The sequence below is a fragment of the Cervus canadensis genome, chromosome 32, assembly GCF_019320065.1.
Source record: "Cervus canadensis isolate Bull #8, Minnesota chromosome 32, ASM1932006v1, whole genome shotgun sequence".
NCBI lineage: Eukaryota > Metazoa > Chordata > Mammalia > Artiodactyla > Cervidae > Cervus > Cervus canadensis.
Genome location: NC_057417.1, coordinates 29096340 through 29164830, shown reverse-complemented (window position 1 = coordinate 29164830; position 68491 = coordinate 29096340). Strand labels below are relative to the sequence as shown.

At 53.5% G+C, this 68491-nt stretch overlaps 4 protein-coding genes, 1 long non-coding RNA gene, 1 other non-coding gene and 1 pseudogene across 7 annotated transcripts; 3 read left to right on the top strand and 4 right to left on the bottom strand.

The window, feature by feature from the left end:
• Positions 1-10780: 10780 nt before the first annotated feature.
• On the top strand, positions 10781-18883 carry SERPINE1 (serpin family E member 1). Its single transcript, XM_043456152.1, has 9 exons — positions 10781-10936; positions 11559-11830; positions 12485-12718; positions 13263-13457; positions 14082-14280; positions 15415-15515; positions 15641-15727; positions 16812-16895; positions 17236-18883. The coding sequence occupies exons 2-9, from the start codon at positions 11560-11562 to the stop codon at positions 17271-17273; spliced, it is 1209 nt and encodes a 402-aa protein (XP_043312087.1). The 5' UTR covers positions 10781-10936; position 11559; the 3' UTR covers positions 17274-18883.
• A 4855-nt stretch (positions 18884-23738) lies between these two features.
• On the bottom strand, positions 23739-30212 carry LOC122433302. The gene is made up of 3 exons (XR_006267070.1): positions 29854-30212; positions 27014-27295; positions 23739-24284 (listed from the first exon to the last, which is right to left on the bottom strand). It is a non-coding gene; the product is annotated as an uncharacterized LOC122433302 (long non-coding RNA).
• AP1S1 (adaptor related protein complex 1 subunit sigma 1) lies at positions 29604-36210 on the top strand. Its single transcript, XM_043456094.1, has 5 exons — positions 29604-29724; positions 31606-31784; positions 32611-32719; positions 33981-34118; positions 35419-36210. The coding sequence occupies exons 1-5, from the start codon at positions 29722-29724 to the stop codon at positions 35464-35466; spliced, it is 477 nt and encodes a 158-aa protein (XP_043312029.1). The 5' UTR covers positions 29604-29721; the 3' UTR covers positions 35467-36210.
• Positions 36211-37092: 882 nt separating this feature from the next.
• Positions 37093-45049, bottom strand: VGF (VGF nerve growth factor inducible). 2 transcript variants are annotated; one of them, XM_043456093.1, is made up of 3 exons: positions 44748-45049; positions 40008-40227; positions 37093-39484 (listed from the first exon to the last, which is right to left on the bottom strand). In XM_043456093.1, the coding sequence occupies exon 3, from the start codon at positions 39462-39464 to the stop codon at positions 37605-37607; it is 1860 nt and encodes a 619-aa protein (XP_043312028.1). In that variant the 5' UTR covers positions 39465-39484; positions 40008-40227; positions 44748-45049; the 3' UTR covers positions 37093-37604. The 2 variants fall into 2 exon arrangements, with proteins under 2 accessions (XP_043312028.1, XP_043312027.1); XM_043456092.1 differs by lacking the exons at positions 40008-40227; positions 44748-45049 and adding an exon at positions 39627-39645.
• Positions 45050-47224: 2175 nt separating this feature from the next.
• NAT16 (N-acetyltransferase 16 (putative)) lies at positions 47225-53710 on the bottom strand. The gene is given in 10 exon segments (XM_043456635.1): positions 47225-47363; positions 47365-47614; positions 47617-47711; positions 47713-47754; positions 48400-48439; positions 48442-48771; positions 49333-49395; positions 49440-49479; positions 49661-49742; positions 53472-53710. Coding segments are annotated over 9 exon segments (1077 nt in total). The 5' UTR covers positions 49739-49742; positions 53472-53710.
• A 9404-nt stretch (positions 53711-63114) lies between these two features.
• Positions 63115-67181, bottom strand: LOC122433581 (annotated as a pseudogene).
• On the top strand, positions 65523-65595 carry TRNAR-CCG. Its single transcript has one exon. It is a non-coding gene; the product is annotated as a tRNA-Arg (tRNA).
• Positions 67182-68491: the final 1310 nt, after the last annotated feature.

The following is a 68491-nucleotide window of genomic DNA, read 5'->3' as shown; positions in this document are numbered from 1 at the left end:
CCCTAACAGTGGGGGACCCTGGGCTGGCCTCCACCCTGACCTGGCTATGACCTCATCCCTCCCCAGTGAAGCTCCTGCAGGTTCCAGCTTCTGCAAATCCTGCCTTAGGATCTAGAATTGTCTCACTTGATTTCCAGCAGCCACCTGGCCATTCGGGGGCTGTGGCTGTCCCCATATAGGTGGGCTTCTCTACCAGACGCTCCTTTGGTTCTCCTGGGATCCTCCTGACCTTGGCAGGAGACCCTGTATCCCCACCCCGGGAGCGCATCTGCCTAAAGCCAGAAAAGGAAGTGGGGACCATTTCTCCCAGTGGCTCCAAAGCAGGACCCAGACCTCTGGCCTTCTAGTCCAGTGCCCACACCTGGAAGACAATTCACACCGGGTTTTCCCCAGAGTTGTTTACCTGCTTGGGGCAGGAAAGCCCAGTCCCTTCCCTTGCCCCCTTGCCCCTGGAAGGTGACTGTGTCCCCTGCGCATTGTTTTCTTTCCGGTGGAATTTCTGCTCTTGAGGACTCAGTGTTTTGCGTCCCTCCTGCCGCCGCCGTTCCTCACATCCTGGTTTCCTCCTGTCCAGACAGGGCTGGCTACCGGCCAGGACCTTGGCCATTCGTGGAGAGGACAGCAGCCGAGGATGCAAAGGGTGGAGGCAGGAAGTGGGAAGCTCTTTGGTCAGAGCCTCAGGCCTCTTCTGTGGGGCCTGCGGTGTGTATCCCATGGGTGGTGCGTCCACTGTGGGTGGCGTGTCCCCCATGAGTGGGGCATCCACTGTGGGTGGCGTCTCCCCCATGGGTAGCATGTCCGCTGTGGGTGGCCTGTTCACCATGGGCAGTGTGTCCACGGTGGGTGGCCAGTCCATGGGAGGACAAGCCCTCCCCACTGTAGTGGGCAGTGAAGCCCAAGGAGCAAGCCTGGAGTGTCCACACAGATGCAGACAGACCCTACAACCTTGGACTTCCCACTCCCAATTTAGTTCCTCCCTGGATTGAGTACAAGACCCTCTGTCTCCAGGGAAGGCAGGGAGCCCAGACAGTCAGGCTAAGCTGAGGCTAATCTCCAAGGTGGTCTCAGAATATGGCATAAAGGGTGAAGGTGGGGGGGGGGGCAGGCAGTTGCCCAACTTGTGCCAACTCCTCTGCCCACAGCACTTGTGATTGTGCAAGGTGGGGAGGTGGGGAAAGTGTGTGTTCGGGGGGATGCCTCACTCACACCTCCCCTCTCCTGACCTAGGCCCTAGCCCACAGGCCAGTTCCAGGAAAGAGCCCAGGTCCGATTCCTGAATGTCAAATGCAGCCCAGGTCACCCTGGTCTTCCAGCCATGAAGCAGAAGGGGCCCCAGAGCCCTTGTCAGGTCTGGGCCACCTCATATCTGCCACCTCAGCTCCCCTCACTCCAGCAGCCCAGCCCCTCCCCCCAGGCAGAGCTGCCATGTGAATAACAGTTACTCGTTAGCCTGCATCAGCCTTTACTCACAGGGCCCTGTTAGTTCCTGACACAGATGGGAGTTGGGGGCATAGCAAGCATACCTCCCCACCCCCCACACAACCCCCCACTGCTAGGGACTCAGGAGGAAGCCATGTTATAATTCTGGGTTCTGGTAATAGGCGAGACAGCAAGCATTGCCAGCTCTGAGCATCTGCTTTAGATCGAATTTCTTAACTCAGTAAAGATGCCTTTTTGGAGCATCTGCGGGAAGCCTGGTCCTACCCTGCTGGTACCAGACATGGGCCTTCCTTGTCCCAGAGCCCCGGCACCACCTGCTGAGTTTCAGGGCTTCTTCCCTGAAGACCTGATTAGCTAATCTCTTCTATCACAGGGGTCCTGATCTCTACCCCCAGGAAATCAAGAGGCTCAAGAAAAGACACACACACATTTTTTAAAGTTAGCTGAAGCCTACTGATTTGCTTTCTTCCTAAGGATAGATACAGTTGGCCTTTTCATTTACACCATCTTTTGAAACTCTAATAAGATAGTTATGAAAGTGGATCATTTCCCCCTTTTTGCAGAAGAGAAAAGTAAGATTCTGGAGAGTAAAAGAAGTTGCCCAGCCAGCCTAGATGGGAGGGGAGTTTGAAGGGGAGAATGGATACATGTGTGTGTATGGCTGAGTCCCTCTGCTGTCCACTTGGAACTATCACATCATTGTTAATCAGCTATAGACCCAATACAGGGGCTTCCCGGTGACACAAGGGATAAAGAACTCACCTGCCAATGCAGGAGATGTAAGAGATGTGGGGTCGATCCCTGCGTCAGGAAGATCCCCTGGAGGAGGGCATGGCAACCCACTCCAGTATTCTTCCTGGAGAATCCCATGGACAGAGGAGCCTGAAGGGTTGCAGTCCATAGGGTCGCAAAGAGTCAGACACAACTGAAGCAACTTAGCAAGCACACCCCAATACAAAATAAAAAGTTTAAAAGACAAAAAAAAAAAGAAGTTGCCCAGAGTCTCCTGCTTTTCCTCAGGCCACGTCTGCCTCTTTCTATAGAAAGCATCTTGTTCAGACCCATGGTGTCTGTCTAGGGAGACCGAGGCACTCTGGAGGGAAAATGATTTGCTCACGACCACACAGACAACTAGAGCCTGACTGTCTGGTCACAGTGATGACCACCAGAGAATCCTGAGAGCAAACACTTGTGGCTCATAAGAGTCTGACTGAATACAGTTTTCCCTTGGTCTCCGCAGGGCATGGGTTTCAAGGGCCCTGTGTTAGCTCTTCAGTCGTGCCCGACTCTTTGCAACCCCATGGACTGCAGCCCACCAGGCTCCTCTATCCACGGGATTTTCCAGGCAAGAGTACTGGAGTGGGTAGCCATTTCCTTCTCTAGGAGATCCTCTAGTCCCAGGGATCGAACCCAGGTCTCCTGCACTGCAGGCAGATTCTTTACCCACGGAGCTTCCAGGGAAGCCCAAGGGCCCTGCAGTACCCAAATCCGCGTTTACACTGCTGCTAAGTCACTTCAGTCATGGCCGACTCTTTGTGACCTTATAGACTGTAGACCCCCACCCAGGGATCAAACCCAGGTCTCCCGCATTGCAGGCAGATTCTTCACCATCTGAGCCACCAAAGAAGCCCAAGAACATTGGAGAAGGTAGCCTATCCCTTCTCCAGGGGATCTTCCTGACCCAGGAACCAAATCCAGGTCTCCTGCATTGTAGGCAGAGTCTTTACCAGCTATGCTACTGGGAAGCCCTCAGACTTGCTAGACCCTTATATAAAATGGCGTAGCCTCTTGATGAGGGTGAAGGAGGAGAGTGAAAGAGCCAGCTTAAGACTAAATCCTAAAAAAAAACAAACACTAAGATCATGGCATCTGGCCCCATTACTGCACGGCAAATAGAAGGGGAAAAGATGGAAGATTTCCTCTTCTTAGGCTCCAAAATCACTGCAGGTGGTGACTGCAGCCATGAAATCAGAAGACAATTGTTTCTTGGCAGGAAAGTGATGGCAAACACAGACAGTGTGTTGAAAAACAGAGACATTACTCTGCCGACAAAGGTCCGTATAGTCAAGGCTGTGGCCTTCCTGGTGGTCACGTACAGTTGTAAGAGCTGGGCTGTAGAGCAGGCAGAATGCCAAAGAGGTGATGCCTTCAAACTGGAGAAGACTCCTGAAAGTCCCTTGGATAGCAAGGAGATCAAACCAATCTTAAGGAAAACAACCCTGAATATTTGCTGGAAGGACTGATGCTGAAGCTCCAGCATTGTGGTCATCTGATGTGAACAGACAACTCATTGGAAAAGTCCCTGATGCTGGGAAAGATTGAGGGCAGAAGGAGAAGAGGGCGTCAGAGGATGAGATGGCTGGACGGCATCACCGACACAGTGAACGTGAACTTGGGCAGACTCTGGGAGATGACAAGGGACAGGGAGGGCTGGCATGCAGCAGTCCACGGGGCCGTAAAGAGTAGGACGTGACTGGGTGACTGAACAGCAGCAGCCTCCTGCTCTGCCCTTTGTATTCGCAGGTAACGCATCTGCGAATCTTGCATCTGGGATTCAATCAACTGTGATGTGATTGGTTGGTTGCATCCAGAGATGCAGAACCTACAGATACAGAGCCCTAATTGTGCTCAACAGGAAGGGAAGGGGAATCTTCCAATGACGGATCTCCTTGGGACTCCTTTCCCAATCACGACAGGCTCTCTGAAGTCAAGAGGAGGCAGCAACCAAGATCCGGGAGAGAAAAAGCAGGACTCCCGAGGGAGATATGAAGGACAGGAGCAGTGACTACAAGGAGCTGGGTGCTCTGGAGAAGGGAGTGGGTTCAGGAAACTGGGGCTCACAAAGTGGGGGGTGGGCAGAGGCAGGAAGCGTTTCTAGGTGGCCTCCAGCCTGCAAGGGGGTAGAAAGTGGTGCTTAGGACTGCGACTGCCTTGCAAGCTCCTTGAAGGCACCTCTGAATGTCACATCAAATACGTCCCAGAAGAGACCCAGAGAAGCTCCTGAATGAAGCTGAGCTGGTGGAGGGGAAGGCAGTTGTCCCCTTACCCCCACCCCCACCCCCCAACCACACTAAGGTCCTTCTGTTCCTCTTCCTTCACACTCTGCATCACTCCCCACTGGCCCTTTCAGTCGCCGCCAAATGACCCAGAAAGGCATGGGAAGGGTTCTGGGCCCTAACTGATCCAAGCAAGCCAACAGCCCCACTGCCTTCCTGCTCACCAAGCCAGCTGAGGCCGCCCTGGGTGACTCAGATAAAGAGACACGTAGAGAAGGCCTGCTTTCATATGGTAAGGAAGTAAGAATGGTCAGCGACTTGGGACGTCCCTGGCTCCCCAATAGCAAATTCCTTCTGTGTTGCATCACTGGGCTGCTTCATTCCTGGGACCTCCGTCACCCACAGGTTCCCCACTGACCCAGGGTCACCGTCTCTCTGGGCGTCTGCCCGGCTCAGTAAACGGGTTGTGTCCAGAGCCAGGATGCAGATTCGAGCAGGAAAATCTACTTCAAGAACCTTGGGGGGGTGGGGGGAGGCTACAGAAAGAACAGACCTAGAAGAACATGAAAGCCCATGAAGAGAGCATGACAGAGATAGGATGCCTCAGCAGAAAGGGTTGCTGCCCAGCGATGGAGATGGGTGGAGAGGGGATGGGGACATTGTCACCCCTTCCCGTCCTGGGCTCTGTGACCTGCCCCCTTCTGACCCACCCCAACCGTGCTGCCCTCTGCTTATCCCTCACAACCCAGCATCAGTCCCTCTTCCTCCAGGAAGCCCTCCCTCCACATTCAGAGCTACACCCTGATAGCCCGAGTCTTACCGCTTTGTATACAGATGGTTTGACAGATGGTTCTAATTTAATCATTGCATATATATTAATCTGTCCCAGGACGTGGGTCTGTGCCTTTGGGGAAGGAAGAATCCTGTGTTTCTCTGAATCAAATCACGGAGTGTTGATTGTCAATAACTGGCAATTTCGGGGAAGACTCACATAGCAGGCAGGGTAAAATGAAACAGAACGTGTCCAGAGAAAGTGCTAAAGGGAGGCTCAGGAATGCAGGGAATGCGGAACGAGTTCTGGTAAAAAGGAAAGAAGTGAATCAGAGTTAGACCTCAGTGTGCATGGAGAGAGAAGTGGGAGGAGGTTGGGATCAGGCTAGGGTGGCCCTTGGTGGGGTCGGGGGCTCCCAGGATTGCACTACCTCATTCTGACAGCCACTGGTGAGCTCTGCGGGGACACCTACCCCAGAAATCGCTCATGCCATCTGCCCCAGGCTTCCTCCTGTGACCACAATGGGTCCCATTTGCTCCCTCTGCTTCTTTCTCCCAAGAGAACAGGCTCTTTCTGGCCCTGGGGGCCGGGGAGGGTCTCTGGGGCTCATTGAACACATTGTAAGAGGCCCTTCCAAGAGAATACTGCCCCCCAGTGACCTTCCCCCAGACAAATGAGGATAAATGAGACATGGTGATGGCCGCAGCAAAGTGAAGGATAAGCGCAGAAATGACTGTAAGGCAAGGGAATTCATGTAAAAGGGGTTCAATTGTTACGGAGTGTTAGAGAGGAATCAAAAAGACACAGGGGATGAGGGTGGCAGAGAAGGGGCCAAAGAACCAAGACTAGAAGAGAAGGTCAAACTCCGCCTAGCTTTTACCAGCTGATAAAACAAGCCCCCCTACTCCCTGGTATGTTGGAGGGTTCAAGACATGGGTCATGTATCCGTGGGGTGCACATGTGACCCTGCAGCCCAGAGAGGAAAATCTTCCCAGGATCTAAAGCCTGAAAGGGGCTTCCCTGACGGTCTAGTGGTTTAGAATCTGTCTGCCAATGCAGGGGACACAGGTTCTATCCCTGGTCCGAGAACTAAGATCTCAGATGTTATAGAGCAACTAAGCCCTTGGCCCCCAACGACTGAAGCCCGTGCTCTAGAGCCCGTGAGCCACAACAAGAGAAGCCACCACAATGAGAAGCCCGCGCACCCCAACCGGAGAGTAGCCCCCACTTTGTCACAAGTAGAGCAAAAGAAGCCCGCACAGTAGCGAAGACCCAGCACAGCCAAAGATAAGCAAACAGTTTAAAAAAATAACAAAGCTTGCAAAATCAGCCAGAGGAGAGCATGTCAGGACTCAAGTGAAACCGGGAGCTGGCCTGAAATGGACAGAGGGGCTGGCAGCGTTTCTCTTGGGTAACCAGCCAGTCCACTTCCTAAGGCCTTCCATCCACTCTGCTTATCACTGAGAGAAGTCGAAATATGTAACCCAGGCACTTGCCTAAGGCAAGAATTAACAGCTCAAGTTGTCTGGGTTTCTGTCGTGCTTCTGCCCCAACTGGGAGCGGCTGCCAGTCAATGAGAGACTGGAACACGACAGACACTTACAGTATTTCATTTCATCTTCACAACAACGCTGAAGGGTGGGAATCGGTGTCTGTCTAACGAAAAACTTCTGTCTACCTACCTACCTGCACATAAAAACCCCGAGGCCCGCAAAGTGCAGTTTTGCCCAAAGACGCATAACTAGCTAAGTGTCAGAGCCCTGGCCAGGCCAGGCCAATGGACAGTACTGTTCTCTCACTTATGGGAGGTCGCTGTGTGGCCTCACACATATCACCCTGCAAATTCAAAGGAACAGACCAGATGGTTCTTAGAGCCCTCCTGCTCTGAGACTCTGTGATATAAGTGGAGAAGAAAAGCTTCCCATGGCGGAGGCATGCAGGTTTTTCTGTGTCGGGAATGTAAGATAGATGGCAAGAGGTAGGGGCCAGAGAAGGCAGAAAGGAGAAGGGCTCCATGGAATCGGACTGGGGGTGGGGGCGGCAAATCAGGCTTGGTGCCACTGTGCGGAGGGACCCTGGACGGGCCGAGGCTGTCTCAGGGCTGTGATCTTCAACGAGAAGAGGCTGACACAGAGCCCTGGCCTCTGCTCACTCTTAAGAAGCGGGGAGAGTGGGGCTGGCGAGAGCCCAGCCCAAACATAGGCTATTTTGGGCCTTGTGATGTTTGGAGAGCAACCAGGCCAGAAATAGCGCTGTGAATTAGCAAGACCCCAGCCTCTTGCCACCCCCGGCTCTCCCAGTGAAATCACCAAGAATCGGGAGGCCAGCTCCAACATTCCAGGCAGCCTGTGTAACTGACAGGAGGCCCCTCCTCTCCCCGCAGGAAGGCCTGGAGCAGAGCCTTTGACTGTAAAAGGGATTCTGCACATGAGGGAGAGGGAGAGGGAAAGAGGGACTGAGTCACGGACAGCAGAGTGGGAGAACGGGGAGAGATCTTGGGGGGCTGAGACTAGAGGAGATCACCGCGGGGGCGGGGGGTAGGTAATGAGGGTCCCCAGGATGGAGGTCCCAGGATGGAGGAGTGAGCAGAAGAGATAAGAGCAGGGGAGTCTTGGAAGCAGAGAAAGGGAAAGTGAAAAAGTGGCGGGTGGCTGGGACTCAGAGAGGAAATGGGGACAGAGGAAGAGCAGAGAGCAAAGAGGGCAGCCAGAGGGCAGGAGATGAAGAGCTGGAGGGGAGACCCAAGGCAACAAGGGAACCAGGGCTGCAGGGGTGGGAGGGGGCGGGGGCGGGCCTGGGGACAGTCACGGAAACGTTGCGTCTGGTCTTGTCACGAACCACCTGCTGAAGCGCAGTTGGAAACAGCTTTCCTAGTTAGCTACAACTGGAACTTCCCAGAGAAATCCACAGCAGTGTAACTCATCCTCTTATCTCTGATTCTCCCGGAATCAGAGATCAGTTATTTCAACAGCAGGGACTTTTGACCCCTTACAAAAGAGCCAAGGCTTAAAAGAAGTGATGGGGTCACAGCTGTTAGTTTGGGGGATCAGGGAAAGGATAGAAAGTGACATCCCCTTGAGTCAGGCTAGGTTCTGAGGAGGATATTCCTGGGAGGTCTACTTTAGGGCCTGCTTCCCTGGTGGCTCAGTGGTAAAGAATTCGCCTGCTATACAAGAGTGTCAGGGGATGCGAGTTTGATCCCTGGGTCAGGAAGATCCCATTGGAGGAGGGCATGGCAACCCACTCCAGTATTCTTGCCTGGAGAATCCCATGGACAGAGGAGCCTGATGGGCTCCGGTCCATGGGGTCACAAAGAGTCAGACGCAACTGAGCACTCATGCATGTACTGCTTTGGGACAGCGGGCCATTGGCTGCCCCTGCGGTGGGGAAGGTCTCCCCAGGGCAGGCCGGGGGGAGGTGAGGCCATTTCACAGAGAGAAGCGGCAGGGGCCACAGTCAAGTCTGACTTCAGATCATATGGTGGCCCCAGCTGCTCAGAAAGACAAAAGGACACCATCAGAAAACCCAGCATGGGACCCAGTTCCTCTAGACTTTGCCTCCGCTTCTAATCCACACCCAAACACTTAGAAGGTTTCCCCGGTTTGGGAAACGACCCCTTAGTAAGTCAGCCCTTTCTGTTTCCAAAGTAAAAATGTGCCCCTTCTCTCCCCAGCAGGACACAGAGCTGCTCCCAGCTGCTGCCCAGGAACAGAATGGAATTTTCTGGAATGACCTCAGAATCATTCAGGTCCAGGGATGGGGACAGAAGTGGTCACGTCCTTGGCAGGGCCCAGGTGGTCCCAGAAAACAGCAGGGCCTTTGTGGCCGAGACCTGGCAAGGAGATAGCAGTAGCCCACAAAGGGAGGGATGAGGCTCAGCTGAACGGCTGGAGAGGCTGGGCAGCGGGGCACCTGGAGGGCAGGTCCCGCTGCCTCTGGACCTGCTGCTCTTCCAACTTGGGGCTTGGCACTTCCAACCCAGACTCCCAGGACTCTGTCCCCCTGTGGCCCCCAAGGGTGTAGGGCAAGTCACTGGGGCCTTTCTGGGAGTCGGAGACGGCTTGGGGACCGGACTTCTGCTTTCTCCATCCGAGAGACAGCAGACATAACTGCTCTTCCTCCTCGCGGCTAACCACTTTCTCAGGGACTCTGAACCAGACTAAGAAAGAAAGACATAAACAAGAAGCAGTGACAGATGAACAGTCTGGTCCTGGGAACGGGTCGGTGACCCTAACTTTCCAGCTGAGGTTTCCCCTTCTCTCCCGGTTACCCACACCCCCACCTGGATCCCAGGAGCAACGGAGAAAACAAAGGCGGAGGCAGAGTGAAAACGGGAAAGCCCTCCAGCTGTGGTTGCCCTTGGTATCTGTTTACTGAAAAAATCCAAAACAAACATCCGGACACATCCACCCACTTCAGCTTCCTATGATGCTGCTGTCCGCTGTCTCCATGGATACCCCCAGTTGAATCCCACCACCCACACAAAGCATGACAGTGTGTGGACCCTCAAGTCAAGGGCGCCCAGCCCCCAGGACCCCTTCAGCCCCACCCTGTCCATGACATCCAGCTACACCGTCCAGGGTGCCTGACCCCACCAGCAGCCCAGTCTTACTCACTAGCCTCTAGCCAATATCCATCATCTGTAGAATTCTTGGGTTACTTTTTACCCCAAATTCCAGTGCCTTAGCAGCACACTCCACAAACCCAGCCATGAATTAACGCTCTTAATCTCATCCCTACTCGAGCCCTCCCAACGTCTGCATCTGGAGGAAAAGGTGAAGGGGTATTCCTCCGCAGCCGCAGCAGGCAGTTCAGAGAAGTGAAGCCTACACACTGAGGGCTTTATCCCCTGCCGAGGCTTTACCCTTCTGCCCCGGGAAGCCACCACCCCACCCAGCACACCTCAAAACCCAGCCAGACAGAGCTGTTGACACAAAGAGAGCCCCGGGGGCACCAGGAGAGTCTGGACACGTGGGGGAGTCAGCCGTGCATCACCCGACGGCCGGCGGGCGGGCGGGCACTTGGCAGAAAAGAGAGAAAGACGGGAGAGAATCCTCACATCCTAGACAGTCAAAACCCAGACAATCAATAAGGCACACTCCGTGCCCTCTGGCTTCTGGGATGCAGCCACAAGGAGGGTGGGGTGTTCTCCCCAGTTTAACCAGCGCACCGGGCTGATGGACAAGGAATTTGTAGGATCTTTAGCTTCTTTGATAACTATGCGCTGGTCTGATTCTCCCAAGGACAAAGAGGAAGTGTAAACTCTCCCCACTCTGAGCTCTGAGGAAGGTAAACACTGGGTGCCAGGGGTCAAACTGGCTTAACATCCTGAGGGCAGCAAGATCAAGGGCGGCCCTGGGGCCCAGGGCAACCAGGGTTGGCTCAATTGTTCCAGAGCCCTCTCTCTCACGTACACACACGGATGCCTCAGCAAGTCCCACAGAGGGAGGCGCTGAGGGGGCCTTCGGGGGGCTCCCCGCGGTTCAGACAGACTTCCCCAGCCAAAAAGTGGGCGGGGCCGAACCATGAGTTAATCAACTTCCGGCCCACATCTGCTATAAAGGGAGGCAGCAGCCTGCACTGGAGCAGAGCTGCGACTGGGTGAAGGGCCAAGAGCACCGTCCAGAGAGCCACACCCCCTCTCCAGCCGAGGCAGGGCTACCAGCGCCAACACTCGCAGCGGCAGCAGGAACAAACCGCCCATCCCAAGGCACTTTGAGAAATTCAGGTAAGAGCAAAGACAACCCTCTCCAGCTCCGTACCTCCGGCTAAGGCAGAGAGCTCCCATCTGCAGAGTCCCTTCTGTCCGTGGTCCCCAGTGTTCCTCTTTCTTCCCCCGACCCGGAGACCTGCAGCCCTGAGTTGACCCCCGTTACAGCGGTGATCACACGGGAGCGGGGAAGATGGTCAGGATGCCCCAACAATCCCACCACCCAGAAGCAAGGGCCTCGTCTCTCTAGGACCCTCTCCATGGAAGACATTCCTACCTTCCCAGCTCAGGAAAGGGGGTTTTCACGCCTGCTAACTTGAATAAAACAACGATTGTTGAAGGCATTAGAAAAGAATTAGGAAGCACTGTGAAAATCACAGATGTTATTGTAATTTAGCATTTCAGCCTCCTGGAAGGGAAGGGAGATGCCACCGGGCTCAAGATTCGCCAGGGCTGAGACAGAAGGGGAAAAGGCTCAGGATCTAAACCCACCGCGGTTTCTATCTTGCCCGCTTGTTCACGTATCACATGCCAGCGGCAAACACAGGAGCCTGGCCGTGGCTGGGCTGCCATCGCCCCTCCTCCCTCTCTGTCCTTTCAGAACTATCCACTTCATCCAGTCTTTTCCCACTGATTCCAGGATGCGGATGTCTCTGGTCTCTGCCTGCCTCGCCCTGGGCCTGGCCCTCACCTTTGGTGAAGGGTCTGCCTCCTACCAGCACCAGTCTCCGGCGGCCAGCCTGGCCACAGACTTTGGAGTGAAGGTGTTTCAGCAGGTGGTGCAGGCCTCCAAGGACCGCAACGTGGTTTTCTCACCCTATGGGGTGGCCTCAGTCCTGGCCATGCTGCAGCTGACCACAGGAGGAGAAACCCGACGGCAGATCCAAGAGGCGATGCAATTCAAGATTGAAGGTGAGAGACGACGGGGCAGAGGGGCAGGCGGGCACTCAGGGAGCCCTCCCAGGACAGGGGTGTAACTGACCAGAAGAAGAGGGAGGGCTGACCCCGGCTTAGTGGGCCAACTCCTGTCCCGCCAGCCACAGGGATGGACCGCTGCATCTTCTTCCCACCACATCCTGTGTCCTTTGGCTCTTGGCTGGTCACAAGGCGTATGAGCCAGCGGATCTGGTGTGAGATGGCCCTGCCTCACCACTCCTGCACTTTGTGATCTTAACCCCTCGGAACCTCAGTTTTCTCACCTGCAAATTGGGGACAATCAGAGTATCTACCCCATGGGGCTGTTGTAAGGATTAACTCCAAAATGATGCATGTCAAAGGCCTACCTAGCATAACTATTATTGTTATTAAAAGAAGACGGTTAGGGTTTATAACTTTAAAAACAGATAAAAATATGCTAAGCCAAAGCAAGGGTTAGGACCTGTGATTTTTGAGGAAAAGAGGGAGGTGTAGGAGAGATTAAGATTTGGAATGAAATCTCCCTTCAGAGACCCTTGGGGGAGCAGAAGAGTCCTGTCCATGTGGACAGGTTTGGGGGAAGTTGGCCCTGCTGGGAGCCCTGGGTTCAAGGGGAGCTTAATGTGTCTTTTCCTCCCTGTTTTGGCCCAGAGAAGGGCATGGCCCCTGCCCTCCACCGACTGTACAAGGAGCTCATGGGGCCATGGAACAAGGATGAGATCAGCACGGCCGATGCCATCTTCGTGCAGCGGGACCTAGAATTGATCCATGGTTTCATGCCCAACTTCTTCAGGCTGTTCCGTACCACGGTCAAGCAGGTTGACTTCTCTGAAGTGGAGAGAGCCAGGTTCATCATCAATGACTGGGTGAAAAGACACACAAAAGGTAAGCAGGTAGAGAAAAGAGGCCAGTCCCAAGGGCCTGCAGAGATTGGGATTCAAGTCTCAAGGGTCCTGACCCTTCCCTTCCAGCACCTTCTGCTCTGTAGACAGACGGTAAAGTGCTTTAAGAATCAAAGCATCTTGTTTTTTCCATAAATAGACTTGCCCTCTGAACTACCTCTAAAGGCATCCCTAAAAAGTACTATGAGATGTTATAAGCACAGTAATAACCCATGGCAGGGGGAAAACACAGTCCTTCAAGATTACAGCTTAGGGAACAAAGAAAGGGGAAACTTACATTTCCAGGTCTGATCCTAGACAGGATCTCAGGACCAAGACAGTGTGGTGAGCCGGGGAAGGCTTTCTGAGACACTTAGGAAGATGGAACGGATTGAAAGCAGCTAGACTGGGTTCACTAAATCTTACCCAGTCCGTCTTCTGATGGGATCCCTTCTGACACACATCCATTTGATGACTGGGAGCTCAAGGGAACCATCTACAAGGATTAAAACAATATCCAGCCTCCTGATCACCTCGATTTCCCATAGGCATGATCAGCGACTTACTTGGTGAAGGGGCTGTGGACCAGCTGACACGCCTGGTCCTGGTGAACGCCCTCTACTTCAACGGCCAGTGGAAGATGCCCTTCCCAGAGTCGAACACCCACCACCGCCTCTTCCACAAATCCGACGGCAGCACCGTCTCTGTGCCCATGATGGCTCAGACCAACAAGTTCAACTACAGTAAGTGCAAGACTCTCCCTTCCTCAAGTCCCATAGTGACTGATCCTCATCCCTGGGGTGGTCCCCTCCAAGGGAGGAGAAACCCTAGAACACACCCCAGCTGCGACAAAGACTTCCCAAGTAGGAGACACGGGGATTATCGGAGCAGCAGAAAGTAGCTTATATCTTGTGCAAGATGAAGCTGAAATCCAGAAATTACCTGAGGATCCCACTTGACCACCTGATACCATCTCTCATCTTCATGTGGTTCTGGTGTGATAACCTGGGCTTCTCAAATCCTCCTGGGGAAGAGCTATGTGAAGGCTGAGATTCAGGAGGTTGGGATCGGAATAAATCAATAGCTGGAGATTGGGGAGAAGGGTGTGAAGGTAAAGATGGCCAACCAGAGACAGAGAACCCCCAGAAGACACTGTGAATTGGCAGAAGAGAAGGCAAATGGAAATAAAAAATGAACAGGGGAGTGGTGGTGCTGGTGGGTGGGTGGGGAGCCTCAAAAGCCAGGATGGAGAGTTGGTTTCCAGAGAGGATGGAGGGGCCTGGAGGACTAATGGGAAAGCCAACACCGGGTTAGAATCAACAGGAGCTGGAGTTATTGCCAATGCTCTATCTTGGTGTCTTTCCCAGCTGAGTTTACCACCCCCGACGGCCATTACTACGACATCCTGGAATTGCCCTACCACGGGAACACTCTCAGCATGTTCATTGCTGCCCCCTATGAAAAAGAGGTGCCGCTCTCTGCCCTCACCAGCATTCTGGATGCTGAGCTCATCAGCCAGTGGAAAGGGAATATGACCAGACTGACCCGCCTCCTGGTTCTGCCCAAGTAAGCCACCCCTTGCTCTAGTCCCCTCTGCCTCCTCCCTCCCCTCTCCTCTGGCTCCCTGCTGTTGCCACACACAATAACACCCCCCCCCCCCCGCCCCCCGCCAGCCACGTGGAGTTTCCCAAAACTGACTTTTGCAGGGCAGGGAGCTGCTGCGTGGGTGCGGATGGGACACACTCTGGCCTGGGTTTGATTAAGATTCTGCTCATCTTCCCTTTGGCGGTGGAGGGCAGCGGGGGTGGGGGTGGGGGGGAGTGGGGGGGAGTTTTTCGAGACCACGCCACGCCCACCAACCCCTGAATACCCAGCAAGAGCTAGCCAGAGGAAGAGCTGGAGAGATGACGGGAGGTGGGAGGGCCAGGGAATACATTGGTCGGCGCCCTTTTATGAATACCCCTCACTCCCACCTCCATCTCTTCAAGTCAACATTCACACAATGGAGACAAAAGGAATCACTTGTGCAGATGAAGCAAGCCTGAACTCTGGCTTCTAGCTGGCTTGCCATGAAGCAGATTTTAAAAATTCTTCTGCAGAAGTGAAGAGGGTGCTGGAGGCTGAGGCTGGGTCCATTCCAGAATCGTGGGGAAGCCTCCCACTATGCCGACCCCACATTTCCAGATGCCATAATGCCAGGCTTAGGGAAAGAGGACAATTTAGTTGGTTAGCACGCCCTCTCTCTCTCTCTCAAAGAACGGAGGTAATTAGTTGTGCCCTGGTGGGAGGCGGAGCGAGCTCCCCAAAGCCTCGCTGCTGGAGTCCTCTTTGGACTCAACTCTCAGAAACACAAGCTACAGACCAGATTTCTGTTCAGCTAGCCTTTGCAGGGGAATTTGCCCTTCCCCACTCCCACCCCAGTGAGACTGAACACAATTGTGCTGCAACCACTGCCTCATTTGAGGAAAGTAATTAGTCAGAGGTTCGAGGGGGTGGGGAGCTTGCAGAAGAAATGTTCGTTAGTATCAGAATCTTCCCAGCAAGGAGAGAGACCTTGCCAACAGATTTGAAAGAAAAACAAGCCTCCCACTTCTGTGTTCACATCAGTCCCCCTCCTGTCGTGTGTGTGTAGCGGGGCAGGGGTACCTGGTAAGGCTAGACGTGGCCTGAGCTGGAGCTGTGTCCTGCTGCTGTCTGTAGGTTCTCCCTGGAGACTGAAATTGACCTCAGGAGGCCGCTGGAGAACTTGGGAATGACCGACATGTTTAGGTCAAGCCAGGCGGACTTCTCCAGTCTTTCAGGTTAGAGGTTTCCCTTTCCTTTTCTTCCCCTGGTGGACAGTGGGGTCTCCCGGAGGACAGAGGTGCTTCCTCTCCCCACCCCGAGGACCAAGGCTAATGCACTCTGGGGTCCGCCTCCATTTCAGATCAAGAGTCTCTGTACGTGTCGCAGGCGCTGCAGAAAGTGAAGATCGAGGTGAATGAGAGCGGCACGCTGGCGTCCTCCTCCACAGGTGAGTCAGGCTCAGGTGAGGCCTGGTGAGTCTCAGCCCCAGGCTTCCACGAGGGGCCATGATCTAGTAGTACCCACACCCAGGGTTCACCAGGAAGACCCCACTGCCCTGGTCTATCTACCAGGCCTCCCCGGGAAGAACAGGGCTTCCTGTGTGGAGAGCATTACCTGATCCCACTGGAAAATGGGCCTGCTTTCCCCGGGATCCCTTTCCCTCCCCACTGGCTCTGAAGTCCCCCTGAATGGGAGGGCCTGGCTTGCTCTCAGAGCGGTCAGTCGACTTAAAGGTGCTTGCTTCCGACGTGCCTTGAAAGAGTTTAGACAAACCTGACTTCGAGTGAGTGGGCTTCCCTTGTGGTTCAGATGGTTAAGAATCTGCCTGCAATGCAGGAGACCTGGATTCAATCCCTGAGTTGGGAAGATCCCCTGGAGAAGGGAAAGGCTACCCACTCCAGTATTCTGGCCTGGTGAATTCCATGGACTGTATAGTCCACGGGGTCACAAAGAGTTGGACACGACTGAGTGACTTTCACTTTCACTACTCAAGCGAGTAGCTGCTAGATCTCTACCCAACTGCCTTAGAGGACACCTTGACACTTTTAGGGTTCACATTATGGGCTCAGTAGTGGCACATGAGTTCAGTTGCTCTGCGGCTTGTGGAATGCTCCTGGACCAGGGATCAAACCCATGTCCCCTGCATTGGCGGGCAGAGTCTTATGCACTATGCCACCAGGGAAGTCCCTGCTATGATTATTTGGCTTCCCAGGTGGCACAATGGTAAAGAATCTGCCTGCCAATGCAGGAGATGCAAGTTTGATCCCTGGATTGGGAAGATCCCCTGGAGTAGAAAATAGCAACCATTCCAGTATTCTTGCCTGGAAAATCCCATCAAAACAGAAGCCCGGTGGGCTACAGCCCATGGGGTCACAAAGAGTCAGATATGACTGAGCACACACGCGCCAGGAAACAACAAAGCCTCCCAAACCACCCACTCCCCAGCGCTGGTGTCACTGAATCACTTGTGACCGATCCAGGCGCCAGCGCCCACGTCCCTCTGTTCTAAGATGCTGTCCTGTCTCTTCCAGCCCTTATAGTCTCAGCCCGAATGGCCCCCGAGGAGATCATCATGGACAGACCCTTCCTCTTTGTGGTGCGGCACAACCCCACAGGTAAGCCGGGGACCCGAGAGACCCCGCCACTCTCAGCCCCCCTCCCCATTCTCCTGGACTCAGGTACCATCCAGGCAGGTGTAGACGCCCCCACTTCCCCCAAGAGGACTCCAGGCAATGAATCACGGCTGTGTTCCCCTTCCACTTCTTGGAGGGCAGTGCTCTCTCTCCAGACAGGGTGCTTGTCTGTCCCTCAGTCCCAGCTTAGTCACTAGAGCAGCTGGGCCTCTGAACACTCATTCATGTCCCCATTATCTCAGTTCGTCCATAAACACCCAGCTGGGTGAGCTGTCCCCCGCCTCCCCCCACTTCTCATCTCCTGTGATGCTTCCATCCTCAGGAACCGTCCTGTTCATGGGCCAAGTGATGGAACCCTGACCGTGGGGAAGGCAGCCCTCATCTGGGACAGAACTGGAGATGTCCAAGAGGAAGAAAGTCCAGAGCAAAGAATTTTTATTAATTCATTTTTCTGGAAAAAGAGAAGATGTTTATTTATTTTTTTCTATGGTAAATTCTTTCGAATCTGCCTCTTAGGCCTAACTTTGGGCTCTCTCAGGAGGGGCAAAGAGGACCTTTGAGTTAAACCCTCCAATGGAGACCCTGGGAGAGACTGGGAGGCGTAACACCCAGCCGGCCTCCCAACTGGACTGCAGGACTCCCAGGACTGCTGGCCCAGCTGCTTCTGCCCATCGCTCTGCCTGTTCGGGTCTTGGGTCTCGGATCCCACCAAGGCCCTGGTAGGATGGCACCACAAGGCTTACATGAAGGAGCGTTTGTGTGCTCGCTAGAATTGTGTGTTCCGGTCACGTTGCCGTCACTCTTGCACTGTCTGCCACTGCTGAGAAGGCGGGCAGCAGGCCCGAGAAGGCCAAGGCGAGAAACACCCTTTCATGCCAAGTTCCATCCTCCCCCAGCTCCGAGGTTCGAGACCCACGCAGGCCTGGCTGCTCCCTCCCCAGGAAACCGTGTGCATATATTATTTTGGAGTGTAGGTGACTTGTTTACTCAGAGAAGCAGGTTTCTGCTTCACACACACTTTATGTTGCAGAAACAGAAGGAGAGAGACGAGGTGTGTGCCTGGTCTTGGTTCCCGTCTCCTGGTGGGGAGGGGGAGATGCCAGGGGTGTGCCCGAATATTTATCACATCCTTGTCCTTGTGCGCTTGGGAGAGAGAAAGGTCTACCGAGAAGGCACGTTGTTTAACGTGTTCACCGTGTTCCCTCCGGGGGTCTGTGTCACTGCATCTCAGGGGAGGCCTCTTGAGTGTCCCTCCCCTCGCCCAGGTGGCAAGCCTCCCGGCACTCACACTGCCACCTGGTGGTGGCCCAACGCCCCCGCGCCTCTCCTTTCCCGGATTTTCCACCCGATGGAGCCGCGTCCCTGGCGGGACCATCCAACTTCGGCTCACTTTCAGAGAGCGAAAGGATGTGGCGGGTGAAGGGAGATGGAGTGGTTTCAAAATTTTCCAATATATTTAGGCGCAGGAGTGCAAGGGGCTCCACGACCTAGCAGGACAGAACTTTCCCCAATTACAGGGTGACTCACAGCCGCGCTGGTGACTCACTCCAATGTGTCATTTCCGGCTGCTGTCTGTGAGCGGTGGACACGTGAGAGAGAGAGAAAGAGACAGCCTGCTCGGGCTCAATTACCTCCGGCAGATAATCTTTCTGAAAGCCAGCTAGCTGAGGGGGTACAGAGAGAGGACCGACTGATTGAAGAATTGCACATAGATGTCGAATGAATGTAACCTAATACAACCCTAATCATCCTGCTGTGCCCTTCAGTGAAGAATCTTCCTTCTTTGTGCGTATGTTGGTTTTTTTTTTCTTTTTTCATGATGCACTGGACAGTGACAGCCACACTCAGTACCCCCACTTGTGGGGTCCATGGCTCTTGAAATTGCTTTTTCACTTTTGATATAGAAGCAAGTAAAAAAAAAATGTTTTTTAAAAAAAATAATAAGTAAATAAAAAGAATATTCCAAAATAGTCCTTGGCCTTGACTTTCCTTGTTTCCCACAGCACAAAATCCAGACCCCATCAGTTCACAGACCTGAAGAAACACACACCGGCAATGGGCAAGGCACACCAACGTGTCCTGGGCGAATTCGCAGGGCTGGCCGCCGGGGCCCACAAGAAGAACCCGGGGACACTGTGTAGGATGAAATTCCCCCTTTAGGCATCATCCTCGAAAAGAAAAGAGGGACTTCCTTGGTGGTCCAGTGGTTAAGACTCTGTGCTTCCACTGCAGGGGGCATGGGTTCCATCCCTGGTTGGGGAAGATCCCACATGGCAGCCTGGCATGGGCAAAAAAAAGGAAAGAGGGTTCCCCAGACACCTGCCACCCACCCAGACACCCCTTTTCACTGTCCCTGTCGCTTCCCACTCTGTTCATTTCCTTCCCCACCAAATGTTCCATCCTCCCCACACCTACCCCACTCCCCATTTCTCAAAACACAAACTAAATCCATTTCCTCCATTGTGGATTCCCAGTGGATCCAGTCAACATCATCGCTGTCTACTTGGCAAGTACTCACCTTCCTTTTTCCTGGTGTGTAACAGTGCTTGCATGCATGTACGCTCTTTAATTTGGGGTGTGTATGTTGTCCTCCCCACTGCCCATATCAGGTTCTTTGAAAGAAGGCTCTTTTGTTACATAGATTGTTAATATCCTCCTTAAAATGTTATCCTGAACAGGCCTTCATTGTCTTCTTCCACTATCTTGAAGGCTCTTGCCAGGGGACCTTCTTCCCCCAATTATTTTCCATTTGTATATTCCACAAGAATTTTTAAATCGAAAAAATACCAAGAACTAGCTGTCACAATCGTATGCTCTCCGGCTCCAGAGCCCTAAAGACGGGACTGATAGACCCAGCCCCCCTGGAAACTTGGATCATGTCTTAATAGGAACCCATTCTTGTCTGGGGGCTGTTGGTCAAAACATTGTCTGATAGTTAAGCGGTAGTGAGCTTTCCATCACTGGAAGTGTTCAAGGACAGGCAAGATGACCTGCTGGTGGGCATCATTCAGCAGTCAGGGTAGAGGAGGTGATTTTTTTTTTTAATGATAAGGAATTCCTGCTCATACTAAGACATTTGAACAGTTTGAAAGAGTAGAAGTGGATTGTTGATTGACATTTTGTTTCCTGGCTTAAAAAATACATCATTGTTGTTACCAACAATGCGGAGATGGACATCCTTGTACCTTTATCCCGGTGCATGTGTGCTCCTATATCCATAAGATAACTTCCTAGCAATGGGATTAAGTGTTTTAAGAAGCTCTCAATCCCACAAGTGTGTGATTCTGGTCACACAAACATCTTTAAATGGTATACAAAACAATTTAAAGTGACCATTTTGCATGGTACGAATCTTACCTTTTCTGAAGCTTAAAAATGCCTTCACAACTTTCCTAAATAAGCGCACTGCCATGAATAAAGACAGACTTTAGGACTTTTCTGGTGGTCCAGTGGCTAAGACTCCGAGCTCCCAACGTGAGGGGTCTGGGTTCAATCCCTGGTCGGGGAACTAGATCCCACGAGCCACAGCTAAGTTTGCCTGCCGAAAGTAAAAAGATCCTGCGTGCCGCAACCAAGACCCAGCGCAGCCAAATTTAAAAAAAAAAAGAAAAAAAGATAAGACTAAGACTTCAGACCTTGAACTAAAAGAAGCTTCACATTATAATTTTCCCTAAGATTATGTTAGCCTTCCTTGGAGCAAACTTTGATTATAATGTTTTGGGGAGTAAATCCAGAAAGTGTCTTCATTCATTGCCTCCCTCCTCAACCATTCAGTACGTACTAAGGCTTTCTCGCTAGCCTTCCCATTCCTGTTTCCCTCCCAAGGGTCAGTCTAGGGGCATCCTTGGGTGCCTCTAACACAATGTACTAGGATGTTCCGAGGAGATGTGGCAACCACATCTCTTCCTTGTGGATTCCTCTCTTTACATTTCAGGCTGTCCTGTCCCCCATGAGGCTGTTGCAGTGAGAGGGGCCCCACAGTGCAATCGAGCCTGGAGGGGAAGTCTTCTTTTCTCCTTAAAAATCCAGTGGGAATCAGGGCAAGACCCAGAAGAAAGAGGCCAAGGATGAGTAGCTCCCCAAACCTACTCTCAGCTTTATTCTTATTTTTAATTAAAATTTATGTTATTAATAAATTCATTATTTCTGGCTATGCTGGGTCTTCATTGCTGTGCTTGGGCCTTCTCTAGTTGTGGCAAGTGGGGGCTACTCTCTACTTGCATAGCACAGGCTCTAGGCACTCAGACTTTAGTAGCTGTGGCACATGGGCTTAGTCGCCCCAAGGCATGTGGGATCTTCCCGGGCCAGGGACTGAACCAGTGTCCCCTGCACTGCAAGGCAGAGTCGTAACCACTGGGCAACCAGGGAAGCCCTTAAAAATTATTTTGTCATTTACTTGGCTGCATTGGGTCTTAGTTGGGACTTCCCAGGTGGCACTAGTGGTAAAAGAAACCATCTGCCAATGCGGGAGACAAAAGAGATGTGGTTTCGACCCCTGGGTCAGGAAGACTCCCCTGGAGGAGGGCATGACAACCCACTCCGGTATTCTTGCCTGGAGAATCCCATGGACAGAGGAGCCCGGTGAGTTATAGTCCTTGGGGTCACAAAGAGTCGGACAGGACTGAAGCGATTTAGCACACATGCACAGGTCTTAGTTGTGGCACATGGAATTTTTCCTTGCGGCATGCAGGCATCTCCTTAGTTGTGGCGCATGGGCTCTGGAGTGGGCTGGCTCAGTAGCCCCATGGTATATAGGATCTTAGTTCCCCGACCAAGGATCGAACCCCCACCCCCTGCACTGGAAGGCAGATTCTTAACCAGTTGGACTGCCAGGGAAGTCCCTACTCTCAGTTTTGGATGAGAGACGCTCTCTTTTAACCTCAGTGACTTCTCCATCTTTCCTTTCCTATTCTCACCATGCAATTGACAAGTCTGGCAGGGCTGAGATATGACTGCAGAACTAGCCGGGAGAAAAGGCCATAGAGGTTACTTGGCCTCTTCCGAGCTGGCTTAGACCACAGGCACAAAGCCTAGACGTGGCGTCATTTTGTTAACAAGATACTTCTATAATGAGACCTAAGCCCAAAACTTCAGCTGGTGCCAAAGCATCCCTCCTACTTCCTGCCTCCTAGACAGATCCTGCTTTGGGCTCACAGCGGGTAGCTGCGCTCATGAAAGCAAAAGTCCAAGAATTCAGGGCACCAGGATCCAGATTTATCTTTTGTCCTCCTTATACCCTGAAAAGATGACCGATATCAGGTGCTGGGCTAGTTGTTGAGGAGTTACCCATCTGAAACAGATCTGCTTAGAAACCGCAAGAGCTTCCTTTTTCTGCACAAGATGCTGCTTCCAAAAGCAGGACACATTGTAGCCTTAATTCCGCAGGATGTAGTTCAAACACTGTCCGTACCCGCTGAGAAGGCTCAGAAGAAAAGAGTCCTTCAGAAAGGACCTCTTCACCACCGAGGGAGTTCGCTCCAGGAAGTGCCCCAGTTAACAGCCCCTTTTGCTCTTCTAGGATATTTTGAGGACAAAGACAGGCATGCAGCCTCAGAGTGCAAAGCCAGCCCTCCTCGGCTTCACCTGGGCCCCCTCCGTAGCTTTTCCAAGCCACCCTTCCTCTATTTCTAGGGATGAAAACCCCACAAGATTTGCCCTGCCTCCATTGTAACTGCCAATTTCCTGTTCATCTCACCCAGTGGAAATTTTGTCTGCCCTCGTATGGGCAAGGACTATGGATTCTAAAAATCCCTCAATAGTAAAATGACTCTATCAGAGGGAAACTCGTCAAGGAGACACCATCTGTTTTCCAAATCATTTTTTAAAGGCGGTTCTTCAAGTGAGTTTCCTTGTGCTAACCGTAGCAGGCACTTCTGCAGAGACACAGAAGTTGAATCACTCGCCCCAGGCTCCCAGGCATGACACTGTACCGCCCTCTCCGGGACATCGTTTAACCCAGGTCACCCTGAACACACAGGAGGGCTCAAACGCAGCCAGGGTCAAGGGTGCTGCCCTTCTGTGTCGTCACTAGGGCATCCCGCCTGCACACCTGTGTCCTTCCAGCTGGGACACCAGCATCCTGAATGCAGCCTTCTGTCCCCTGGCCACCAGAGGTCGCTTTGACTCCAGTGCAAAATTTCTGAAGCAAAGCAACTGTGGCGTCCACCATCATCTTGCCAAGTTTGAACTCCAATAAATTTAACACGTTTTTCTTTAAACGCGTCTGTATACTGGGGGCGATGAAGCACTTTTCTGTGTGCGAAGCACTTTTAAAACTGAGCATAAAGTGATGTTTCTTATTATCAAGTACAGGCATACCTTGGAGATACACACCTTTGGTTCCAGAATCTTGAAATAAAGCAAGTCACACAGATTTTTCCAGTTTCCCAGTGCATGTAAAAGTTATATTTATACTGTGCTGAAGCCTAGTAGGTGTGCAATAACATTATGCCTTAAAAAATGTATGGACTTTACATAATAAAGGACATCTTGCTGTCTGTGACAACACGGATCCCAGGAAGCTGAGGGTTTTCTGCTAAGTAAGGTAAGTCAGAGAAAGACTACACTGTATGGCTTCCTTGTTTGTGTAATCTCAAAAACAAAACCGAGAATAAGTGAAAGGAAAGAAAACAAAACAACACTCACAGATACACAGAATAGATTATCTGTTTATGAGAGGGGAAGGAATTTGGAGGGGAAAAAGATTTAAGGGCGTCAATTTTATGGTGGCGGGGCATTAACTAGATTATTGTGGGGGTCACTTTCTAGTGTGTACAAATATCGAATTATTATGTTGTACACTTGAAACTAATATAATGTTGCATACCAATTCTACTGCAAAATAAATAAATAAGAAACATGTACGGACTTTATAAATACTTTATTGCTAAGAAATACTAGCCATCATAATTTTAATCTCTTTGCTGGTGGAAGGTCTTGCCTTGATGTTGATGACTGCTAACTAATCAGGGTGGTGGCTGCTAAAGGCTGCGACGGCTGTGACAATTTCTTAAAATAGGACAACAATGATCGACTGCATTGATTGACTCTTCCTTTCACAGTTTCTCCGTAGCATGCAATGCCGTTTGATAGCACTTTCCTTATAGCAGAACTTCTTTCAAAATGAGAGGCAATGCCCTCTAACCTTGCCATAGCTTTGTCAACTAAGATTACGTAATACTGTCACTCCTTCCTTGTCACTTCAGCCTTCTTCTCGGCAACAGCAGCAGGAGTAAATTCTATCTCAAGAAACTACTTTCTTTGCTCACCTGGAATAAAAGACTCTTCATCCATTAGTTTTATCATGAGATTATAGCAATTCAGTCACATCTTCAGGCTCCTCTTCTAGTCCTCCTGCTTTTTCCACTGCATCTATAGTTATATCAAAGGTCACCAATCGCAGGTCACCATAACAAAGATCATAGTAATTTAGAAGTTTAAAATATCACAAGGATTACGAAAATGTGACACAGAGATGCGAAGTGAGCAAATAGTGTTGGAAAAATAGTGTTAAGAGGCTTGTTCAATGTGGGGTTGCTATGAACCTTCAACTTGTTAAAAAAAAAAAAAACAACTCAGGATCTGTGAAGCACAATAAAACAAAGCATAATAAAATAAGGTCTGCCTGCCTCTACAGAGAAGAGACACCAAAAAGCTGAAATGATGTGGGTATACTGCGTGCTCAGTCACTCAGTTAGTCGTGTCCGATTCTTTGCAACCCCATGGACTGTAACCTCTGTCCGTGGAATTTTTCAGGCAAGAATACTGGAGCAAGTTGCCATTTCCTACTCTGAGGGATCTTCCCAATCCAGGGATGGAAGCTGCGTCTCTTGCATCTCCTGCATTGGCAGGTGGCTTCTTTCAACTGTGCCACCTGGGAAGTCACTGCAAAAATGGTTGAAAGGAACACTGCAGAAATAGTCACTAGACGAGACTAGAGTGTAAAGGGTCATCAGGACTGGCTGCTTGGTTCAGACTTATAGGATGAATAAGAGGGATTTGGGTTTGTTGGGAGAGAATGGCAGGGCATTCCAGAAAACAATGTGAACAAAATCACAAAGAAAAATAAATAACAGCAAGGCAGGTTCAAGTCATCTGAGAATGAAGCCCCAAGTCACCAGGGTGGTTTTCAGATGGCTGCCTCCCTCCTCTGATAACCGAGCCAGTCGACTCCCCTTTTTTCTTACACCTTCTCTTAGTCCAACCAAGCTGTCTGATCTTTATCCCTTGAACAGCCATACTTTTTGTTACCCTTCATGTCCAAGGCTTAGAGTCTGAAAACTAAGAAAAAGGTAGCTGGGAAACCAAGAGATGGGATGGTTTCAGGGGAAGGGAGAAGGAAGGTACTCATTTGTGGCAAAGGAAGTTTGAGATGACAATGGAACTTTCGAGTGGGGGAATCCAGTACATTTATTCAACAAACAGTGGCACCTGCTGCATGCCAGGCACTGTGCTCAACACAGGAGCAACAGAAAAAGAAGGCCTGGTGGCCCAGTGGCTAAGACCCCACGCTCCTAACGCATGGAGAGGAGCCGAGGTTCCACCTCTGGTTAAGGAACTAGGTCTCACCTGCCCGCAACTAACAATACTGCCTGCCATAACAAAGACCTGGTGCAGCCAAATAACCATTTTTACAAGAAAAAGAAAATGAAGACAGCTTGTCCTCTAGCAGGAATAATAGATACTATATAGGTACTACTATTTTGAAATTAGAATTTAGCATATTTGGGGTGAGAAGTAAGATTTAAATATCTAGGACTTCCCTAGTGGTCCGGTAGTGAAGAGTTCACCTCCTGCCAAGGCAGGCGACTCAGGTTAGATCCCTGATCTGGGAAGATCCCATGTGCTGCGGACAACAGCCTGTGCACAACTAGTGAGCACCAGCTCTAGGGTCCCTGAGCCCCAGCTACTGAAGCCTGAGGGCCGCAACAAGGGAAGCCATCGCAGTGGGCACCGCAACCAGAGAAAGCTCCAGCGTAGACAAAAGTAAATGAATAAATTAAAATTTAAAAAAAGATCTAGATTAGGTAACATGCACACCAATCATAACTGAAGTCAACCAACCAGCACTGTGATAGGTGCTATAAAAAAATAAAAGATGAGTAAGACATCATCCCACGAGGTGCTTCCGAACCAGCTGAACAGGTGGGGCCAACTCACATGTGTGGTCAACGGATGATACAACCTGATCACCAAGTTTACCAGAGTCCCGAGTTACCGGGGATTGAAAGCAACTCTGGCTAAATGAAACACAAAAGGAAACTGGGGAGCTCAAGGAATTGTCAGGAGGGCCAGAGAACCAGCAGAAGGTCTCATGCTAGAGACAGTGGCCCAAATCACAAATCATGGGATGCCTACATGGTACCCCTCACTAGCACAGGACGCTGCCGTTGGTGCCACTCTACCTGCACCCTAGGTTTTGTCCTCTGACCCTCTGCCAGAATTCAGAGGTATTCAGGACCCTTCAGAATTCAAATTCAATACTTTGAATTCAGAAGTCAAAGGATTCAGGACCCTTACCTGTCCTCATTACCCCATCCCCACCTCATTCCCTCCTGGATCAAAGTCCAGGTGGGTGCATGGATTGGCCGAGTCCAGCAGACAGGCTCATGCTATGGGCACAAAAAGCAAATTCAAATGCTACACTGCAAGGTTGTGCTATTTCCCCCTGGCATCATAATGTGAGGATTCCCAAACCCTTGGAAGGGGGTTTAGAGCCAGGGAAGTGAGAAATAATGGCAAACATCTACCACACAAAGTATTCAGGACTCTTATGAACAGCATATGATAAGGTCTCAGTTGCTTAGTTAAAAAAAGAAGTTAAAAAAAAAAACCTCAGAGATGACTCCAAATGACATCAGAGAACAATGACTACTTAAAGAATGAGCCAAAAATGGTTGCAGGGAGCATCATCAGAAGAGGGAGAAAGACAGATCACAGACTCAGAAATGAAAGGCTTCGGGGGCCATATGGACCCCCCCTTCCACCCACTGCAAGAACTGCTTCTACAACCAGATGAGGGAAGGCTCGGGGAGGTGTCAGCATGGGCTTTGCCAGATAACAATACAAAGACCAATGGTACCTATGAAGGAGAATCTCACCTCTTCTATTTTTCCATTTATACAAATGGCATCACTAATCCTTCAGGCTCATCTTTGATTCTTCTTCCTTCTCTACTTAGATGAGTTCGCAGCTTCAATTGATTGGCCCATTACAGGTATCTCTCCAATTTGTCGAACTCCATGGGCTTCCCTCATAGCTCAGTTGGTAAAGGAGATCCCGGTTCTCAATTCCTGGGTTGGGAAGATCCGCTGGAGAAGGGATAGGCTACCTACTCCAGTATTCTTGGGATTCTCTTGTGGCTCAGCTGGTAAAGAATCCACCTGCAATGTGGGAGACCTGGGCTCAAACCCTGGAATGGGAAGGTCCCCTGGAGAAATGAAAGTATTCTGGCCTGGAGAATTCCATGGACTGTATAGGCCATGGGGTCCCAAAGAGTAAGACATGACTAAGTGACTTTCACTTTTCATTTCATCTTTGTGTCTAGATTCCCAAAACTGCCTTCTAACTGGTGGTCCCCAATATTTTGGGCACCAGGGGCCAGTTTCATGGAAGATAATTTTTCCATGCATGCCTAGGGGTGGTTTTGGGATGATTCATGCACATTATAATTACTGTGCACTTTATTTCAATTATTATTACATCAGCTCCACCTTAAATCATCAGGCATTAGCTCCTGGAGGTTGGGGACTCCTGTCCCAGATGATCTTGCAGCCTTCCATTTGTTCTTTCAAATCATCCCCATATTACTATAAGATTAACCTTCTGAAAATGTTTTCACCAAGTTATTCACCAGCTTGGACAATCATAATGACTTCCAACTTCCCACTGCATCAAATCCAAACTCACTTGCAGATACAAGTTTATTGGAGTCTCTAACTCATAGACTATCTATGTATATCATTCACTAACAATGAAGAAACATAGTCCATCTTCTAGCTAGTTTAAACCACTTAGATCTATGATTTTATATGAGCAAAACCCATATTTCTAACAATTCTCTCATGAATCTTATCTTCTCTGCAGCTAGGCACAGCATGTTGAGATAAGGAATTCTAGAAAATGCCATCTTTTCAAGGAGTGTAGGAGCTTACATCTCTGGATCTTCTGCACTTCCTCGGGCTGTTGCCTAGATCTCTTCTTTGCCTCACTGCTCATTACTTCTTTATAAACAACCTTCTCCTCTCCCCTATGAGCACATTCTATTATTTTGCCTTCTGTCCTTCTTACACACTGTCATTCCTTCTTTTCACTCTGTAACAAAGTACCCTTTCTAACTTTAACAACTTACCTTATTGATATTATTTCTGACCTAAAAAAATAACACCAAGATAGTTCAGCCAACATCTATGCCATTGGCAAGCCTATGTCATAGGCAGAGGAGAAAAGGACATGAAAAAGAAAGGATGAAGAAAAAGTACTAGAAGAAAGAAGTTGGGAAAAGCAAATAGTAGTAATTACTACTGTTATCAGTAATTACTACTGATATTACAATATCAACTGTTGACAATGTTTCAGATACTTTCTATCCAGCCTCAAATCAGACTTGCAAGGTTGGTATTGCTATCTTCATTTTTTAAATGAGGAAATGGAGGTTTAAATGACCCACCCGAGACTGTACATCAGGTAAGGGTCAGAGACCAGATTGCATCACAGGTGAATTAAGCCCACCATCTTGCAACTAAAGCATATGACCTCCATAAAAAAAGAGTAAGAAGAAAAGAACACAAAGTGGAGACAGGTAGGGCCTTACCAACAATTGCTTCAAGTGCTACTCAAAAATAATAGCATCATTGCTGCTGCTGCTAAGTCACTTCATCATCAGTTACCAACAATTGTCTAGAAATATACCATTAAGCTTTGGCATGACGAAATTTAAGATTTCCTCTTATCCATGTATATGCAAAGTCCTTTAGCATGTGGACACTCACACTTGCAAATCCTGTCAAAAAACATGTATTGCAATTTACCTCCATCTCATCTTTACACTCGTGTCTGGGTTACACTGTCCCTTTTAGCTTTCACCCATGCTAACTTTTCAAGATTTTCTTTATTTCTTCCTCTTTCTTTCTTCTTAATCATGTTTCTCATCCTCTTCCTTACATCACTTTTCTATCAGCTTCTCCTCTTCTCTTTTTATTTCTCGTCTGCCTCATTACCTACACCTTTCTCTTACTTCGAGTGTTGTTGCATCCAGCAGGTTCTCAGTAGATATCTATTTTGAGCTCCATACTTTTCTCATACCTGCCCCACCACCACCCTTTGTCTTTGCCTTCCTCATCATTCCTCCTTCTCCACAGATAGTTTCCACCCTGCTCCCTCTCAATCGCCCTCACCCCTTCCATTAAATCACCCTACTTCCTCACAAACTCCAGGGGTCATCTTATCCACCTCTCACCCCTTTTCCCGCCTTTTCCCCCCTAGGTTCCAAAGCGCGAGGACCTCATTGTCCTCCTCCCTCATCTTCCAACCAGCCCACCAGACAGCCTTGTTTCCATGACGACAGGGCTACTCAAAGCTGAAGTCAAGGACCTGGTTGCCATGGCCACCGCTTCGCCGCCTCCGGCCCCGCCCGCGCGCCCCGCGGCGTCGGCGCCTGCGCAGTACGCAGCGCATTGGTTCCCGGCGCCCTGGCGGACGGGGCGTGGCTTCAAGCGAGAGGGAGGGAAGGAGGCGAAAGGGTAAGAAAGGGAGTGGAACTGGCGCCTACGGTGGCCGAAGAGGGACGCGCAGGGCCGGAGGCTGCAGGATGGTAGGCTGTGCGAAGCGGGAGGGGAGGGGGGACCGAGGGGCGTGGGCTGCACCTGCAGGGGTCCTTGGGGGCTGCCCTCTGTGAGAGCCGCTCTTTTCCTTCTTCCAGTTCTCAGAGGCCCTCACTTACCTGGGCGGGTGGGCGAGCCGGCCTCGGAAGGAAGAGCAGCTGGAAATGGCTTTTGGGAGAAGCGGCGGGGAGTGGGCGCATTTGTAGGGCGAGAGGGAGGTGACTAGGGGGCGGCGGGACCGTCCGGAGCCAGGGGCAGCGCGCGGGTCGCGATTTCAGGGGTCCGAATCACTGCCGCAGGGAACTCGCGCGAGGAACGGGGGCTCGGGGGCCTGCTGGCGGACGGAGGCGGCGGGGGTCGCCTGTCTCCGAGACCCTCCGTCCACGTGCAGCCCAGAGTGGAGCGGCGGCCTGCGGGGAGGCCGGTGTGTGGGAGGGGATCGTTCCGGGTGCGAGGTGTGGACGTCCTGCCTCGGTTTGTCGTCCTGCCCACCTGGAGGCGGGGATGAGGTGGGGGAAGCCAGGTGGGCTCGAGTTTTGCTCTCTGGGACCTAGGCTTTGGCTTCCCGGCTCCGGTGCTCTTGGCTCTCCGCCCCCCTACCCTATCCTCTTTCCGGAACGCAGGCCTTCCGTCTTCCTGCTCCCTGGCCCACCCTCCCATCCTAGCCTCCCTTGCACCACTCTTTTGCCCTCCGGCCACGCTAGCAGCGCTTCCCCTTCCCCGCGAGCAAAAAATACAGTTCTCTGGAATTCTGATCTGTAGCCGTCTAGGCTAGCAGTGTCCCACACACCCAGGACTCCAGCCCTGGTGGGCATACACGGAGAGAAGAGCTACAGGGGGAGGGAGATGACTCCAGGATGTGGCCTGGAGCCCCCACCCCCTGGAAATGGGAAACTGGGGGTGCACGGTGTAGCGAGAACTCTGCATGTCTTCCTGCTCCACCTCCTTGTGCTCATTCCAGGAACATTCTCTAGGCGAGCCACCCAGAATGGCTGGGTCCAAACTGAGGAACTGAAAGGGAAATTGATCACCTGGTATCTGGGGAGGTGTGGGCATGTTAGGGAGGCACCCTAAAAGGAAAAAAAAAGGAATACCTCTAAAAAAAAAAAAAAAAGGAATACCTCTGGCTGTATGCCTGGATGGCTGAGTAGAGTGGAGGGTGGTGGAATCTAGGGGGTCCTGGTATCTTGTGCTAACATAAAGGATACCACTGGGCATAGGAATGGAGGGTAGTGTGTTGGGGACATTGGCTAGGGTATATGGCTAGGATGGGGCAGAGGGGTAGCTTCTTGGAAAGAAAATACCTGATTTTAGGATGGTGGTGGGTAGAAAGAGCAGGAAAGAAAGCAGACATCTCTTTGCCATCAACTAAGGGGCTGCTAGTCACTGTGCTAGCATTTTACTGACCTTTGGAAACCAGGTTTAGGAAACAGCAAGTCAGGAATAATAATAATGACATCCAAGGTGTTATAGTGCTTACTTCGTGCCAGGCACTATTTCCTATGTCAGTTCCACCTAACAATTCTGTAAGGTAGGTACTTTTATTATTTCCATCTGACACATGAGGGCACTGAAGCCCAGAGACCTGCAGTAATGACCAGGGCAAATTTCTCAACTAGTAGAGCCAGGATTCAAACCCACACAACAGACTCAGAAGCTCTGACGCCCCCTCCAAGGAAAGGCACTTGCTGATGGGAATCCCCAGTTGACGAGAAGGGCTGATGTTTTGAAGAAAGTAGGGTCTATGAGGAGAGAAGAGTTGAATGGGAGGAGTTTGGGACTGTGTGGTTTTGGAGGAAACAAGCTCAGAGAATCAAAGCTCTAAACCTCGGCTCTGACTCCTCCTTCCTCTCCCTACCCCCCACCCCCAGATGCGGTTCATGCTCCTGTTCAGCCGGCAGGGGAAGCTGCGGCTGCAGAAATGGTACCTGGCCACCTCAGACAAGGAGCGGAAGAAGATGGTTCGCGAGCTGATGCAGGTGGTTCTGGCGCGCAAGCCCAAGATGTGCAGCTTCCTGGAGTGGAGGGACCTCAAAGTTGTCTACAAGAGGTGACTCCTCACTTACTTTCAGACCTGCCTGTATCCTGCCTGACTGGGGTCTGGGATGGGTTCAGCTGGCTGGGAAATAGGCAGTCCCGTATGTCTGGCAAAGTTTCCCTGGTGGCTCAGACAGTAAAGAATCTGCCTGCAATGCAGGAGGCCTGGGTTCTATCCCTAGGTTGGGAAGATCCCTGGGAGAAGGGAATAGCCATCTGCTCCAGAGAATCCCATGGCAAGAGGAGCCTGGCAAGCTATAGTCCAGAGTCGCTAACACTTAACTAACTAGGTCTGGGAGAGCTGAGAGCTAAGGACATCCGGAAGGCAGTGATGAACTCCAGCCATCCTTTACTTTCCAAAATCACCTTGAAGAGATTCTTGTTCCCTTTTGGTTTTGCTCAAGCCTGGTGCCTATTTCATGCACCTACCCTCTGTCCCAAAGGCCCGATCTTACTGATTGCACACATCCCTTGCAGCCTCACTGAACAATCATAGACCCTGTGCCACTTTGCCAATTCACACACTCACAGACACACAAACTCTTTGTGGTTCCTCCTCTGAGCAGGTGAATTTGTTGGCTCAGGTTTTTGCTGAGTCAAACTGAATGGGTCAGAGGTCAAGAGGGAAAGAACTTGTGTCTTTGCCTGTGTTGATGAGAGGCACTAAGAGACACAGTGAATTACTATTTGCTTACCCTGGAGCTACACCACCTGTGTCCAGTAAGGACACAGATCCAGGAGTGGGGGGAAACGGGAGGTTCGGACACAGAATGCCTGGGTCCCGAAGCAGCCCCGGCAGCACTCCCAGCCATCCATCCCTCCTGTGTCCCTGTCCTCAGATACGCCAGCCTCTACTTCTGCTGTGCCATCGAGGGCCAAGACAATGAGCTCATCACACTGGAGCTGATCCACCGATATGTGGAGCTCCTGGACAAATACTTTGGCAGCGTAAGTCTCTCCACCCACCCGTTTCCACGCCTGGCAATCCCCTCTTTCTACCAGACTCTGGGACCCTTCCAGTCTCTGTCCTGTCTCAGGAATGGGGAAGTTGGAACAGTGAGAACAGTAATTAATCTCCCTCTTTAAGCCTTAAGCCTATTAGCCATGCCTCTTAATCAGCCCCCCCCCCCCCCACCGACCCGCCGCGGGAGAAGGGTGGGAACCAGAATCTGCCACTTAATCAATCCATCTAGAGCTCAACTCAAACTTCCCACACAAGGTCAGAGGCCACATTCAGATAGTATCAGTGGTTCCTGACCTTGACTTTGCTTTGGAGTCTTCTGTAGAGTTTTTTTTTAAACAGTAGCGATGCCTGGGTATCACCCCCAGAGATTCTGAGTGAACTGATCTGAGCTACAGTCTGGGCACTGGCAGTGAGGTCATATTTTAGATGGGGAATAGTAATAACTCCATGATTTGTGTTTTACTTAACAGTTTACAAAGAGCTTTCAGGTTCTCCTGTTTGTTCCTCATTCCATGAGTAGGTGTTGGTGTCTCCATTTTTGGAAGAGAAAACAGACTCAGAGAAGTTAAATGGCATGTAGAGTTAGCTGGTTTCCTTCTAGGCTTTCCTGGCTCAGTGATAAGAATTCGCCTGCCAATGCAAGAGACGTGGGTTCGATCCCTGGCTTGGAAAGATCCCCTGGAGAAGGAAATGGCAACCCACTCCAGTATTCTTGCCTGGGAAATCGCATGGACAGAGGAGCCTGGCAGGCTACAGTATATGGGGTCACAAAAGAGTCGGACATGACTTAGTGACTAAAGTAAGAGTTAGCTGGTTAGTGTCAGAGTGCGGCCTAGAACTGAAGTCATTTATTCGGTGATCCAGAGTCTCTGAGTTCCCTGCTCTGTCACAGCGCCTGGGGGTACAGGGGTGGGGATGTGCAGGGAAGCTGACCCGACCTCTGGTAGGATTTGTGCCATAGATTTAGGAGAGAAGGCAACAGGAGTCAGGGTCAAGGGTAGACTTGAGCAACTAATATCTCACGATCACAGAGGGAGACGCAAGAGAAGGAGAAGGAAAAGCTGAACCCAGGACGAAAGCCTAGGGTTTGGGAGGACATAGACCTGGGGCGAGAACCCAAGGTGGAGAGGAGTGGTCATGAAGGCCACGGAGCCAAGGTGGGGAAAGAGCTGGGGAGGCTGGGGTGCAGGTGATGGGGGAGCATGCACCTTGACCCTCACCTCTGCCTCCTCCCCCCACCCCCAGGTTTGTGAGCTGGACATCATCTTCAACTTTGAGAAGGCTTACTTCATCTTGGATGAGTTTCTGATGGGGGGAGACGTCCAGGACACCTCCAAGAAGAGTGTGCTGAAGGCCATCGAGCAGGCGGACCTACTGCAGGAGGTACGGGTCCGGGACAGTGAGGAGGAGGAAGAGGACCGTGGCCGAGGGCGCCCTCCCTACCCTGGACCCCTTGCCTGCGGACCCCAGCTGCCCGCTTCCCGCCGCTACCGAAATGGCCCCCCTCCCTGTGGCGTCTGGCCCCCACGCTGCCAGGCTGGCCAGCTGGCCCTCAAGCCCTGACTGCTCAGGGTAGGAGGTAGTGGGGGTGGCAGACAGCCTGCCTGGACCAATTCCCCCGTCCTTCTCCCGAGACCCAGAGTGTCTCATCCCAGCCAGATCACCTTTGCCCCATGCTTCTCTTGGTCTTTAGGGTTGCCTGGAGAATTGGGGAAGGGGCACACAATAGGTCATTCTTTTTCTTCCGTAGGGTTTTCCCTTTTTGTAAGGGACACACATACTCAAAGCCTCTGCTGCTGAGAAGCAGAATTTTGCCCTGGGGATTTTGGGGGGTGGGGTTGAGGGCACCTGGTTGTTGATTCTCTCTTTTATGCGACACCCCCGCCCTCACCCCATTACTGCCTGCCCCCTCTCTGCTGTGCCACTGCTGAGCCTTGGTGCAAGGAGATGAGTCACCGGAACCTGCAGTGATGAGCAAGCCGGCCTGAGCTGGCTCTGAGGAGGGGGAGAAGAGAGGGGGGCTCATCCATGCAGCAGGAGAAAGGGTAGAATCTAACTTGCCACCTCACTGGTCCAGCTCCCCTCATCTCTTTCTCTCTCTCTCACACTCACACACACACACACACACACACACACACACACGTGCCCTGGCACTCACACACCCACCCTGTCACTAGTGCTCTGCTCAGACCCTTATGACTCATCTCTCTGCAGTCTGGTCCACCTTTCCTCGGGGACCCGATGCCAACTTCTTACCGCCTCCCCTGACTCTGGAGGAAAAAAAAAAAAGGTCCCACCCAACCATCTGCCACCTCCAGCCCTGGGAAAGCAGGTTTCCCAGCCCTCCCAGCCCCCATTTTCCTCCCTTCCCTTCAGCGAGTAAGGTCAAGGCCCCTGCTCACCAAGCTCCTGGCTTTGGGTTCTCTGGGTGGTGGTGGACTCAGCCTGGTGGCCTCGGTTGGCTCTACAGGGTGGTCTCAGGAGGCTGGGGTGCTCCCCTGAAGGGTCGCCAGCCATTCCAGCCTTGGGCTTACTTGGGCTTCTCTCTCCCCTCTCCCCCGTGTCTCTCTGTGTTCCCCCCCACCCCGGTCTGCCCTTGTGATTGCTGCCCTCCCCGCGCCCCTCACCCTCACCCTGTCTCTCCTGGTGTCTCCCCATCACCCTCTGTCTGTCTCTGCCTTAGGAGGATGAGTCGCCACGCAGTGTGCTGGAGGAGATGGGTCTGGCATAGCCCCCGCCCCGGGGCCGAGTGGAGATGTGGGGATCTGGTGCAGAGGTGGGGCGTCGGTGGCCCTTTTCCTCTTGGTGGGACCCAGCTGCGCCTGCTCTGCTGCCTCACCTTTTTCTGCAGTGAGCTGTGGGCTCAGGACCCTCAAACATTCTCTCCCTCCACCCCCTACCTCCTGTTTCCCCTTTTCCCACTGAAGGTTTTAAGGAGCTAGGAGGCAGGAAAAGGTGACCAAGTCGGGGGTGCTATTTGGCTTTCATTCCCTGCCTTTGAAGAACCAGTGTCACCCCAAACTTCCCCCCACCCTTATAACTGTAAATATATAAATATGTCAGGTTAAAGGGAAAAGGTTTTCAGGGCTCTTCTCTTCTCCCTGCCCCATAACCTACCTCCAGCCCTCTCCGCAGCCAGCCGGGGGCGGGGGCGGGCGGCCTCTCTGCCTGGGAGGGGGACTTCTCTGTCTCCAGAGGGAAGTCCTTTTCCCTCATCTGCCCCTCCCCTTCCTTCTTGGCTGCAGTGGGGCCTCTGTCCAGTGCCCGGGGAGGAACAACATAGTTAATTTTTTTCTAACCTTGCTATTTTGAGGGAAGGGAGGGCTGGGGGGAGGGCAGGCTTTACAGAAGACTGGGCCCTGTCCCTCCTTCACTCTTCTTCAATTCTGGGTGAGGCAGGAGCTAAGGGGGTGGGTGGGGAAAGTGTCTGATTCTTTTTCCTTCTCTCTGAAATAAAAGGAAAAGCATTTCTGGACTTTGGCTTGCTTAGGCTCTGTGAAGGTAGGCAGGGCTGCTGGGATCAGTGAGGACAGAAACTGAACCCTGCCCATTCCATTCCACTCTTCCCTGGAACTAGGATTGCCCCATTTAGGGTCAAAAAACAAAAGAGGACACCCAGCTCAATTTCTTATAATAATGAATAGTGATTTTTTAGGATAAGTATGTCCTATGCAGGGCTTCCCTGGTGGCTCAGTGGTAAAGAATCCGCCTGCCAATGCAGGAGACTCAGGTTCAATCCCTGAGTCAGGAAGATCCCCTGGAGAAGGGAATGGCTACCCACTCCAGGATTCTGGCCTGGGAAATCCCATGGACAGAGGGTCTTGGCAGGCTACAGTCCACAGGTTTGTAAAAGAATCGGACACGACTAAGCATGCATGTATATGCTTAGAAAAGGTTTGATAAGCAGCTAAAACCAGAATGTTTCTCTAGCTGCCAACACCTCCCCATAGGAGGTGGTGGTCTTGTGAAGTACCTAGGACCAGGGAATTTAGGGAGCAGTTAAGGAAGGTGGGTGGGCAAGGTGGAGCAGGGGCGGTTGGGGAGCCACCCATACTGCCTGAGTGGCCCTGAGATGCTTCAAAGATCTTACTAGGTGGCCCAGAGCTGCAGTTCCTTATTTACTCTACATCTCTCTGCCCAGGTCGTGGGGTCTTGTGACTAACGGTCAAGCTGGTAGTGGAATTTAGGGCTTTCTAAAGGATGCGAACCTATTCTAACCCCGCCCCTCAAATATGGCTGAAAGAGATTCTATCACTCAACCCTCGCTTTTGAGCAGGAGGTGGCTGGCGCTGCCCTCACCGCCCCTTGGGAAGGACCACACAGGCCCAAGGGGTCGGGTGAATAACCGAGAACAAAGTCCTAATAAAATAGTCACTTTTATTTCTTAGCAAAACTATTTCCTCCGTGAGGGGTATTTACAACCGAGTAGGGAAAGAAGGGGTAAATTCACAGCGATCCAGAGAGGGCAGAGTGGCTCTTGGGAGGCCCAAGGGGCGGGAGACGAGACACTTCACACAGTTAACTGGAAATGCTTTTTCCGGTTTCAGGTCGGGACATCCCGAGAGAGGGACTAGGTGGGGACAGGGTCCCGCATGGGGAGTCGGGGAGGTGGGGGGCAGGGAACCCGCACAAACTACCCGCCCGCCTGTGCTGGCCCCGGGACCCCCGCGAGTGAGTTCGAGGATTTTGGGCTTCCCACCGGCGAAGAAGTCTTGACCGGTCTGGGCGCAGCGCGGGGGCGGGGCGGCCCGCGGGCGGGGGCGGGGCTGAGTGGCGGCCGAGGGCGGGGCCGGGCGCATGCAAACACCGAGGGGGAAAGAGGGCGACACGGAGGGGGGCGCGCGGGGGCGGGGCCGGGGCCGGGGCGCGTCACGGGCGCCGGAGCAGCACGTGCTCGATGTAATTCTCCAGCTCCTCCTGCTCCTGCAGCCGGCGCTCCTCGGCCTCCGCCTCCTCCTGCGCGCGCCGCGCCTGGGCCTCCCGGTCGGGATAGTGGCGCGAAGGCGGCAGGGCGTGGTGGTAGTGGCGACGGCGCGAGGCGGCCGGCGGCTGCAGCGTCCGCGGCCGGATGTAGTTGGGGAAAGGGTGGTAGGGCCCCGGGGAAAACACCTCGTCCTCCTCCCGATCCCACGGCGGGAGCACCTCGTTCCAGTCGGGCAGCTCTTCCCGGGCGGGGGCGGGGGCGGGGGGCGGGGGCTGCGGGGAGCGGGCGTGAGTGGGGGCCGGAGCGGCCCTGGGGGGCGGCACAGGCTCGGGAGGGGCGTTCTTCTTCCGCTTCCGCTTCTCTTCCACCTCCTCGATGATGCTGACCACGTCGTCCGCGGGCAGGTGGAGTTTGGTGGACAGCTCAATGAGGCTATCGATCGTCTGCGGGTCCATCTCTTCGTCGTCGTCCTCGTCCTCCGCCCCGCCCTCCTCTGCCCCCTCGGCCTCCTTTCGTCGGTGGCCGGGCGTCTCCTCCTGGGAGCGCTTGTCTTCGGCTCCGGCTTCGCCGTCCTCCTCCTCGGCGAACAGGAGCGCGTTCTGTCTCGCCCTCTCCGCCTCCTCCGCCTCCGCCTCCGCCTCCGCCGCCTCCTCATCCTCCTCCCCCACCCTCTCCTCCCCGCCGCGTCTCTCCTGCTCCGCCTCCTCCTGCTGCCTCGCAGTCTCTTGCCCGCCCCCCTCCTCCTCTTGCAGCCCCCGACCCCCCAGGCCGCGCTGCCGAGCCCCGCCCTGCAGCAAATACTGGAGCAGCAGGTCGGAGGCGAGGTCGGCCAGCCGCTCTTCCTGCGCCGCCGCCTGCCGGGTGGCCTCCGCCTGCCGCCGCCCGGCTTCTACCTGCGCCAGCCCTTGCTGTAGAAGGCGCTCCCCCGCCTCAGTGCCGCCCAGGAGGGAGGTCTCCGGCCGGCGCGCCTTGGGAAAGGGAGCGGCCAGGCCTTGGTACGCCTTGGACAAGGGTGCCAATGCCTCACCTAGGTGTGTTTTGGGGGAGGACCCTCCTTCCCCTAACTGGTGGACATCGGGAAGGGGTCCGCTCTCTGGCACACGCGCCTGGAATTGCGGGGGAGCAGGGGGCGGCAGGGGCGCGCGCTCTGGGACGCGCGCCTGGAACTCTCCCCAGGAAGCGCGCCACACGCGCTCTGGCCCGGGGCTCTCCAGGTTGACTCGGGTCAGCGTGTGCGTGCGGGTTTCCGTCTCTGCTGCTGCCGTCTCTCGCTGACGTTTGGCGCTGCTCGGACTGAAATCTCTCAGTTCCTGAAGCAGGGAAGCTAGCGCTTCGAGCTCCTCCGAGGGGTCGGCAGCCTCGGCACCATTCTCCTGAGTCTGAGGGCGAGGAGGGGCCGCGGGCGCCTGGGTCTCTGGCGCTGGGAGACTGTGGGTCTGGCTGCGCACGGTCTCGGTCAGCAGAGATTCTGCTGTTTCTTCCTCTGGCCGCTGCTGGGAGCCGCCGGGCGCCGGGGGCGAGGCCGGGCGGTCGAGTGCCTGCAGCAGCACCGCGGCCAGCGCCCGGGGATCCACGCCCTGGAAAAGCTCTCCCTCGTCCTGCGGCTCTGAATTTCGAGCGGCTCGGACCTCTAGGGCGCTAACATCCTTCGGCCCGAGCACTGCGTCCCCAGCTACCGGCTCTTTATGCTCAGAGCTGGGAGGAGGTGGCTGAGCCTCAGGGTGCCCGGGGGGCGCTGCTCCCAACCCCTTGATCAGTAGGAGCAGGCAGAAGAGGATAGTAGCCGGCAACCTGAGCGATTTCATGACCGAAGGACTGCCGGAGACTGAAAAAAAATTAAAAAAAAAAAAAATAGAAGGGACCAAAGAAAGCGTTTCTGTAAGAATTTTTCCGCTCCCTGATTTTATATCCCCTTCCCCCATATTTAATCAGGAAATCCGGGGCTTCCCTTGTCCCCCTAACCTTACCCAGAAAAGGGACGTTTAGGAGCAAAGGAGGACGACGTTGTGCCGATCTCTGGAGTCGTGTAAATGGGGAAACGCCTGCAACCCTTGCTCCCCCAGTGCCTCCTCGCCCCCTTCCCTGAGCCATCTCACTGCCAGCGCCCACATACTAAGCAGCAAGGATGCAGGGGGAAAAAAAAAAATCTGCTCCCTCCCCGCAGGACTCCCCGGATGGTGCGTGGGCGACTTCAGCAGCAAGAGAAAAGCGGCGACTCCCCCACTTACAAGGACCCTTCCCGGGGGCTCCCCTCTGTGTTTTCAACACTCCCATCTGTGGGGAGAGAGAACCCTCCCTTCACGCCCACGACTGTCGAGGGTTTGAGGGACGGACAGCAGAGTATTTACCAGCTGGTGCCACGACGCGGGACGTGGAGAGGAGGGTCGGGGCGGGGTGGGGACAGGGGAAGATCGGGACGCGTCCGCCTCGGCTCCGAGCGGTGGCTAGGATACGAGCGATGGTCGAGGTCTGGCGTCCAGTGCGCTTGGCTCAGCTGGGTCCGCGCGGCTCCGGGAGACTCGCTCGCTCAGGCTTCAGCACGCTGGACAGCGCCCGCGCCGCCACCGCCTTATAAAGAGGAGCGCGCAAGGTCACGTGGGAGTCGCCCCGCCCCATTGACGTCAATGTTCATTCATGGGGAAGCGGGCGGGCGCCTAGAGGCGGGAGGACGCCCAACGATTGGAGGATGCGTGCATCTCCCGGCCCGCGCCTGCGCACTGCAAGCCTCGGTTGGAGGGGCGTGCGCTAGCCTAGCACCGGGGAAATGAATGAATGAAGGAATGAATGAATGAAATGCTGAAGCGGGCGGGGCAGGGGGCTATGAATGAATGAAGGAGGGACGAGGAGAAAAGGATGAATGAATGAATGGAAGAATGAATGGAAGGGTGAATGCAGAGCCGCTTCAAGGCGGGAGGGTGGGTTACAGAGCAACCTGCAGCGGTGGGAACCCGGCGAGTGGAATAGGGTGGGGGCACTCCCAGCGTCTGACTGGGCCCCAGTAGGAGATCCATACTGGGAAGGGGGAAGATAAGACTCCAAAACTGAGGAGGGAGCCAGACTCTCCGTCTCCTGACTGCAGGGTCCATGGGAAACACGCCCAAGGACGGCGTGAACCTGAGAGAGGAGGGATGGTTCTGCGCGCCTGCGGGCGCTGTCCGCGGATCTGCGGTGCGGGGTGCGTGCCCTGGGCTGGGGCACATGGGTGGATCTTGCGGTTTGAGTGTTCTGGGCGGAAAGGATTCGAGTTGGAAGAGACAGGGGAAAGACTGAGGATGTGTGTGCCTCTGTGTCGTGTCTGTCCATGGTCGGTGCGTGTCTGGAGAAAAAGGTGTGTCTGTCCTTCTGTCCAGTTGAGTCTGTAGCGTATGTTGGCGCCCCCGCTGTGCCCTTTTTCAGGCCACCTCTCCCCACCACCTTCCTGCTTCTTTCCCACCCGCTGCTACCCCCCAAAGGACGTTTGGAGGACGAGAGCAGACCTGGTGGGCAGGGGGTTGTGCAGGTGGTGGGGGTGGGGTGACTCAGTTCAATCTCTCTTCGTTGCTTAAAGGGAAGATTTGAACGCGATGCGGGTGGGGGGTGGAGGGTGGGAGTGCAACGTCAGAAATCACCCCTCTCTGCTACCAGACCCCTCGTCCGAATCTCCTGTCAGAGGGCTTGGGGTTGGGGGCTTGGATAGTTAGAGGTTCGGGGTGGGGGGGGACGGTGGGGGGCGATGACGCACAGATTGCGCAAAGAGAATCCATCAGCCAGCCGGGTCCAGTGAAGGGAGACCAGCCGTAGGCGGGGGTGCGGGGAGGACGGAAATGAGGAGGGGGCAGGGAGAGGGGAGGGAGGCAAAGGGAGCAGCCACTGCAGGAATGAGGGGGTGGGAGGGAAGCTCGAGGGGGGCTGCGGTGCAGGCAGAGAGCTGTGCGGGGGTGTGGGCAGGGAGAGGGGGAGTGGATGACACATGCCAGACACACCAGAACTGCGGACACACGGCTGCCCGTGGGCACATACAGGGCACCCTCGCCCTAAGACTCTGGAAACCAGGATTGGGGCTGCCTGCCAGGAGCTCAGAGACTCTTTCAGAGCCAGTTCTCAACCCCTTCCTCATCTTCCTAGTATTGACCCTCATCCTCTCCTCTCTCTCTCTCTCTCTCTCACACACACACACACACACACACACACACACACACACTCACGTGCTTTCCCTCTATAGCCAGCAGTGGCTTCTCGGGTCCATCAGTGGCTCCACTTTCCCAGAAGAAAGCCCATCAGCTCTGCGGGGAAAAAGGTGGGGAGGAGTAGAGAGAGAGGAAAGAGAGAAGAGATGGGGGCAGGAGAGGGAGGCAGGCAGGCAGGCATCTGGAACAGGTAGAAGGATCAGGCTAAAGAGAAAAAAAAAAGAAAGGAGAACCAAGGTGACTGTGAAGATGCCGAAGAAAGGAGGGAGAGGAGGGGGCAGCAGACCTGAGACTGGGTTTCATCCCCCTCCCCCCAAACTATCCAGGGCCTCCCCCTACCCCCATGGGTTCCCCTCATTCCTCTTCCTCTTCGTCCCACCTCCCCTTTATCCTCCCTGCCTGGTTACTGAGAGCAGTGGAATGGGGAGGGGGGGTCACGTTACCTTCCTGAGGAGGATGAATCAGAGAGAGATGGCTCAGACATCTGGTGGGGGGAGGGGAGGCCATCCAAGAGAGAAGGAAAGAGGGAGGGAGGCAAGGGGGACAGACTGAGAGGCTGACAGGGCTAAGAGACCAAGTGTGAGAGGAAGGAGACAGGCATCTAGAGAAACTGTGTTCCCGTGGGCTTGTGTATGTGCATGTACATATGTATGCATTGTGTTTGTGTGTATAGAGATTAACGAAACAGGGGTGGAAAGAAAGGGAATGGGGAGGCCAATTATGTGTCTAATCAGATAGAGAATGGATAGGCATGGGAGCGTTCCAATTCAAATACGTGAATTTTCTCTTTCAATCTGTGGGGCTGTGTTTTTGCCTGTTTCCAGGTGTCTGTGTGTAACTAAGAGTGTTTGTGGGTCCTGATTCCTCTGAGTGCCTGTATGCCTGTGTGGTTGGGAGTCTGAGTGCATCCACTCTGGGCATCTGCTAGTGTCTGAAAAGCGTCAACTGGCTTGGTGTGTCAACAACGTGTGTGTACCCCTGTGTCTTTGTGCATTTCTTTGGATCCTTCTGTGCTTGTTGATATATGTTGTTATGTGACTTCTACATGCCTTTGATCTTTCCTACCCCTCCCCCACATTTACCTTCATCTCTAAATTTCTGTGCAGGAAAGTCTCAGTATCTTAGCCACTCTTCTGCAGCCCCCAAGTTCAAGCTTTTCCCCTTGGTTTTTTTTTTTTTTTTTAGCGTACTCCCTCTTTCCTTCATTCTTCTCCAACCCTTTCTTCCTCCACCCAGCCCAGAAGTCCAGGGGAGCTTCTCAGAAATTGACATCCCAAGAGTCTCAGTCATTATGGCATGGGGGAGGGGACAGTGAGGTAGAAGCCAAGGGCAACAGTGTTGGTAATTCCACCATCTAGATGATGTCTGCATGGGCTCTGAGTCTCTGGGTCTGACTGTGCCTCTCTCCACCCCAGTTCCCTGCCCGGGGTCAGTTCATTCACACACACCCCACCTCTCAAAGATGTGCGGTGCCTTTCACATCCTACTGCCTCTAGGGGCTTCTGGAAAAGAGCTGGGCTGGGGACAGGTTCCTGGGATTGGAGAGAGGAGGGAGATGGCAGGAAAGAAGGAGCAAAGAGAGACAGAGCTGGAAAAGCAAAGCTGAGATGGGGAGTAGGAGGAGATGCCTGTTTGCTCTGAGATACTTGTACAAATCCATCCCTGTGTCTTTGTTTCTGAACGTCTCATACTCTCCAGGAGGGTGCTAAGAAAAGATGGGGTCCAACCAAGTAGAGATCCAAGCTGAAGGTTTGGAAAACCAAGGAAGAGGGACAGAGCCCTGGGTCTTTTCCCTGAGAAGGTTTGGGAAAGAAGAGGGTAGGGGGTTGGGTCCCCCTCCCCACCGTGCAGTTCACTCCCCTGTCTTCTTCCCTTCCCCCCAACCGGTGACTCACCTCTGCAGCCTTTAATGCGTCACTGGTGGGGGGGGGGGGGCCGGCAGGGAGGGGCACTTTATGAGGGAGGCTGGGGTCTTCACTTTGAATTGAAAGAAGGTGCTTAAGAACCCCCTGGAAATGACCCCATTAGAATGCATCATTGTTTATCCCCTGCCCACCCCAGTTCAGGAGGGTTTGGAGTCCTGGGAAGGGGACTGAAAGAGGGCTAGGGGCTACTGGTGGGTCTGGGAAGGATGAATAATAGGAAGGGGGTCCTCACTCTGATTTTTAATCCCAGGGTCCTATTACTTCATACCCCCACCCACTCCTGGATGGGGGAGGGGAGACCCAGCAAGACGGGGGAGGGCAAAGCCGCAGAGATGAGTCACCAGGACAGGAAAAGAGAGAGAGGAAAAGAGACAGAGATGAGGAGAGACACAAAGAGAGACAGCTACTGGAAAGACCAAGAAAGGAAGACACACATACACACACCTGGACACCATCACACCATGAAGATGGTGGCCACAAACTAACAAGAGAAAGGAGACTGTGTATTTCCATAGTCCTGAGCCAGACTTCTTCAACATCCACTTGCCACACACACCACTGTCATTCACAGTTACACTGATATTCTGAGGCACACCCTCTTACACAAACACAATGTCACACCTAGTCTAGCAGAGTCAACCAGACACATGTTGAAGATGTAACCAAGACAGTGGAATGGAGGTTCAGATTGAGAGCCCTCGATTTCTTTTACACGGGATGATGGGAGGGGGTAAAAGCCCTAAAGGGATATAACTTCAAAAATCCAAGACTCACAGGCTATGCCTTGCGCACGCAACAATACAGAGTCCCCCACCTCCCCATGCACACATACATGGTAACCTATCAAGAATCCTCCTTATCAAGAAGCCACTTGAAGTGCCTGGTTCTGGGGTACGCCAGGCGCGTAGCCCCGAATACATCCCACCCAGACACCCCCTGATAAGTACACACATGTACAGAAACACAGACACACAAAGACGCCCATGGACACACTCACATGGACGGAAACCACCTTGCGCTGCCTCGCCCGCGTCCGCGCAGGTCTTGGCGCCCCCGCGTGGTACTTTTCGGGATCGCAGTCCCCGCCGCTCCGGAGCTCGGCTCCCGCGGGGCGGCGCCCAGGCTCCCTCCACCTCTTGCCCCTCCGGTGCGGTGCCCACCCAGGAACGGGGAGAAGGGGAGCGCGCTGGCCACGAGAGCGCCGACAGCTGGGAGTTAGACCCCTGAGTCGTGGGGATGAGGCAGGCTGGTTCCGGATGCCTCGGGGAACTTGCTTAGAAGAGCAAGAATTTGAAACTGCAGTGGACCACCCCTCCACCGCCCCCTACCCCAACACACACACACCCGTCCCCGGTCCCGGGGAAAGCGAGGCCCGGGGCCGGTTCAGGCGCCGCGCCGCTGCCCGCCTCGGTTCTGAGCAATCACTTCTTTCTGCCGCTTGGCTGGGGTGGGGGTGGGGGCGCGCCACGGCCAGCAGCCCTCCAGGAAGTCATTAGCCCCGTTGCCACAGGGCTTAGAGATCCTCTCTAATACAGGCTGCTGGGGAAGTGGGGGAGGACTATGCATCTCAGCCCTCCTCACTGAGAAGTGAAACAGACACTGAAGGTGGGCTAAGGGGCCCGTTTTATTGCAACACAGCCACGGTTGAAGTGGCAGGGAGGCTCGGCAGCTCGGCCAGGCGCAGGAAGCAGCCAAGCAACGCAGGGCAGCACAGCCCAAACTGGGGAAAGTGGGGAACAGAGGCTGTCCCCTTGGTCCACCCCCGCGCACCCCCCTGTCGCCCTCCTCTGTCCACGTCTTTGATTCCATCCCACCCACCCTCCCCGCCCCCCACCTCGCCGTGCCCGCTCTCAATGACTCCCTTTGGACAAGACTGTCCATTGTCCATGGACAGTGAGGTTCTGACGTGTGCTCTGGCCTGGGGACACCTGGTTTCTGGTCCCTGCCAGGCTCCCAGCTATTGTGAGGCACTTGGAAGTCACTCCGGTCTTTCGGAGCCTCCGTGTCCTCCCTCTGCGGGAGACGTGAGGATCCCGTGTTGGAGTCGGCGCTATGCAAATGCAGCTGTTACTACTTGCATTTAAATAGAAGACTGTCAAAGTCCACAGAAAGCGTACAGAGGATGGGAGGGGTGTCCAGAAATATCTGGAGGTGGGGGTTCCAGTTGTGTTAGAAGGCAGCCCCGTTAGAAGGACGAGATAGCCTCGCACCAGGCTCTGGGACCTGCCCTCCGCCATACCAGACTCCCCACCCAGAACTCTGATTCACAGACCTGGTTCAGGCTCCCGGTTGGTGGCATAGGGAAGGGAGCCAGCAAAATCCTGCAAAGCTGGAGGAAACCCCAGTCAGGAGAGGCAGCCTCAAAAAGGTGCATCACCGGAGCATAAGCAGGGGCCAGATGGAGATGGAGCATTACAAATTTATTTCCTTTTACAGAGTCTTTCTCCATATTACACACACAGGGTGAGAAAGGATTCATGGGGAAGGGGAATCGGGGCGGGGGTGGCGGGCAGGCAAATGAGAAATGGAGAACCAAGAGAGGTCCAGGCACAGGAGGCCGAGACGGGGCGAGGGAGGAGCGCGAGGCAAGCTCTGAGGTCCTGAGGAAGATGGGGAGGAAGAAAAGTACTATGAATTGGGCCGCAGAGCTGTCGGCTGGGCGCTGGGCGTTGCGCGTACTTCTGCCAGCTTCCCTCCAAGAGGGGGCAGGAGGGAGAAGCCGGAAAGGGCAAAGTACCTTCCCAGGCCGGGGCGGAAGGCTCTGAAGCTGTGAAGGAACTCAATCTTTGGCCGGGAAACGGGATGGGTGGACAAGAGCAGTAAGTGGCTCCCCCAAACTCCGCGGTTCAGATCAGGGTGTGGTCAACTGCGTTTGTGGGAGCTAGAATCCAGATGGCAGAGGTAAGGGGAAAAGGGAAGGGAGGAACAGACAGCGGGTAAGTGTAGGCATCAGAGCCGAGGAAAAATTGATGCTTTTGAACTGTGGTGTCGGAGAAGACTCTTGAGAGTCCCTCGGATTGCAAGGAGATCCAACCAGTCAATCCTAAAGGAAATTAATCCTGAATGTTCATTGGAAGGACTGATGCTGAAGCTGAAGCTCCAATACTTTGGCCACCTGATGCAAAGGGACAACTCGTTGGAAAAGACCCTGATTCTGGGAAGATTGAAGGTAGGAGGAAAAGGGGACGACAGAGGACGTGATGGTTGGATGGCAAAACAGACTCAGTGGACATGAATATGAGCAAGCTTGGGGAGATGGTGATGGACAGGGAAGCCTAGCTAGCTGCAGTCCATGGGGTCGAAAAGAATCGGACACCACTGAGCGACGGAACAACAGACTGAGGACCTAGAGCAGGGGGAAGGGGCGGAACTTGAAAACAGTAGGGGCAGGGCTGGGGGAGGGGGCGGGGATCCGAGGAAGGAGGTGGGTCTAAAGTGCATTTTCTCTCCTCTCCGACTGTACTGGAGAAAGCCTTAGTTGTCGGCCTCCAGCAACTACTGTTCAGTATAACCCTTGACCAGCGCGAGCCCCCAGCCAGCCTGGTGGAAGTCAGCCACCTGAGACCACAACTGGGGCGCCGGGAAGAGTTGGCACACGACGTTGAGGCTGAAATGGGCTCTGGCGCTGCAGATGCTACAGAAGCTGGCTCTGCCTCTGCGCACCGTCGCTGCTGAAGGCGTCGACGCGGAGGTAGCGCCACATGCTGTCGCCACGGTGAGGGATGCGGGAGGGAGCGTGCACAGCGTGAGCACCGCGCGGGCGCGCGCGGCTGTCCACGCGCCACTCCAGGCCCTTGGCCACCAGGAGGCGCAGGTTACTCTCACTCGGCCAGTAGGGCGGCCACTCCTGGGATGGTTCCTCCCGTCGCGCTGCAAGGAGGGCGACAGCAGGAGGCGTGCCAGGTCACCACCAGCCTCCCATACGGCCTCCCGGGGCAGCTGCGAGAAGACGCCGGAGGCCTAGCAGCGCCGACGAGTTGAATTGGACCAAAAGGATGCCCTGCGTAGGGCACAAGCGAGCACGGCTCTGAGCGGCGGGAGGGCTGAGAGCCTGGCGCCTCTTGGCTTCTTCACTTCCACAGTCACACCATGGGCTCCCATCTGGGTCCCTGGGGAGGGCCGACGGTGCAAGGCCGGGTGGGGTAAGGTATGTGAGAGCAAGGAGGAACCAGGGGCAAGGCCTCCGAATACCTGGATCCCCGAGGACAGCAGGGATTGACGTGGAGTAGTCGGGGAACTGGGGATGTGGGCCTCAACAGCGGAAGCAAGGGAAGCTGATCTTGAAAGGCCCCTGATCACGGTAGGATGGGGGAGGCGGAGATTAAGGACAAAGGCTCAGATTAGAATGCTTCAGTCCCTGGACCGAGGCGGGATCCACGTAGGGGAGGCAGGGTCACGAAGCCTGGACTCCTGGGCTCCAGCCTCCCAGAGTAAGGATCGAGGGTTTAAAGATTGGAAGTGGAAGCTGTTTGATTTTCCCTGGGCAAAAGGGCCTGGGTAAGGACTGGGATTCCCAGGGCAGGGGTCATGGGCGCCTCCACTGGGCAGAGCGGGCAGCGAAAGAAAGGCGGTGACTGACTGCAGGAGAGGGGACGAAGCCCGGAGGCCCCTTGAGAAGAGGCCTGGCCCTCCGAGCTCCTTTGTTCTACTTGGTGATTAGGCGGAATTTCTTCAGCTTCCGGGGCCCAGCTGATCGTCCCTGCTGAGTCTTGCCACTCTGATGCCCCGAGTGCTGTCTCTTACCAGCTGCGAACAGAAGTGCTCTAGCAGCCGGGCCACCCTCTCGCCGCGCTCCTGGGGCGCCGTCTCCCCGGCGTCGATCCCGTGTACCGACTCCTTCGCGATCTGCAACCGAGGCCATTGTTGGCGGTGGGGGTTGCTCTGCAACGGGGCTCTCGGTTCAAAGGACTCGCCTCTTCTCACACGCTGCGCACTCCGTCGCCATCCCCCCGGGGCGCCAGGCCAGACCCGTGACCTGCCCAAGGAGCTCTCCTCAGTGCCCGGGTCTCGGATTCGAGAGCCTGCAGAAAGATCATTGCCGGGCGTCTCTCCCACCGCTTGAGATGCTCCAGACCCCGGGAGCATCGGTCCCTGCCCGTTCGCCACGCCCCCTCGCATTGGCTCCACCCCCAGGCGCTTGCCACGCCCTGCTACCTCTTAGCCCAGCCCCCAGCCCATCTCTGAGCCAACGCTGCATACAGGCTCTCTTGCTGGGAGAGTTCAGTCTACTCAGGGGTCTGGACCCCATTCTAGCTGCTCCCATCCCCAGACTACTCCCTCTTGACTGCTCCCCTCTTTCTGTGCTCTTACCCCCCCCCCAGAAACTCCTCAAAAGAATCCTAAAATACTGAAGCTGTCATCTGTCTCTCGAGTTCCTCGGCCATTCCAAGCTCTCTACACATCCCCCACCCACCCCCACTGAGCAGGCCCCTGGATCCACACGCCCTGCTCTTTGGTTCCAAAAGCCGAGTCTATTTCCTCAGCAACCGGACCAGGGCCGAGGAGAGGCTCCATTTGTCCTCCCCCAAAGACCCAAGCACCCAAACCCCTTTTCACCTGCTTCCCGAACCCTCGGCTCTCACCTGTTCGTTGCACTTGGCCGGCACTGCTCTGTGGTCGGTTCCTGGAGCCAGCTGTGGCAGGGGCTGGGAAGGTAGTCAAGGTCACTAGATACCCCCCACACACACACCCAGGATGGCCAGCACCTCCTCAAATTCCTTCTGTGGCCACTATGAAGTCCAAAGGGCTGGCCTCAGCCTCAGGCCCTGATCCAGACCTGGGCTTGGACCCAGGGACTTGGCCTTGGCCTCAGGTCCTGACTCGGTCCCTAGCCCTGGGAGCTTGAACTCAGCCTCAAGCCCTGATCTGGAATTGGACTTGGCCCTGGCCTCTTGGGATCTCTGAGCATACCTCTGCATCTGGCTCGACATCTTTTTCAGGCTTAGAAACCTCTGAGGTGACTCCATCACAGCTGGCTCCCAGCATCATGATCCTGCAGAAAAGAGAGAACCCAGCGCAGGGTTCAGAGCCCCCTGTTTCCACAGCAGGCCCCCTCCACCCGATCCACACTTAAGCTCTTCCTACTTAAACACCCCTTCTCTTCTCACAGACCCTGGGAATAGAGGGCTGGCCATTCCCCTCCCACCACAAGCTCCCAGAGCTCCCAATCTTGCACTGTTCCACCCTCTGGGATGCTCTTCACACACTCAGGACCCCTTGAATTCCTTCATCCCTGATCACCCTGGTCACCCCCAGAACTGAGATGAAGAACAGAAGGCCCCTGTGGGGGGTAATAGAAGGACTCCACCCCCTTCAAGGGCTGCACCACCTCTCTGCAGAATGACAGGTGAAGAAATTCCCAGCACCTCCACTCTCCCCAGGAGGGTTCCCGGAGCTGTCTTTCCCAGCTGGCGGAAAGTGGGGAAGGAGAGGGTTCAACTGCCTCCGACTCCCAATACTGCTCATCTCAGAGCAAAGAGTGGGGGTGTAGACATCAGATCTCTCCATATTGCTGCCCCAGTGTCCTCCACCCCACGTATTCAAACATAAACCAAGGAGTGGACAGATGAACAGTTCTATTAGAAAATGTCAAGCTGTTCCTTTCAGGGTGATCAAAACCATCCTTTCCTTCCTCTTTGAGTCTGTTCCCTCCTTTTCCAGAGGGAGACTTGGCTAGGTGATTATTTTGAAAAAAGCTCTGTTGGAGCTTCAGCAAACAAATATCCACCAAGATTACCTATCCCCTCTCCCCACTGACTTCACCTCTAGAGATGGAGTCCCTTCCCTTCTCTCTCTCTTCTTCTTCTTTGGAAATTTCTTCCTATAATCCTTGTTTCATGTCCCACTCAGCCTGCCCCTGCTCTTCCCATTCCTCCAAGTCTCCTTTTTGGATCTCCAAGTCTCCCTGTGGATCTGCTAACCCTTTGGTATCCAGTTCGTCTTTCCCCCTGCTGCTCAGAGACAGGGCCAAAGAGAAAGCTCCCTGCCCAAGCCCAGATGACTCCTCATTTCTAGACCTCTCTTCTCCAGATCAACAAAATAAACCAATCAAATCCCTTCCTCTCTCTTCCAGCCAGGTAGAATTGTTCCCTCGTGTAACCTACATAAGCCTCAGTAACCAACATCCCAGGGGACACATGTGCCTGCTACTTTATGGGGGGCGATATTAATTTGATTGAGATTGAGAGAATGAATACAAGGATGATAAGGAAAATGCTGTCCCCTTTCCTGGAACCTGGCCCAGGGGGGTGCTTGGACTACATCTCCCAAAGTGCCCTGGGGCACAGGGCTGCCTCAGTCTTATAAAACATGACGGATTTGGGAGATGGGACCAGTAAGGGCAGCAAGGGGTGGCTTAGGGGTGATTTCCTGGTGGCTCAGCTGGTAGAGAATCTGCCTGCAATGCGGGAAACCTGGGTTCAATCTCTGGGTTGGGAAGATCCCCTGCAAAAGGGAACAGCTACCCACTCCAGGTATCCTGGCCTGGAGAATTCCCTGGACTGTATAGTCCATGGGGTCACAAAAAGACATGACTGAGCAACTTTCACTTTCAGTTTAGTTTCCATATCACAAACATGGCTTATGTAAACACAACATGCTTCCTATACCAGCAAGTTTCAAACAAGGGCTCCATCTCCTTTTTTTTCTTTTTTCAGTCTAATGATGCTCAAGGCTCTCCCACATAAGCTGGGGTGAGGTCAGATAGCTCAGGCCAGCACAGGCTCAGAAGATCTTAGAGCGGTCACTAGGGCCATCAGGACCATCTAGCTCCATCCTTTCATGGAGATGAAATTAATCGAGGCTCAAGATGGTTAAGATCTTGCCTAAGGTGACTCAGCTAGGCAAAGCCAGGCAAAAAGTTCCATTTTCCTGGCTCCGAGGCCAGTGGGGAGATCTCTGACCCCAGCCTGAAGAGCAAGGATAGGAATGACTGGGTCCTTGGCAGGAGTCAAAGGTTCCAAGTGCTAAGGGCTGAGCTGACTCAGAACCAGAGATGAGCTTGCGAGAGGAACCCCCACTGCCATCTCTCCACTGTCAGCAATTTCTATGCCAAAAATGAGCTCAATCAGACTCCTTGTGCCAGGCTCTAGGAATGACGGGTCCCAGAGATAAGTAGGTTAGCTTGAGGCTCCCATTTGGATTTCCAGACAACCTCACCAGCAGTTCCTGTATCCCTGGAAGATACAAGCTGGTAGTTCAGTGATAACTCCAACAGTTCTCCACTGTTGCTCAAAGGGGGCAGAATGTGAGCAACTTGAAGACTGCCACACATGTAGCTAGATGTTGCTTTCCCTCTCTCTTTCAAGATGGGGAGACTATTTCCAAAGAGTGTGTCTACATCTCAGATACGGATATGTTTAAGGGGAGGGGATTCCCAGGGCCACAGGAAAGAAGAGGGAGCTTACCAATTCACCCTTCGTCTTTTCTTCCCCAGCACTCTCTACTCCTATTCCCCCTGCAGGAGATGGAAAGGCTCCAAGGTCCTTAAGCCCTGGGGGAGGTGGGTGCTGGGAACAAAGTACGTTAGGGGTTCCAGGCCAAGCCAAAACAGCCAGCCGGCCCCCACAACCCTGTTACACACTCTGATCCATTCCCACCCTCCAACCTGGCTCCTTGAATTATAACTCCCATTAGGTGTCGAGGCAGAGGCTGAGGCAGCCCTATGCCCCAGGGTACTATGGGAGATGTAGTCCAAGCACCCCTCCCCGGGCCAGGTTCCAGGAAAGGGAGCAGCATTTTCTTTATCATCCTTGTATCCATTCTCTCAGTCTCATAAATATGAATGATCCACTCTGGTGAGAGGATAACTGTAGTCATCCCTGGGCATGCCGGGAGCCCACCCCCCTCTCCCCTCCTCCCTCACCCCACACACCTGAAATATTAATGCCCCCGAGGTCGCTGCTTCTCTGAGCTGGAAGACGAAACGGAGAGAGGAAAGGCAGGGACAAAGAGACCGCGGCTACACGAAGCGCCCAAAGAAGAGAGAGACAAGGATCAGAACTGAGGCAGAAAGGAGACAAAGGCCATCAAGAGAGGATCTGGGGGGGCACAGATAATGAGTCACAGACATGACACCTGGTGATTCAGAGCCCAGTAGACGCCAAAAAAAAAAAAAACAAACCAAAACAAACCTTCCTAACTTGCACCCCCTCCCCAAGGAGACCAGAAATAGAAAGCAGAGTGACACACCCCCTTCTCCCCGCAGGTGTGTGGTGGGGAAAGGGGTCCAGGAAGGGGAAGAGAAAACCAGAGGAGAGGCTGGAAGAGAACAGACTTGAGGGCAGAGGCAGGGAGACAAGGCGAAGTGGGGCAGAGGCAGGGGACGAGGAAGATCATGGAGCTGGGGAGAGGGGGTGCTCCAGAGGGCCGGAATCATGGAGAGGGGGTGTTATACTGGAGGGTCGTCCCGGTCTGTTGGGGAAGCAGGAGGCAGGGAGATCCCAAAGGAAGCTGTCTACTTGGCAAGGGTCCCCCCGGACACTGCCAGACTCTGGGGAACGGTGGGAGCCAAATGGTGACGGGGTGAAGAAGGAAAGGTGCCTCTGAGCACCCGAACCAAGTCGGGTCTCAAGTTACTGTCATCCCCGGGACTGGCAGGGGTTGGGCCGTAGGTGGCGCGGCTGCTTGCTTCTCCTGGGGGGGCGTGGCCTTCCGCTGTCCCCATCCCGCGGGGGAGGAGCACACCATCCTCCCGCCCCCAGACCCCGCTGCACCCCCCTACCTCTCCCGAGCCAGGGCCAGGGCCGGGATGCTGAGAAGCCGATCAAGGCCGGCCGCGCAGAGAGGGGTCACCTCGGAGCTCCGAGGGTCATATTCCGACGAGGCCCGGGGACCCGGCCGCGCCGTCCGGTCCCGACTCGGAGTTCTGATAGAAGGCGGGGTCAGCACCGCCGCTCTGAGCGGCTCGCGGGCTCGGGCTCCTAGCGCTTTGGGATTCCGGCGTTGCGAGTGGCTCCCGCCGGTACGCTCCGGCTCGGCCCTGGCGGCGGCGCTCGGAGGGGCGGAGACCCCAGCGATGCGGAGGAAACCCGGCGCGGATCTGGAGCGGACTTTGTTGCGGCCGGGGGCTGGCGGGGGCGCGGGGCAGATAGGGTGGCAGAGCGCGGGGGAAAGCGGAGCTTCCCTGGGCTGTGAGGTGGGCACAGCTGGGTGGCCTCTAGGGCTGCTGATGAGACCTCCCCGTTGTCCCTGGTGGGGAGCGGTACTGAGGGTGGGGAGGTGTCTTGAGTTTTGGTGGAGTGGAGTGACGGCTGGCAGAGTTATCGCATAGTGCCCGCAGCATCTTTAAGTTCGGTCCTGGGAGTTCCCCCGCCCCTCTGTTCCCCTTCTCCAGGGTCCCCAGCAAAGTCTGCCCGGCCCTCCGACCTCCGGCCGCCAGATTAGTAAGAGCAGCTGGAAAGGGGACACGGAGCCGAACACCCTGGGGACCCGATCGGAGAAACTGATAGAGGAAACGGGAAACCCAAGACGGTTGGGAAGGGAGGAGACCCCAAGAGGCAGAAGCCGGGACCCTGAAAGGAGCAGAGCGAGGCCTGCTCTGGGCCAAAGACCCCCGCGCCCCGGGGTCGCCGAGCAGCCTCGCGGGCTCCTGCCCCGCCCGTGGATCTCCGGCTCGGCTCCGCTCAGCCGCGGGCATCTCACCCGCGGTCAGGCCGCAAGGCCCCCGCGGGGCAGCAGGAGTGCACGGGGCCGTACACCTGTGGACTTCCAGGGACACCTGTGGGCATCCGAGTACACGAACACAGACCGGGCTCCTGCGCTGACCCCGGTGGGTGGAAGGAAGGGCCCAGCGCGCCGACCGGAACCTCAGGGACTGCAGGGTCGCCTCTGACTCTAATAAGCTAGTGGCTCAGACTCTTAACTCCTGGTGGGGGGCTCCTCACCCCCATGAAGTGAGGTAAAACACCTGCAGTTCTACCCACAAGGATCCAGGAAAGTGATGGATGTGAATGTCCTTTAAAAACTGCAAGGTGCTACTGAGGCTGGGCCACTGTCCCTTGTCCTCCCTCCCACCTCCTGCCCAGCTCCCATGCTTCCTCTTCCCACCAAAGCTGACCTCTCACCTACCTCTTTCTAGTTTTACACTTTCTAAGGTGTTTGCTCCACAACCGAGTAATCGGATCCTATTGGCTGAGCTTATGTGACAAGATGGAGGATTTGAAGGAGTTCCCGCACTCCCGCAAGCAAAGCCACCCCAAGAGTTAAATGGATCAGAGTCATCTCTTCAGTTCAAAGCCAAGCAGGCCAATAGGTAAGTCTCCCCCATTTCTGATTTTTGCAACTGCTAACACACTATGCATCTCATAAAGCTTCGGTTATGATGGAATATGTTCATTCTTGGGAAAGGACCTCAAAAAGCTAAAAGGTGGAGGAAAAAGTCACCAGTGGCCGAAAGGAGAGGCAATTGTACTCTCATTCCTCACTTTTCTCTGGAAGCCTCCCCTCTGTCATCAGAAATGCTTGGATTGGTCCAACGTTCACCCACCTCCAGTTCTCTCAACCAATCAGAATGGAAAGTTTCCCCAAATTCCAGTTCTCTCCTGTCCAATCTATAGGTGGTGCTGGATTCTTCTATAAAAGGCTCAAATATGGTTGCATTATTGGAATTTTCTCAGATATGAATGCTCAAGATTTAAATCCAATCAGTTGTTCAGTTCAGTTCAGTTCAGTCACTCAGTCGTGTCCGACTCTTTGAGACCCCATGTATCGCAGCACGCCAGGCCTCCCTGTCCATCACCAACTCCCGGAGTTTACTCAAACTCATGCCCATCGAGTCGGTGATGCCATCCAGCCACCTCACCCTTTGTCGCCCCCTTCTCCCCCTGCCCCCAATCCCTCCCAGCATCAGGGTCTTTTCCAATGAGTCCACTCTTCGCATGAGGTGGCCAAAATACTGCAGTTTCAGCTTCAGCATCAGTCCTTCCAATGAACACCCAGGACTGATCTCCTTTAGGATGGACTGGTTGGATCTCCTTGCAGTCCAAGGGACTCTCAAGAGTCTTCTCCAACACCACAGTTCAAAAGCATCAATTTTTTGGTGCTCAGCTTTCTTCACAGTCCAACTCTCACATCCATACATGACCACTGGAAAAACCATAGCCTTGACCAGACGGACCTTTGTTGGCAAAGTAATGTCTCTGCTTTTTAACATGCTATCTAGGTTGGTCATAACTTTCCTTCCAAGGAGTAAGCGTCTTTTAATTTCATGGCTGCAATCACCATCCACAGTGATTTTGGAGTCCCCCAAAAATGAAGTCTGACACTGTTTCCACTGTCTCCCCATCTATTTCCCATGAGGTGATGGGACAAGATGCCATGATCTTGGTTTTCTGAATGTTAATCTTTAAGCCAACTTTTTCACTCTCCTCTTTCACTTTCATCAAGAGGCTTTTTAGTTCCTCTTCACTCTCTGCCATAAGGGTGGTGTCATCTGCACATCTGAGGTTATTAATATTTCTCCCGGCAATCTTGATTCCATCTTATGCTTCTTCCAACCCAGCGTTTCTCATGATGTACTCTGCATATAAGTTAAATAAGTAGGGTGACAATATACAGCCTTGACAGTTAAGAGCTGCAAAATAGTGATATTTTTGTTCTTTCATTGTTTTTTTTTTCTTCTTCTTCTTTTTTCCCTAACTGGAATTTGCCTATAAAAGGAAACTTGTTCTCTTCTACTGTGATTACTCTCAGAGATAGTTTGTGATGGAAAGACCGGGTAAATGCTTGAATTTTCCCCTTTATTTGTTAACTTTTAAAATAATGTGGTTGTTCCCCAGCATCCTTCAATGGTGATCAATTATTAACTTTCAGAACCATTATGAACTCATGGATTTTAAACAAGCCTAATGTAATGCATTAGGGCTTCCCAGGTGGCTTAATGGTAAAGAATCTACCTGCCCATGCAGGAGATATGGGTTTGATCCCTGGCTCGGGAAGATCCCCTGGAATAGGAAATGGCAAGCCCACTCCAGTATTCTTGCCTGGAAAATCCCAAGGACAGAGGAGCCTAATGGGCTACAGTCCATGGGGTCGCAAAGAGTTGGACATGGCATAGTGACTAAAACACAAAAATGTGATGCAATCCAACTCAGTTATTGTTCTTATTAATGCTGGAGCTATCCAACTCTTTTGATAAATTGATGTTTTAAAGTGACATAGAAGACGGTGCTAGATCTTTAGGAAGTGCGGTGTGGATGCAGAGGGGAAAGTGTCCTGGACCAGCTTGGCAGGTTGGCAGGTCAAAGGACATATCCTGGAAGTGAGACCCAAACTAAAACTCAAAAATTCCTCTCCAGATAACAAAGAAGGGCAGGGTCCCTCCTGCAGGAGGGGAAACCTGAGCTAAGCCCAGAGCTGAGAAACAGCCTGCTTTGCAAGAACAAGCAATGCTGGGTTGCACCCATCCTGTAGACTGGGATTGGCCAGTCAGCCAAGGGCTTTAAGCGGGAAAGCGACAGATTTGCCTTATGAGTAGAGGTCGCCCTCTGGTGGCTACACGAAGAATGGCAGGGAAGGAAGACGTCCTGCTTACAAGGCAAGGGGATCACACCAGTCAATACTACAGGAAATCAACCCTGAATATTCATTGAAAGGAATGCTGCTGAAGCTGAAGCTCCAATACTTTGGCTACCTGATGTGAAGAGCCAACTCATTGGAAAAGACCCTGATGCTGGGAGAGACTGAAGACAAAAGGAGAAGGGGGTGGCAGAGGATGAGATAGATGGTTCGATAGCATCACAGACTCAAAGGACATGAATTTGAGTAAACTCTGGGAGACAGTGGAGGACAGATGAGCTTGGCATCCTCCATGGAGGACATGTACTGGCATGCTACAGTCCACGGGGTTGCAAAGGGTCGGACATGACTTAGTGACAGTACAACAAGAAGGCTTAGATTCATAAACTGGACTCTTCCAGATCGGAGGAGAACTCACACAGTTCGGGGAGTCATTACTGAGATACATGGGAGGAGAAATGGTGCAGGGAAGCTCCTTAATGGCTCTGAGAATAGATCCTTTAGGAAGTCTAGTGATCCATCTTCTCTCCATGCACCTGGCACATGCATTTCCCCAAAGAAATGCTCGCAAATAGCAAATGTTTGTTATTGCCCAACCAGGAAAATTCCTTTTCTAATTTGCACAAAGACCACCTCTCAGTGGATGCAACCCTAGACACAAGCAGACAATACTTTTGCGTGTCTGGGTTGGGCTCTGTTTGTGGAGTGTCTCAAATGCTGTGCTGAGGAGTTCATACCTTCTAACAATGAGGATCCAGCACCAGTGAGTGGGAACAATGACATGATGAAAGCAGTGTTTTAAGAAAAGCCATCTCTCATCTTGCCAGCGTGAGAAGGTGTTAGATGGGAGATGAGAGGCAAGACCTCTGCTCGCTGAAGAGTGGTCCCAGAGGAAGTCCATGGGAGGGATGGGGGCCTGGAGTAAGAGAAGAAGCGAAGAAGCACATAGAAGGAAGCCAGGAGGCCAGGAAGTGTGACTGGCTTTCTGGAAGGTGCAGAGAGAGGAAGGAGGTGAAGTTGATTCTGGCATCCCCAACATGGAACCAGGGAATGATGTTGTCTGGTGGCAGCAGGTAGTACAGGATATAGAACTCATTGGATACAAAGATTCTAGGCTTTGCCTGTAGATAGGTTGGCTTTTTCGGCTTCCCTGATGGCTCCGATGGTAAAGAATCTGGTTGCAATGCAGGAGACCAGTTTCCATCCCTGGGTCAGGAAGATCCCCTGGAGAAGAGAGTGGCAACCCACTCCAGTATTCTTGCCTGGAGAATTCCCCAGACAGAGGAGCCTGGCGGGCTACAGTCCTTGGCATCACAAAGAGTTGAACATGTCTGACTGACTCTCTCTCTCTCTCTCTCTCTCTCACACACACACACACACACACACACACACAGAGGTTGGCTTTTTGGGGCCAGAGGGACGAGCAGTTGGGGAGGACACACAGGGGCTAGAGCTCAGGAGAAAGGACCAGTGGAAGAAGTGGGGAGAAGCCCACTTCAGGGTCTGTATGTGCAGCAGTTGAGTGGGCATGGCGCCGGGCACAGGGCTGAAGTCTGGCCCAGCGGGATTCTATCTGGGGCTGGAGCTTCCCAAACAGCTGTAAGGATACTCTAATCTCCCCTAACCTCTTCCAGCCTCCTGGGTCAACTCCTCTACCAGTTTTAAAGGCTCCGCCCCAGCCAAGCCCTTCCCCGTGCTGACCCATCTCTGCTTTCTCTGAAAAGGCTTCCAGATGTTTGCTTCTGGTTCCGTGCCGGGTGCATGGTCAAGCACCCAGCAGAGAAATCCAAGGGTTGTGTAATGGGGGAGCCAGTGGGTGACAGTTCTCCTCAACCCACACACAAAGACGTCAGAGCTGCTGTCCTAGAAGCTTGAGTGCATCTCATTCACTTCCCAGGACCATCCTGTGTAAGTTCAATTGATGAAAAACTCAGCTGGTGCCCTTGTGACTTGGGCCACAAGGGCTCCCTGGTGAGGGGCTTCCTCGATGGCTCAGATGGTTAAAAAAAAAAAATCCACATGCAGTGCAGGAGACCCAGGTTTGATCCCTCAGTTGGAAAGATCCTCTGGAGAAGAGAATGGCTACCCACTCCAGTGTTCTTGCCTGGAGAATTCCATGGATGGAGGAGGCCTGGCGGGCTACAGTCCATGGGGTCCCAAAGAGTTGGACACGACTGAGCAACTAACACTTTCACTTCACTGTGTTATATTTCAGTAAAAAGTTTAAAGATCCCACAACTCTGAAGTAAGTAGCTCCACGGTACCAGGGGGAAACAGGCTTGTGTTAAGTCAAGTCACTTAACAGGTTAAGTGAGTTGGCCAAGGTCACGGTCAGTTGCTGGTGCCAGGTCTGTGGGACTCGCTGCTGGATGCTCTTTCTGTGCTGACCACTCAGTGGCCCTTTCTCCCTAGGGCTTCCCCATCGGTGCTGAGATGGCCCATGGACCACTCTGGGTCCACAAACCCAGGTTCTTGGTCAAGCCTCTCCTTGGAAATATATGTCATCCAGTGCGGTCCTATCTCTGCTCCCCCGAAATGACCAGTGTCACAGCATCAGGGCAGCCACGTGGCACTCTTCTCTTTGAGGACCCAGGACCTGGAGGCCGGAACCAGAAGGAACAGGCTGACTCCTCTGAGGCCTGGGCTCAAACGCGTCCTGTTTCGTCTCGATTCCTGTGAGGGCCTGGGGCTGGGTCTGAATCCATCGGCCAGGCTGACAGTTGAGTTGAGGGGTTTAGTTCCAAGTGTGGAACCCACATGACAGTGGCTGCTGGGACTGATGTGCAAAACGCCATTCTGGGGACTCCCCCGGTGGTCTAGTGGTGAAGAAGCCACCATGCAATAGAGGGGACAGAAGTCGGATCCCTGGATGGGGATCTAAGGTCCCACATGCTGCAGAGCAACCAAGCCCACACAACTCCTGAGACTTGCAACTCTGGCCTGGCAGCACTCGCGTGTCACAGTTGGAGAGCCTGAGTGACAGAACTGCTGAAATCCACATGCTGCAACTAAGACCCAGCACAGTCAAATAAACAAATAAACGTGCATATTTTTTTAAGAAGACAGTGAGCACATCCATCATGCCCCGAAGTGTTCTAAACAGAAAGGCCATTTGAAATGATTTGCCTGGTATCTCCATCCAGCGGGCTGCGCCCCTTGCCCGGATGTGGTCTGTGTTCTGCATGGACCCACGGGAAGTTGTGCCAGGGCCCTGCCACCGTGACTCTCTACCCTTCTTCACGCCAGGCTGCGGCTCTTTAGACCAAGTCTCACCCAAGACAGACGTCTGCTGTGGGAGGGCTAGAAAGCCAGATGACAGGAGGGAAAAGGGAGTGAGGGGACATTTCCTGTGCCCTTAGAGAGGCTGGGGTCAGAGCTTGCCTGGGGAGGCTCAGCAATGGGTGAGAAGTATGGCCCATGGCTTCCTCCCAGTTTTGGACCGCTTCCTGGAGAGAGGTGCACCCTTAGAAGGGGGATGGTGGTGGAGGAGGCTGCCTGTGGCCGGTCACATGGGACAGGAAGGAGACCAAGCTGGCAAGTCATCAGCAGGCGGCACTTACCTGACTCAAGAGGGCCCTGGAGGAACATTAATGGGAGTGGCACACCTGTCATGTTTCCAAGTTTCGCGGCCCAGCACACTTCCCATAATCCTCAGCATCCTCTTTGGCCCACTCACCTCTGGACGCCGAGTCCCGCTTCCAGACCCAGAAGGCTGATCTTGACCTTCCTGCGCTTTTCTGCTTCGTGTGGTGCCCCCCACCCCGACCCAGATGCTTTCCATGGAGGGTCACGTCCCCTTCAGACTCTTGTCTCTCCATTGACATCAAATCTGGCCCCTTTTCTAAGAAATCCGCCCAACTGGGATCACGGGTCTTGGGAACACTTTTCCCCTTTGATTACATCTCTGCCTCTGGGGCTTGTCTCACTTTCTCACTGGACTCCTTGGCTTCTACCCCTCTCCAGACTCAGGCCATCCCCACCCGCCCTGCAACCCGTTTTGTTGGTCTTGGATTTCAAAGAACTGATGGGAGATGAAGTCCCCTCCTCCCTCCCCCACCCCTACTCCTATACAAAGGTCTCCTTACTCACCTACCACCTGGCAGAACCCCACTGTTCCAGAGAAAGACATCTACTGCTCACAGGGAGGAGGAGCTGATCCTTGCATCCCAGCTCTTGGTAGCGCCCCTCAGGGTAAGAATCTAGGGAAAAACACATACAGTGCTGATCTTGAAGTCTGGGCTCTTCATGAACATACAATAAATAGGTCCTGCTTTCCAAAAAGGGCCAGAGCAGATCGCATGCAGTGTTTTCCAAGCCAATGGTCGAAAAGCAACTCTTGAGCCCCTTCTCCATCATAAGATCAGAGTTGGGAGAAGAAAGAGAAAGGGGTTTGGGGAGGACTTTTAGAACCCTACCTGCAAAGGGGAAGTCAACCAGGTTGGTGGAGAAAGGCTTCAAGACTCAAAGGACCTTGGGATGTCCCCAGTGTTTAGGGGCTGTGCTTGTGTGAGAAATGGAGTGGCTGACTGGATATGCCCATCCAAGAAAGAAGGCTGGACAAGTGGATGACCCCAAGTGTATCCATGCCAAGGACGCCCAAGCCTGGAGCTGTTTTTCTTCCCCCATCCCCCTCTCCCTTCTCTCTCCTCATTCGCTGACCTGGGAGAGTGATGGGGTTCCTACAGGGAAACCTACATTGAATCCATTGGCAGAAAACCAGGGCCCAATGCTGAGGTACAGAAGCTCCCAGGGGACCTAAGGGAAAACTCCAAAGAAGCCATGAGAAGACTCACAAGGAAAAGAAATTAACTTCAAAGACCTGGAGCTCAGAGAACACATTGCTTCCTTAGGACAGAGCAATCAAGAACTTGGGGGCTCCCTTTTTGCTGGTGAGCAAGGGAGTGACACATCCCTCCACTGCCTCTATTTCTGGCCAAGCAGGCGCCCCCCAACTCCCACCCACCACTTGCCATCAACTCACTCTCGCTCTAGACGGGAAATTTCTGTCCTTGATGAAGACTGAAGTATTGATTGCTAATCCCACTGAGCTTTTCTAGGTACCAACATTAGTGAATGTAGAATTCATCTATCACCTGAGAAGAGTCCAGATAAGTTACAGGACTGCCAAGATTTTTATCTAGAGACAAAAGAAAAATTCTCCCACTGAATAAACTCTCTGAGATGGCAGAAGACAGGATTGCACTCAGTTACATTCGAACAAGTTCTTCTTGTTTAAGTTATGGATCCAGACAAAGCCAGTCAGCAAATAGGACGGACACAAGTCAAAGGATGCTATGACCTCATTCAGTCACTCAGATTGTTTCAGTTGGCCATCTCCTTCATGCTCTGACTGTGATGATGAAGGTAATGATCATAGTAAATTCACTGGCTCATATAACCAACCTCTGTACAGATCTGGAAGAAGGGACTTAGATTTCTTAAGAGGAATGTGTACTGGGCGGTCCTATATACATTTTCTGATACAGTCTCAACAAGGTGGCAAAGTGAATATTCACTCTATTTCGCAAGTAAACCAGCACGCAAGGTCTTGCCTGTGAGAAGGTGTCATAAAAGAATGTGAGCCAAGGGAGTCTGAGCCCCAGGGCCCAGCGATTGGCACTGTGACCCTGTCTCTCTCTGCGTGGGAGGAAGCCTGGGGAAGGGGCTCAGGGCTGGGCAGCCAGCAAACACTGAAGGGCTGCCCAGAGCGCCCTCTAGAGGTGGTCACCGTGTAAGCTCTGGGGACACACAGCCCGTCTCCAGAGGGCAGGTGTGTAGGGATGGAGTGCAGATCCCCAGAGACACTCTGAGGTTCTGACCATTGGAGGCAGCCCCGGTTGGGCGCCCACTCATCTGTGCCTCAGTGCCAGGCGGACAAAACCTTTACTATTCCAGCGAGTGAAGTAGTGCTCCCTGGGATGGCATGCAGGGCCTCGTGGGCTCTTCCAACCAGAATGAACAGCCTGGCCAAGCTGGGGCTGGGACAGAATAAAATCCAGGCTCTGGAGGTTTGTAGAACCTAGTCCTGCGGACAAGAGGGGGTGCAGGGACAGTCAGTATCCACTCCTTGGCTCCCTAGTCCCTCACCCCGCCCTTTAGCACACAAAGCATTAGACATCATCCCTTTCTTTCCAAGCTCCCCACCCCGCCCCCCGTCCGTGTGCCCTACAGCGCCTCTCCCAGCAAGAGTACTGGCCACTTGCTCCAAAGTCACTCCCTGACCCCCACCTGACGAATGTTCACGCCAAGTGCCTGTGATGGGTGGTGAGTGGGTGCCACTCAGGCCGGGGAGGGGTTGAGTTGCCTTCTGTCACTCAGCTCAAGACTCACCACAGGACATAACATGGTCTCGATAGCCTGGGAGGTGGATCAGGCCATTCAACCCAGCCACCAAGAACCGAAGGCCTGGAAACCCCTGAGAGAAGCCAGTGCTCTCCGTGGCAAAGTTACAGAAGCATCTGATGCCCATGATCTCATATGCGTGGGTGACTAGCACACAGTTTCGCTCTGGGGACAGCTGTTTTCACCAGCTGTGGGGGCAGGAGGTGGGATGAAGGAAACAGCCGTGTCGGCAGGCTACCAGCTGAAAAGACTTCCCTCCCAAGCAACAGACTTCAGAATCTAAGATGGGGTCAAAGGCACAAGGGTCCAGAGGGGTCTGGAACACCACCCTACTCCCTTCCCTGTTGCTTGAACTTAAGAAGTGAGTGGTCAAAATTCATCATAGGGAGGGGTGTGTAGGTGGAGAGGGAGGAGTGGAGCATCCCTTGGAGGGTGACCTGTTACCTTAATGGGGAAATAATCCCTTCAGTGTTTCCAAACCTGCCAGTTCCTCACCCACTCATTACGCCTTCCTACTTGGGCAGAGTAATAAGGGTGGAAGAATTCCTGGAGATGACCATTTATCACCTCTCACTACCTGGACTCTTTAGCGCTCACCTTGGTGGCGTGTGTCCCGGTCCAGAAATAGCCATACCAAGTAGAGAACAGAGAAACCCCAGAGCGAGGTGCCGAGGAGGAAGAAGACAAGATGGGAAAAGAAAGGGCCTGGAAGAAAGATGAGAAAGAAAAATGATTTAGATCTTGAAACCACAATGACTGCCCCTCTCCTTCTCAATGAGGTCCTCGGTCCTCTCCCAGCTGGGCCTCTGGCCCTTCCCTCCTTTTGCCCGGGTGTCCAGGTAAGTGGGGCTCCTGCCTCTCCCCCCAATTCTTTCCCCTCCCTCCTTCCCTAGAGGACCCCTGCCCAGCTCCCCTCACCCATGAAGAGGAAACAGCACGTATTGGAGATGCTCAGAACTTCTAGCTGTTGTTTCTTCAGGGTTTCCGTGCTGTGGGAGGGCGGAGGGGTGGTGGAGACTTTCCATTGCTCCCCTTCTGCCAGCAGGGCTCCAGGACTCAGGGGGAAAAAGGATGAAGGTTACAGTAGGAGCCCAGAAAGCCTTTCTGGTCTGAATGGACAACCCGTGGGGCCTCCTGGGATGGCTTGTAGGGGGCTGTGTGGAGGCAGAGACTTTTTTTTTTTCATTTATTTTTATTAGTTGGAGGCTAATTACTTTACAATATTGTAGTGGGTTTTGTCATACATTGACATGAATCAGCCATGGAGTTACACGGATTCCCCATCCCGATCCCCCCTCCCACCTCCCTCTCCACCCGATTCCTCTGGGTCTTCCCAGTGCACCAGGCCCAAGCACTTGTTTCATGCATCCAGCCTGGGCTGGTGATCTGTTTCACCCTAGATAATATACATGTTTCGATGCTGTTCTCTCGAAACATCCCACCCTCGCCTTCTCCCACAGAGTCCAAAAGTCTGTTCTGTACTTCTGTGTCTCTTTTTCTGTTTTGCATATAGGGTTATCATTACCATCTTTCTAAATTCCATATATATGTGTTAGTATCCTGTAATGTTCTTTATCTTTCTGGCTTACTTCACTCTGTATAATGGGCTCCAGTTTCATCCATCTCATTAGAACTGATTCAAATGAATTCTTTTTAATGGCTGAGTAATATTCCAAGGTGTATATGTACCACAGCTTCCTTATCCATTCGTCTGCTGATGGGCATCTAGATTGCTTCCATGTCCTGGCTATTATAAACAGTTCGAGGCAGAGAATCTTGATCGGGAGCCCCAGAGGTCTTCAGCCTCCTCACACACTGATCACTGAACCTCTCCCCTGAATGGGGCTGGGAGGCAGGTTGGGGGCTTGCCACTGAGGTGGCCCTGGGGTACATTAAGAATCTTATGGGGGGGACTTCCCTGCTGGCCCAGTGGTTAAGACTCTGAACTCCGAATGCAGGGGGCCCAGGTTCAATCCCTGGTCAGGGAACTAGATCCCACATGCTGCAACTAAGACCTGGTGCAGCCAAATAAATGAATAAATATTAAAAAAAAAAAAAAGAATCTTATGGGGGAGGGGTTCCTGAAGGAGACAGAGAGCCCACCTCCCGGGTCCCAGGCGAGACCATGTGACCTGGTGTGTGGCCAACTGATTGTGGACGCGAGCCCTGGGTCTGTTTTCAGATCTCTTGGAGTGTCTGGGCTACTGGGAGGTGCCTAGACACTTGGACCTCACCTCCAAGCACAAACACATCAATACCACACATCCGTTCCCACCTTTAATTTCAGTCCCCTCCATAGTCACCGAAGGGGCCATTGGCAACCTAGGTGAGGAGGAGGTGCCTGCTGGGGGCGCTGTAGCGAGCCTCGTGTTCTTCAAACAGCTGTGCAAGCCATTCCACTTGGACAGTGTGCAGCACGTCCATCTGCCCTGGAATGGACCCCCTGATTCCTTGTACCAGAAGGGGGGCCCCACTGTACGGGAACAGGAGATAAGAGGTGTGGTTGCCGTTTTTGTTGTTCAGTCAACAAAACTAAGTCATGTCTGACTCTTTGCGGCCCGATGAACAGCAGCAAGCCAGGCCTCTCTGTCCTTCACCGTCTCCCAGAATTTGCTCAAATTCAGGTCCAATGAGTTGGTCATGCCATCCAACCATCTCATCCTTTGTTGCCACTTTCTCCTCCTGTCATCAATCTTTCCCCAAATCGGGGTCTTTTCCAATGAGTCAGTTCTTCACATCAGGTGGCCAGAGTATTGGAGTTTCAGCCTTAGCATCAGTCCTTCCAATGAATATTCAGAATTGATTTCCTTTAGGATGAACTGGGTTTGATTTCCTTGCAGTCCAAGGGACTCTCAAGAGTCTTCTCCGACACCACAATTCAAAAGAATCAATTCTTTGGCGCACAGCCTTCCTTACTGTTTTCCAGTACATGACTACTGGAAAAAACTATAGCTTTGACTACATAGCTCTTTGTTGGCAAAGTAACGTCTCTGTTTAATTCGCTGTCTAGGTTTGTCATATCTTTCCTTCCAAGGAGGAAGTGTCTTTTAATTTCATGGCTGCAGTCACGGTCCACAGTGATTATGGAGACCAGGCTCCCTCCCTCCCAACAGATCAACTGGGACAGAGTTCATGGCTGGCACCTTAGCCAAATGCCAGCCAGGGCTTGAGGGCCACAGTGAGGATTTCAGGCCCCAAACGTGGACCTTCACCTCCCAGTGAGGGGAGGATGCAGGGCATCTTGAGCCCATTGTAGCAGGCGGGCAAGTGGGCCAGGGAACAGGGCAGGTAGAGGCTGGGTCTCACCAATGACAGAGTGGATAGGCCGGAGGAAGGGCAGGAGGGGGCCCAGCAGGACCACCCTCAGCGTCTACTGCAGTGCTTTCTGTGCCCATCTCACCCAGGAGTTGGTGGGTTTGGAAACGGCTGGAAGACCTTATTCTCCACACAAGAGAAGATGGAACCACGGATGCGCTGGGAGGGCAGGGAGCACCTGACTTCCGGCCTTGTGGGCACTGGGCTCCTCCCCGCTAGTGCCGCCCCAGAGGCGCCCACCCGCGGGCTCCTCACTCATGTTCCAAGGCCAACTTGAAAAATCCTTTCTTCTTGTGGATCAGCAAGCTCCGCTTTGCCTCCAGGGTGCCCGCCAACCCCCACCGCCCCCCTACCCCGCTCCCTGGACCCGAGGTCAGGTCAAGTGACAGGAGGCGCTGGCCTTGTCAGAAGACACCAATCCTGGTGGGGAGGGCAGAGGCAGGAAGATCTGAGCCTGCATCTTCCAGAAAAGAGGGAGGAGGGCATTGGGAAAGGAGAGTGAATTTTCACCAGCTGGGGACACAGGGCGCACACCCCAGGTTGGGGGGGGGGCAGGTACTAATGTTGGACTTTGGGGGTGATGGTCCCAAGAGTCTACTCAGAAGCCCAGCTCCCACGCAGCACAGAGTTCCACATGGGGAGAATGTCTCGGACATGCCTCCAGATGGCCTGCTGCGGACCCAGGCAGAGCCATGGCCTCCCGCCCAAGATATGTTCCTGTCTCCATAGAGCCCGTCCAGGTTGGGGACCGCCAGGCCCGGCTCGGGTGTACAAGGAGCGAGGCAGCCAGGCACCCCTAAGCTGGAGGTGGGGTGTGTGTGTGAGGACTCTGACTTTAGAGGTTTAAGTCCCAGGTCTCCCTTTTACCCCCTCTGCTGCTCCATGGCTTCAGGCCCATCTGTCCTGAAGGAAATCGCCATCTTTCTCACTCCCTGAAGGACCCCAACCCAGTGATCCCAGCCCTGCCTCCCTCTCAATTGGCATCGGGAAGCAGAGAGCCAGACCCAGGGGTCCTCAGGGCTTCAGGGGCTCACCAAACTCCAAAATGGAGAAGACCCCTCGCAGGAGGGCACACACCTGGAGATCCAGGCGGAGGACACTGGAGGAGGCTGGCCTTCTGCATAGGGAAGTCACAACACTGCGTCTCTCAGCTTTCCATCTTTTGGCCCTGACCCCTGACCTGGGTTCTGCTCTCATTTCTGCCTCCTCTGATGACGAGCACCCTGGATGATGGTGAGCCCCGGCAAGGAAGGGTTAACCACTGTTTGGCTTTACGGAGCTGTGACCAAAAGGGGAGGCCAGGGGTGTGACGGGGGAACCTGGGGGTGAGGAAAGTGCTTGGATTTTGTGGAGGTCAGGACTGGCTCCCTGTGATGACAGGCTGGGCCAGTGGGGGATGACCTGTGTGTGTGTACCCTGAATGGCAGGGCTCCCCATGTGTCACCCGGGCCTGAGCCCTGAGGGATAGAGGGTCTGCAGGACGATTTCTTCCCTAAGGAGCAGCTTAGGCCTCTGTGGGGAGACCTCCAGAGGGAAGGGCTTTGTGTGAATGGCAAAGCATTGGGGAGC

Coding starts and splice junctions, on each gene's coding strand:
- AP1S1 (XM_043456094.1), top strand. Junction 31,785..32,610: donor CTCAAAGTTGTCTACAAGAG/GTGACTCCTCAC, acceptor CCCTGTCCTCAG/ATACGCCAGCCTCTACTTCT. Junction 32,720..33,980: donor TGGACAAATACTTTGGCAGC/GTAAGTCTCTCC, acceptor CCCCACCCCCAG/GTTTGTGAGCTGGACATCAT.
- SERPINE1 (XM_043456152.1), top strand. CDS start 11,560: ATGCGGATGTCTCTGGTCTCTGCCTGCCTCGCCCTGGGCCTGGCCCTC. Junction 12,719..13,262: donor GGTGAAAAGACACACAAAAG/GTAAGCAGGTAG, acceptor GATTTCCCATAG/GCATGATCAGCGACTTACTT. Junction 15,516..15,640: donor GGACTTCTCCAGTCTTTCAG/GTTAGAGGTTTC, acceptor CCTCCATTTCAG/ATCAAGAGTCTCTGTACGTG.
- VGF (XM_043456093.1), bottom strand. CDS start 39,464: ATGAAATCGCTCAGGTTGCCGGCTACTATCCTCTTCTGCCTGCTCCTA.